Raw genomic sequence first — 72,089 nt, 5'->3', positions numbered from 1 at the left:
TGCCAGGGGTTTTAGCCCAATCCAGAAATGATGAACATTTTGTGAAGGGCATTTTGGGTTCATTGAAACCAATTTTAGTAAACCCTAGTTGGTTTCAGGGGGGGTGCTGGGGGTTCTGTCATCCCCATTTCAAGTTTCTGCAAAATTCAAACATGATGCACACATGAAGCTAGCCTAGTGCAATACGAGAAGCTAGGGATGTGACAATATCAATAGTTGATTTAGTGTCACCCTAAATTTTTTGTGTCAAATTTATCTGCTTAATTATTGAATAGATTCTTGTAAATTTTTTGAAATGCCTCATCATTTTTTTTGTGTTAATTTTCTTTATAATAATAGCTAGCCAACAGTAAAGCCTATTCCGAGGAAAGGGATCCTACAAACCTAAAGCTGCTCTCTCCTTTAAGACGACATCTTTTTTGCGGGGATCCTCCGGTGGACACGCCGCCTTATAACACATAATGAGAGTTGCCCGCCGATGGTAAGATGGCCTTTGTCGGTCTTGGCAATTACAAGCAACTATCAACGAGCCATGGCGAAGATAGTTGTGACAGAAGAGGAAAGATGGTTGAAGCCAGACCAATGTTTTAATAGCGGGATATTGCCAAATAGCGGCGGACCTCAAAATCAGCTATAGCGGGCTATTTGTACATGGGACTATTTAGCGGCACCCTGCTGAAAAGGCTATATAGCGGGATATAGTGGAGCTATAGCCGGCTATTTAAAACATTGAGCCAGACCCAAAGTTCATCAAACTTAATGTGGACGCGGCCTTTTTTGCGGAGCAAGGAGTTGGAGCTACGGCAGCAATTATTAGAGATGAACGAGGCATTTTCCTTGCAGCTCAATGTAAGTTTATCCCATATGCAGCGGACGCAATGACATCAAAGGCAATGGCGATGAGAGACGGACTGAACTTGGCAAATAGCCTAGGGTTCCAGCGAGTTGAAGCGGAATCCGACTCTCTAACGGTGATCAAATGCTGCTCCGGTCAGAGTACTTGGTGGGACGCGGCGGCAACGATATTCGCGGAATGTGTGGACATCTCTACCTTGATTGGGAAGGTCAACTTTAAGCATTGTTTTCGATCAGCAAATCAAGCGGCGCATGTGCTAGCTAATTTTAGTTATTGTAATAAACTTTCTTATAGTTGGACTGACGAGCCTCCAGATTGTCTGGTGAGCATGCTCGTAGACGATGTATCTTTATGCATTAACCAATAAAGCTAGCCATGATGGCCTTTCCTTAAAAAAGCATTAACATGTACAGACACGGGTTTGTTTACTGCATGGTGAAGAATTAATACTAAAACAAAGAAACTCTGTTCATTACTGCATGGCGAAGATGATATGCAGTTCAAGCTTGAACAAGCAGATTAATGAATAAAACAACGAAACATGGTGTGGACAAGAGAAAAGGAAACAGAGAATAACGGAAGTTCATTACATGACGATATATAATCAGTTAAAACTAGAGCAAGCAAATGAACGAAGAAAAAAAGAAAGTAGCAATACAACAAGCAGTGAAACCTCTAAATTAAAGCGATACTGAACAACGTTGTTGGAGCAGAGCAAGAAGGGCCTTAGTTCAGATCATGTTCTTTGACTTCAGTCAAGGATTTCTTTTTCAACACCTGGAGCCTGACCTTTATAGTCCGTATGTGTCTTTCTCCGTAATCGCCGTCAATTCTAGCTGAGAAAGCAAGGAAGATATATGTGAGCTGGGATCTAAAACGAAGCATGAGTGTCAAGAATGAAATGAAAGAAAGCGTACATACTCCAGATCCATTCTTTTTCCTTGAACGTCAGTATCAATGTCGTCATCATAATAGTCATCGTCATCATCATCATCAGTGTCTAAATTTGGAGATTGAGATGCAAAATTGAGCAACAAGAGAATGGTTAATGTCAATATATTAACATGAAGCATGTGCAGGTCCATGATGAGTATCGCACGGTTTGTACCTTCTGGTATATATGGCTCCATACTAAAAGCAATGCTTGGTTGGTTAGGATGGGCGTTCAATGCATTTCTCACCGCAGCCTCCGCTTTCTCGGCCTCCTTAACTATGATGCCATCCCAATGGATTTCAACTATCGCGCTCTGAAGTGAGAGCAGGTTAAGCAGGCCGAGCTCAAAGCAATCACCGTTACCATCTTCTTTGGCCACCCGCACACCCAAATTGAATCGGACTTGTTCTGCATTTGGCAAAGCTCCTTGCTGAAAGACTACTTGAGTGGCTGGCTGACAATGCAATGCAAAGGCTATCGTTAAACGAAACCCATCCGCACCAATGACGAGCAACCTTTCTGTTTGGTGGGTGCTTTGCATCCAAAGATGGCGAAGAGAATGCAACCTCCCAAGGATTTGCACATCCTCCTGCCGCACTTCCTTGATTATGATACTGAATGTGGATAGGTTTGATAGATGTGAGGGGCCACATCTCCTTATCCACATCGGCAATGTAGAGCATGCCATGTGGTCTGAATAGAACTCAAATTTGCCAAGACATCGCGGGGGTACCCAGCGTTCCCCCAAGAGATCCAAGTATGGTGAATCCTGGTAGTTAATATTCAGACTTTGGATATCATTCAGCTTGCATATAGACTCCACAAAAGCTTCCTCTAACTCGGGGCTCCGATGAAGGAAGTGAATCTCGAGCTCCCTCAGCCTTGCCAGGTTGCCAAGCTCTTGCACAATGCTTGGAGAGGCAGAGATCCTCTCCAACACTTGCAATGATGTCAGGTTACCCAACACACCAGGGGTCCAATTGCAGCATATCAAAACCTTTACGACCATTAACTTTCTTAGCTTGCACATAGATGACGGCAAAACTCTCATGTCAAAATTGTATTGTGCATCTATCACCTGCAGAAACTGTAGATTTCCTATTTCCTTTGGGAGTTCACATATACCAGTTCTTCTTAGACCTAGGTATCTTAGGTGAAATAAATGCACAATATCCCTCAAGTTAACTTGACAGTTAACTGCCCCTAGATTGCATCCACTCAAATCCAATACACGTAAAACTTCAAAGCTAGATAGAGCAGGCATGATAGTCGTAGCTGGAAAAAAGGCAGTAATGGACCTTACTTGAGACATACTACTTGAATTAATGAGAGGTGTGGTTCGTGGATCTAACTCAATATTTTGGAGAGATATCCTACGGATATTGCCACGACAACACGTCATATCCTTATTACTATCCAATACTGTAATAAACTTTGCTTCACCTGACAAGGAACGAATCAGGTCAAGCACCATATCATGCACACGGCAACTTTTTACTTCACAAAAACCAGTGTATATTGGCTGAATCATGTTTCTATTTATCAGCTCGTTGAAATAAGTTTCCCCAATCTCAAATGTGCTAGTTAGTTGCTTTCCATGCTGCACAAATTCTTCACATATCCACTTCCATATAAGTTCTTCTTTGTCAATCTCACGGTCTTCGGGATACATACTTAGATATAATAAACAAGTCTTCATATCAGAAGGTAGATCATAATAGCTAAATGATAGTATCCTCTGCATTTCCTCCATACTTGCATCTTCTGTAAGTCCACGACCAATTGAGTTTACCAGAACATGCCATTCAAATTTTGGCTTTATCTGTTGAACAGTAGCAAGAAGACTAGCAATAGTAAGGATGGCTAATGGTACACCGCCACATTTCCTCAATATATCTTTAGATACCTTCTTAAGTTCATTAGGACAACCATTCTCACTTGAAAATATTCTTTTATAGAAGAGCCTTGCAGAGTCGTCATCTGAGAGAGGTTTCATTTCATAAATGGAATCATGAGTGGAAGGACAGCATGCTTTAGATACACTCAATATGCGGGTTGTCGTGATTAGTCGACTTCCAAAATTGTTCATATTAGAGAAAGCCAACTTGATATCTCCCCATAGTTTTGAATCCCATATATCATCAATTACGACGAGATATCTGTATCAGTTGTGAGAGGGCATTTATGAAATGTTTATGCACACATCACAAAGGCTAATGAAGCGGCATATGAACACAAGAAACCATATGCAATTTAGTAAGGAAGAAAACAAGTGGACACCGTAGGCCAAACCCGTCAATAATCTATTCAATGATTGCATTATTTGTGAACTGAGAATAAGATGTCTGTCCAAGCAAATAATAATAATCGTTCCTGGATGTGTAAATAACGAGGCATGGACGACATGTAACGACCCATGTAGTTGCAAAATATTAAACTATAAATAATATAAAAACCTCAATTACAATTCACTTCATCTATTTGAAGAGAGAAAATGTCAAACCAAAAAAACAAATAGGTATCGAATTCACAATCTGGAGCTTGTCAATAAAGATGTGTAATGCTAGTTTTTTAATGATTTGAAGATCAGTAACCACGTCTGCCACGTGGTAAAATGCGTAATGCTAGTCAGTGATACGATGACAGAGACCAAAGCCCTGTTTCGATCTGGCGTAACTAATCCAAGCAAGACCTACCATGGTATGCCGACGGTAATTTTTCTAGAGCCCTTTATATGCTGCTTACTACGAGCAATAGGTGGTCACCGCGCTCACATGGGCCTCAGCATGTGGCTGCCCATGGTGAAGTCATAGCAATCAACTCGGTTCCACAAAATGTACAAAAATATAGAACTTGGTCTATATATGCACATCATTTTGATGTTATTCAGACGATATGATCTTCAACATAAAATTTCACTTTGTAAATTCATAACACAAAATACAACCCAAAATATTTGAGAGAACCCAAATTTGGTGATGAGAACATTTTTTAGCAATAGACGACAATTCTGTGACCAATAGTGAATTCATTTTTTCAGAAAGTACACATGACTTGTTAAGAAACATAAGTAAATATCATCAAAATTTATTTTGGGCAAGGTGAGCATTTTTTTGCATTATTTAAACAAATATACTAACCAGCCATGAATAGATCTCGATAATCTCTCCGCTTTAATATGTCTTGAGAAAATATATTAATAATTAACGTCCTCCTCAAAGAAAAAATTCTAGAAATTGTACCTCTACATGGCTTCTACATATATAATATAATTATACAATATTATTTCTCTGTAGGATATCTATAAAATGTCAATTTGGGAATGATACAAACGAGTAGGGCAGGGTTTTTTTTTGAAAGGAGGATTACCCCCGCCTCTGCATCAAAATGATTCATACGGCTATAAATGAGTAGGACGTTGGAAAAGAATAGATTCTAAGCTTTCTACCAGTTAACACAATCATTAAGTGACCGCTTCCGTAGCATGCAAACAACAACCAAACTGGTCAAGGGACGCATACCTCTTATCCTGAAGTAATTCACGGATTTCTTCGATAAGTTGCCTTTCATCCAATGCCATGAGATTGATATTAGTGTAAATTTGCTTGTTTAGACCAATGAGAATGTCCCTGAATATCTTCTTTACGTCAGGATTCCGACCAACTGGAACAAAAGCCCAAGAATGGAAACCTCCTTTGATCTTATCATATACTGTTCTAACAAGAGTGGTCTTGCCTAGTCCTCCGAATCCAACTACAGAGACTATCTTTAGTCTCTTCTTGCACAGATCTTCATCTCCTAAGGACAATAACTTGACAAGCTCTTGATCCCTCTTCCCATAGATGCCGACAAGCTCCGTAACTTCAGTGTACAGAGCTCGGAGACGAGGATCGATAGCTGTCCTAGCTGTAGGCTTAGGCACAATATCATCGACTGTATACCTTCCACGCCTGGCTGCCACATCTTGGACATCTTTCTGGATGTTCTTGATGGCGCTAGAAATCTGGCGGCGAGCCTTACCGTTGTTGAACAAATTGGCCATCTTCTCCACGAGATTCGTGAGCTTGTTGCCATCATCGGCGGGTTTATTAGAGCCATCAACACGCACAAGGAACTTGTCAACGACGTCTTCCATGTCGTAGGAGAGCTCCCTGACCTCATCAGCCCAGAGCTTGACCTGCTCGTCTAGCTGATCACTCGCCACATCGGCTACCTTGCAGAGGGCAGCGTGTATAGTCTTCATCTCTCGCATGAGAGACTCGACACCTTTCTTTGCCTTCTTCTGCAAGTTGTACTCCTCCATGAGCAGCTTCCCCAGCTTGGGGAGCAGGCTGCCAATGGCACCCGTCACCACCTGCATCTCTCTCTCTCTCTCTCTCTCTCTCTCTCTCTCTCTCTCTCTCTCTCTCTCTCTCACACACACACACACACACACACAATATGTGGATATCTTGCTATGTGTTGTTTGCATGTGCATATGAACTTGTCATTGTCAAGGAGAGGAATGAGATGGACAGCACACAATAGTAGGTGGCGGTGACCGTTCTTGCATTATGGATCCACCACATGGCCAGCACATAGTGTCTTTCAATAAAAAAATACATTGTCCCTATATGTGTAGAGGGATGAGTGTATGTGCGTCTGCGCCTAAATAAAGCTAAGGAAACAGAATCAACCAGTACCGGACCCGTCTATCCCTAGAATGGACACATTAGATGAGCTAGGGGTTCAAAATTGTCCGATGCCCCCTCCCTCTCGTGACCGCGTCGCCCCCGTGGGTGACCGGCCGCGCCCCCGATGCCTCCTTCCCCCTCCCCCTTCCCTCCCTCCTTGCCGTCGTCGCTGGCGTCCGGTGCGCTGGCCATTCCCCTCTCGGGCCACGCTAACGCGGGGCGGTGTGGCGCCGCAGGGTGCTCCTAGACGGCGGTGGGACTCTCCGGCGTGGTGGCGGGCGATCTACTGGGTGGCGGCACTGCCGTTGGCGGCGGGGTGACGCGGCAGCGCGATCTGGTGGTGCCCGCTTGGTCTAGGCGGGCCGGCTGCGGGGAGGGTCGTCGGTGTGGCTTCCGGGAAGTAGGGGAGCGACGATGGGCGAGCAGATGTTGGCGGTGCTGGTGCCGCCCTGCTGCAGCGTGGCCGGCGGGGCTTTGCGGGCCCGATTTGGGCCTCACCGGGCTAGGGGTGGACTAGTATGCCATGCTGCTGCATCAGGACGGTGACCGCGACGGTGCCGGAGGCACGGGTCTCCTGCATGACGGCGGTGGAGGTAGTTCCCTCCCGCGCGGATCCGGTGCCGCAGCTCCCGTCGCCTGGTGCGTCTCTCTCCATCCTCTTGGCCTCGTGGTGGTGATCTCAGTGAGGCGGCGTGGGTGGCGTCAAGACTGCGGTGGCGCATGCTGGTGGGTGGCGAGGTGGCTGGTTGGCTTCGGCCCGGTTGGGCTATGGGGTTTGGAGTGAGGGATTAATCCCTTGCCGGCTCTTCCAGCTCCGATGCGGTGACACCTACGGGTGCTGCCATCCCTTCCGGGAGGGTGTTGCTTGGTACGTGCGGGTGCTACCATCCATCCCCAACTCCCTTCCGCGTGCCGGGGGGAACCATTGGACACGTCCGGGCAGCAGCGTCGTCGGCGTCACATCCCTTATTGGAGGTGTTGCTTGGTACGCGGCGGATCAGAGCCTTGGTCTGTGGTGGGTCGATTTCAGAGGGCGCAGCGGTGGCGGGTCATCCGTACTTTGTCGAGCTGCCGTTGTTGGCATTTCTTTCTTCGTCTTTGTTCTTTCTCTTTTCTTTTGGGCTTGTTGTGCTTCTTGCCCGAGTATTGCCATGTTATCAGTGTTGGTTGCTTTGTAATACAAAGCGGGGAAAACCCTTTTTGATAAATTGTCCAATGAAACATTCTCTACATGTCTGATTCCGGAAGCAATAATTGAATTTGCATGGTGCATTGAGAATAAGACTGCTCACAATGGGAGGGATCATATTAGTAGTATCATACATGTGATACTATCTCTATAATGCATACTATTATAGGTTAGTGTCATAATAATCTTATTTATTGTCATGCATGACACATACCAGTATATTAATTAATATGATAGGTATCATATCATGATACACAATCCTCTTTTTTCTCATTTAATTATGTGTCATCATGGAAAAAATGTCTAGTAGTTGGTCGTATATCCAATTCTGAGCACGGACTCATCTGCACCCAATGAAGCATAAATTCAAAACAAATACTAGAAAAATTCAAAAAAATTGCATGGAAGATGTTTGAATGTGTGAGGTTCGTGCCAATTTTCAACGCATTCGGACATCTTAGTAGCTCTCAGAAAAAAATCATCTCAAGAGTGCACAAATAGTAAACTTTTTAACTGACTCTAAATTTGCCTTTTTAGACCTACTCAGATGTTCGAATGCACTGAAATTTGGCACGGACATCACGTGCTCAAGCATCTTTTATCACACAAAAATTCAGAGTTTTTTGATTTTTTTAATATTTTTAGCAAATTTACTGTTCACTCTCGGGCTCATCTGAGCCGAGAGCTAAAACGTCGCTCTCAGTAATTGGCATGCATTATACTACCTATGGTACTCTCAGTGTAAGAGCAACTCTAGCAGACCTGTATAAGTCGCGAGCCCGCAAAATTCCAGCGAGTATACGGGCTCGGCCCAATTTACTGGCCAGAACAGAGCCCGTATACTCGCCCGGCCCGTAATTTTTTTTACCGCGCCCGCAAACTGCCCCCCTCCCCCCGAAGCAGTATATCTACGGGTTCGCGAGGCAGATACGGGTTGAAACCTATCCCCCGCCGCCGCGTCTCGCCGCAATTCCTCACTCCCCCCTCACATTTCTCGCCGCTGGTGAGCCCCCTTCCGCCTCCAGCCGCCATGTGGGGTCGCATGTGGAGCTCCGCGCGGGGGCGGTGACCCCGAGCGCGAGCGGCGTGTCCGCTCGGACGGCGCGAGGAAGTGCGCGGCGAGGAAGTGGACGAACAAGGGCATCGAGCCGCCGCCGAGCCTCCTCCTTCGCAACATGGAGGAGTACGACCGTCGGCACGGGCATACGCCCTCCTCGACCGCGGGCTCGTCCTCCGCCGCGAGATCTTCCCACACCGCGAGCTCTTCCTCTTCCGGTGCGGGGCTTCTCCCTGAGAAGAGGGAGTGGTCGGAGGAGCCGGAGGAGATCGAGGTCGTCGCCGTCAAGCAGGAGCCAGAGGAGATCGAGCGCCGATGGGTCGTCGGGCCTGAAGATTTCGTGGCCAATTTCGACGCGGTCGCGGCCGCCATTGCCGAACGGAGCGTACGCGAGGAGGCGGAGCGCCGCCGCCACGACGATGAGCTCGAAGACCTCCTGTTCAAGCAGGCGGTCGCGACCAACCTCGCCGCGAAGGAAAAGGACGATGAGTGGCGGCGCATCCGCGAGGAGCAGAGGGAGAAGTGCATCGATCTCGTCAACTCTGACGAGGACTAAGCTCCTCCACCGCGAGCTCGTCCATTTTGGTATATCGACCTCGGTCTCACCGCCGCGAGATCCCCCCCCCCCCTCTAGTAGTAGTAGTAGAATGTAGTATGTATGATAATGTAGTATGTGATGATGAACTATGAATGGTCATGTAGTATGTGATGAACTAGTGTGGTTGCAATTTCTCCCGGGAAAGTTCTTTTCAAATTATACAGTTCCATATACGGGTTATACTCTGCCGCGCATGATTTCGACCCGCTAAACAGTTCTTCGTTGAACTGTAAATGCCTTATATATGCGGGTCGCGGTTTTACGGGGTCTGCTAGAGTTGCTCTAACAAGCCTAAGAGTGCATGCATGACCTGCAATTCCCTCCCTATCATCTTCATGTATTGAATATGGTGTGGGATCAAGAACTTTAACTCAATAAGACTAAAATGCGACTAATATAATGAAAATCATAAAAAAAATAGGATAGGCTTCTTCTTCCCATGCATAGGTGCTTAGATGAGATATTAAGCACATTAAAAAAATTAGCAACTAAATCCCTCAATACATAAGTGCTTAACTTATTATAGTTAAACTTCCTCATTTAATGATTTAGCAACTAAACTCTTGCATGCATTGGTGAGCTTTCTTCATTTACGTGTTTTGCCTAGGTTTACGCACTTGGCATTGCTTCTCTTAATTACCTTGTCACATCAGAATTTTCGTCTGCATGACAGCCTTAACACCGATACAAGGTGAAGCACTGGAAGGGCAATAAATCGGGAGAGAGAGAGTACTAGTTAAAATTTATCAAAATTTGTGAGGATCAATAAACCAAGATGGAGCAAGCACTTCATCCTTACTATTTATGTAGTCAATGATCGATGTTATAAGTGCTACGTACTCAAGTGGAACTTAGGCCATCTCCAAAGCGGACCCTCAAACTGCCCGCATCCATTCGGACCACGCGGTACAGACGTATTTTGCCATCCAACGCGGTTCTGTATCGGTCCGCGGAGCGGTCCGGATGTCCCTTTTCCCGCGAATTGGAAGCAAACTGGGGCGGGGGGTGCTACCTCTTGAGCACTGCGTTGGTTTTTCCTTGAAGAGGAAAGGGTGATGCAGCAAAGTAGCGTAAGTATTTCCCTCAGTTTTTGAGAACCAAGGTATCAATCCAGTAGGAGGCTACGCGCGAGTCCCTCGTACCTACACAAAACAAATAACTCCTCGCAACCAACGCGATAAGGGGTTGTGAATCCCTTCACGGTCACTTACGAGAGTGAGATCTGATATATATGATAGGATAATATTTTTGGTATTTTTGTGATAAAGATGCAAAGTAAAATAAAAGCAAAGTAAAAAAGCAAAGGAAATAACTAAGTGTTGGAAGATTAATATGATGAAGATAGACCCGGGGGCCATAGGTTTCACTAGTGGCTTCTCTCAAGAGCATAAATATTTTACGGTGGGTGAACGAATTACTGTTGAGCAATAGACAGAATTGAGCATAGTTATGAGAATATCTAGGTATGATCATGTATATAGGCATCACGTCCGAGACAAGTAGACCGACTCCTGCCTGCATCTACTACTATTACTCCACTCATCGACCGCTATCCAGCATGCATCTAGAGTATTAAGTTCATGAAAACAGAGTAACGCCTTAAGCAAGATGACATGATGTAGAGGGATAAATTCATGCAATATGATAAAAAACCCATCTTGTTATCCTCGATGGCAACAATACAATACGTGCCTTGCTGCCCCTACTGTCACTGGGAAAGGACACCGCAAGATTGAACCCAAAGCTAAGCACTTCTCCCATTGCAAGAAAGATCAATCTAGTAGGCCAAACCAAACTGATAATTCGAAGAGACTTGCAAAGATAACCAATCATACATAAAAGAATTCAGAGAAGATTCAAATATTGTTCATAGATAATCTTGATCATAAACCCACAATTCATCGGTCTCAACAAACACACCGCAAAAAGAAGATTACATCGAATAGATCTCCACGAGAGAGGGGGAGAACATTGTATTGAGATCCAAAAAGAGAGAAGAAGCCATCTAGCTACTAACTATGGACCCGAAGGTCTGAGGTAAACTACTCACACTTCATCGGAGAGGCTATGGTGTTGATGTAGAAGCCCTCCGTGATGGATGCCCCCTCCGGCGGAGCTCCGGAACAGGCCCCAAGATGGGATCTCGTGGGTACAGAAGGTTGCGGCGGTGGAATTAGGTTTTTGGCTCCGTATCTGATCGTTTGGGGGTACGTAGGTATATATAGGAGGAAGGAGTACGTCGGTGGAGCAACAGGGGGCCCACGAGGGTGGAGGGCGGCCCTGGGGGGTGGGCGCGCCCCCTACCTCGTGGCCTCCTCTTTTGTTTCTTGACGTAGGGTCCAAGTCTCCTGGATCATATTCTTCCTAAAAATCACGTTCCCGAAGGTTTCATTCCGTTTGGACTCCGTTTGATATTCCTTTTCTGCGAAACTCTGAAATAGGCAAAAAACAGCAATTCTGGGCTGGGCCTCCGGTTAATAGGTTAGTCCCAAAAATAATATAAAAGTGGATAATAAAGCCCAATAATGTCCAAAACAGTAGATAATATAGCATGGAGCAATCAAAAATTATAGATACGTTGGAGACGTATCAGGCATCCCCAAGCTTAATTCCTGCTCGTCCTCGAGTAGGTAAATGATAAAAACAGAATTTTTGATGCGGAGTGCTACTTGGCATAATTTTAATGTAATTCTTCTTAATTGTGGTATGAATATTCAGATCCGAAAGATTCAAGACAAAAGTTTAATATTGACATAAAAATAATAATACTTCAAGCATACTAACAAAGCAATCATGTCTTCTCAAAATAACATGGCCAAAGAAAGTTATCCCTACAAAATCATATAGTCTGGCTATGCTCTATCTTCACCACACAAAGTATTTAAATCATGCACAACCCCGATGACAAGCCAAGCAATTGTTTCATACTTTTGACATTCTCAAACTTTTTCAATCTTCACGCAATACATGAGCGTGAGCCATGGATATAGCACTATATGTGGAATAGAATGGTGGTTGTGGAGAAGACAAAAAAGGGAGAAGATAGTCTCACATCAACTAGGCGTATCAACGGGCTATGGAGATGCCCATCAATAGATATCAATGTGAGTGAGTAGGGATTGCCATGCAACGGATGCACTAGAGCTATAAGCATATTAAAGCTCAACAAAAGAAACTAAGTGGGTGTGCATCCAACTCGCTTGCTCACGAAGACCTAGGGCATTTTGAGGAAGCCCATCATTGGAATATACAAGCCAAGTTCTATAATGAAAAATTCCCACTAGTATATGAAAGTGACAAAATGAGAGACTCTCTATCATGAAGATCATGGTGCTACTTTGAAGCACAAGTGTGGTAAAAGGATAGTAACATTGTCCCTTCTCTCTTTTTCTCTCATTTTTTTTTATTTGGGCCTTTTCTCTTTTTTTATGGCCTCTTTTCCTTTTTTTTTCGTCCGGAGTCTCATCCCGACTTGTGGGGGAATCATAGTCTCCATCATCCTTTTCCTCACTTGGGACAATGCTCTAAAAATGAAGATCATCACACTTTTATTTTCTTACAACTCAAATTACAACTCGATACTTAGAACAAAATATGACTCTATATGAATGCCTCCGGCGGTGTACCGGGATATGCAATGAATCAAGAGTGACATGTATGAAAGAATTATGAATGGTGGCTTTGCCACAAATACGATGTCAACTACATGATCATGCTAAGCAATATGACAATGATGGAGCGTGTCATAATAAACGGAACGGTGGAAAGTTGCATGGCAATATATCTCGGAATGGCTAATGAAATGCCATGATAGGTAGGTATGGTGGCTGTTTTGAGGAAGGTATATGGTGGGTGTATGATACCGGCGAAAAGTGCGCGGTATTAGAGAGGCTAGCAATGGTGGAAGGAAGAAAAGTGCGTATAATCCATGGACTCAACATTAGTCATAAAGAACTCATATACTTATTGCAAAAATCTACAAGTTATCAAAGCAAAGTATTACGCGCATGCTCCTAGGAGGATAGATTGGTACGAAAAGACCATCGCTCGTCCCCGACCGCCACTCATAAGGAAGACAATCTATAAATAAATCATGCTCCGACTTCATCACATAACGGTTCACCATACGTGCATGCTACGGGAATCACAAACTTTAACACAAGTATTTCTCAAATTCACAACTACTCAACTAGCATGACTCTAATATCACCATCTTTATATCTCAAAACAATTATCAAGCATCAAACTTCTCATAGTATTCAACACCACTCATAAGAAAGTTTTTACTATTCTTGAATACCAAGCATATTAGGATTATTTAAGCAAATTACCATGCTATACAAGACTCTCAAAATAATATAAGTGAAGCATGAGAGATCAATAGTTTCTATAAAACAAATCCACCACCGTGCTCTAAAAGATATAAGTGAAGTACTAGAGCAAAACTATATAACTCAAAAGATATAAGTGAAGCACATAGAGTATTCTAACAAATTCCAAATCATGTATGGCTCTCTCAAAAGGTGTGTACAGCAAGGATGATTGTGGTAAACTAAAAAGAAAAGACTCAAATCATACAAGACGCTCCAAGCAAAACACAAATAATGTGGTGAATAAAAATATAGCTCCAAGTAAAGTTACCGATGGAAGTAGACGAAAGAAGGGATGCCTTCCGGGGCATCCCAAGCTTTGGCTTTATGGTGTCCTTAGATTATCTTGGGGGTGCCATGGGCATCCCCAAGCTTAGGCTCTTGCCACTCCTTATTCCATAATCCATCAAAAAAATTCACCCAAAACTTGAAAACTTCACAACACAAAACTCAACAGAAATCTCGTGAGCTCCGTTAGCGAAAGAAAACAAAAGACCACTTCAAGGTACTGTAATGAACTCATTCTTTATTTATATTGGTGTTAAACCTGCTGTATTCCAACTTCTCTATGGTTTATAAACTATTTTACTAGTCATAGATTCATCAAAATAAGCAAACAACACACGAAAAACAGAATCTATCAAAAACAGAACAGTCTGTAGTAATCTGTAACTAACGCAAACTTCTGGAACTCCAAAAAATCAGCCAAAATAGGAAGACCTAGGAAATTTGTTTATTGATCAGCAGATATTGGAATCAGTATTTTATCACGTTCTGGTGATTTTTAACAATTGTTTTCGTGAACAGAAAATTTCTGGAAATTACAGCAAGATCAAATAACTATCATCCAAGAAGATTCTATAGGTTTAACTTGGCACAAACACTAATTAAAACATAAAAACACATCTAACCAGAGGCTAGAACAAGGATTTATTCCTAAACAGAAGCAAAAACAAAAAAACTAAAAATAAAATTGGGTTGCCTCCCAACAAGCGCTATCGTTTAACGCCCCTAGCTAGGCATAAAAGCAAGGATAGATCTAGGTATTGCCATCTTTGGTAGGCAATCCATAAGTGGCTCTCATGATAGATTCATATGGTAATTTTATTTTCTTCCTAGGGAAGTGTTCCATGCCCTTCTTTAATGGAAATTGGAATCTAATATTCCCTTCCTTCATATCAATAATTGCACAAACCGTTCTAAGGAAAGGTCTATCAAGAATAATAGGACATGAAGGATTGCAATCTATATCAAGAACGATAAAATCTACTGGCACATAGTTCCTATTTGCAACAATAAGAACATCATTAATTCTTCCCATAGGTTTCTTAATACTGGAATCCGCAAGGTGCAAGTTTAGAGAGCAATCATCAAAATCACGGAAATCTAGCAAATCGCACAAAGTTTTGGGAATAGTGGAAACACTAGCACCCAAATCACATAAAGCGTAGAATTCATGATCCTTAATCTTAATTTTAATAGTTGGTTCCCACTCATCATAAAGTTTTCTAGGGATAGAAACTTCCAACTCAAGCTTTTCTTCATAAGATTGCATCAAGGCATCAACGATATGTTTAGTAAACGCTTTATTTTGACTATAAGCATGAGGAGAATTTAGCACGGATTGCAACAAGGAAATACAATCAATCAAAGAACAATTTTCATAATTAAATTCCTTGAAATCCAAAATAGTGGGTTTATTAACATCTAGGGTTTTGATTTCTTCAATCCCACTTTTATCAATTTTAGCATCAAGATCTAAAAACTCCGAATTTTTGGAACGCCTTCTAGGTAAAGGTGGATCATATTCAGTCCCATCATTATCAAGATTCATATTGCAAAACAAAGATTTAATAGGGGACACATCAATAACTTTTAGATCTTCATCTTTATTTTCATAGAAATTGGAAGAACACGCTTTTATAAAGCATTCTTTCTTAGCACGCATCCTAGCGGTTCTTTCTTTGCACTCATCAATGGAAATTCTCATGGTTTTGAGAGACTCATTGATATCATGCTTAGGAGGAATAGATCTAAGCTTTAAAGAATCAACATCAAGAGAAATTCTATCAATGTTCCTAGCCAATTCATCAACTTTAAGCAATTTCTCTTCAAGCAAAGCATTGAAATTCTTTTGCGAATTCATAAACTCTTTAACACTAGTCTCAAATTCAGAGGGCATCTTATTAAAATTTCCATAAGAGTTGTTGTAGGAATTTCCATAATTATTAGAGGAATTACTAGGATAAGGCCTAGGATTAAAGTTTCCTCTATACGCGTTGTTACCAAAATTATTCCTACCAACAAAATTCAAATCCATAGATTCATTATTATTCTCAATCAAAGAAGACAAAGGCATATCATTAGGATCAGAAGAAACACTCTTAGTAGCAAATAATTTCATAAGTTCATCCATCTTTCCACTCAAAACATTAATTTCTTCTATCGCATGCACTTTTTTATTAGTAGATCTTTCAGTGTGCCATTGAGAATAATTAACCATAATATTATATAGGAGTTTAGTAGCTTCTCCTAAAGTGATTTCCATAAAAGTGCCTCCCGCGGCCGAATCTAAAAGATTTCTAGAAGCCACATTCAATCCGGCATAAAAAATTTGTATAATCATCCACAAATTCAAACCATGAGTAGGGCAATTACGTATCATTAACTTCATCCTCTCCCAAGCTTGTGCAACATGTTCATGATCAAGTTGCTTAAAATTCATAATATCGTTTCTAAGAGAGATGATCTTAGCGAGAGGAAAATACTTAGATATAAAAGCATCTTTGCACTTGTTCCAAGAATCAATACTATTTTTAGGCAAAGACGAAAACCAAGCTTTAGCACGATCTCCAAGCGAAAAAGGAAATAGCTTCAATTTAACAATATCATTATCAATATCTTTCTTCTTTTGCATATCACACAAATCAACAAAGCTATTTAGATGAGTAGTGGCATCTTCACTAGGAAGGCCGGCGAATTGATCTTTCATGACAAGATTCAACAAAGCAGCATTGATTTCACAAGATTCAGTATCGGTAAGAGGAGCAATCGGAGTGCTAAGGAAATCATTATTGTTGGTATTGGTAAAGTCACACAATTTGGTATTATCTTGAGCCATCGTGACAAACAAGCAATCCAACACACGAGCAAACAAAAAGCAAGTGAAAAAGAGGCAAACGGAAAAGAGAGGGCGAATAAAATGGCAAGAGTGAAGTGGGGGAGAGGAAAACGAGAGGCAAATGGAAAATAATGTAATGCGGGAGATAAGGGATTTGTGATGGGTACTTGGTATGTTGACTTTTGCGTAGACTCCTCGGCAACGGCGCCAGAAATCTTCTAGCTACCTCTTGAGCACTGCGTTGGTTTTTCCTTGAAGAGGAAAGGGTGATGCAGCAAAGTAGCGTAAGTATTTCCCTCAGCTTTTGAGAACCAAGGTATCAATCCAGTAGGAGGCTATGTGCGAGTCCCTCGTACCCACACAAAACAAATAACTCCTCGCAACCAACGCGATAAGGGGTTGTCAATCCCTTCACGGTCACTTACGAGAGTGAGATCTGATATATATGATAGGATAATATTTTTGGTATTTTTGTGATAAAGATGCAAAGTAAAATAAAAGCAAAGTAAAAAGCAAAGGAAATAAGTAAGTGTTGGAAGATTAATATGATGAAGATAGACCCGGGGGCCATAGGTTTCACTAGTGGCTTCTCTCAAGAGCATAAATATTTTACGGTGGGTGAACGAATTACTGTTGAGCAATTGACGGAATTGAGCATAGTTATGAGAATATCTAGGTATGATCATGTATATAGGCATCACGTCCGAGACAAGTAGACCGACTCCTGCCTGCATCTACTACTATTACTCCACTCATCGACCGCTATCCAGCATGCATCTAGTGTATTAAGTTCATGAAAACAGAGTAATGCCTTAAGCAAGATGACATGATGTAGAGGGATAAATTCATGCAATATGATAAAAACCCCATCTTGTTATCCTCGATGGCAACAATACAATATGTGGCTTGCTGCCCCTACTGTCATTGGGAAAGGACACCGCAAGATTGAACCCAAAGCTAAGCACTTCTCCCATTGGAAGAAAGATCAATCTAGTAGGCCAAACCAAACTGATAATTCGAAGAGACTTGCAAAGATAACCAATCATACATAAAAGAATTCAGAGAAGATTCAAATATTGTTCATAGATAATCTTGATCATAAACCCACAATTCATCGGTCTCAACAAACACACCGCAAAAAGAAAATTACATCGAATAGATCTCCATGAGAGAGGGGGAGAACATTGTATTGAGATCCAAAAAGAGAGAAGAAGACATCTAGCTACTAACTATGGACCCGAAGGTCTGAGGTAAACTACTCACACTTCATCGGAGAGGCTATGGTGTTGATGTAGAAGCCCTCCGTGATGGATGCCCCCTCCGGCGGAGCTCCGGAACAGGCCCCAAGATGGGATCTCGTGGGTACAGAAGGTTGCGGCGGTGGAATTAGGTTTTTGGCTCCGTATCTAATCGTTTGGGGGTACGTAGGTATATATAGGAGGAAGGAGTACGTCGGTGGAGCAACAGGGGGGCCACGAGGGTGGAGGGCGCGCCCTGGGGGGTGGGCACGCCCCCCTACCTCGTGGCCTCCTCTTTTGTTTCTTGACGTAGGGTCCAAGTCTCCTGGATCATATTCTTCCTAAAAATCATGTTCCCGAAGGTTTCATTCCGTTTGGACTCCGTTTGATATTCCTTTTCTGCGAAACTCTGAAACAGGCAAAAAAACAGCAATTCTGGGCTAGGCCTCCGGTTAATAGGTTAGTCCCAAAAATAATATAAAAGTGGATAATAAAGCCCAATAATGTCCAAAATAGTAGATAATATAGTATGGAGCAATCAAAAATTATAGATACGTTGGAGACGTATCAGGGGGGACTTTGCGGGAGTCCTGACCGCCACCAAGTAGGACTACAACACCCGGCCCACTCAAATTATCCCTCGCAGTCCGATTCTCTTCCACTCCGCCCTTGATCCTCTTGCTTTGCATTCGCACCCTCGTCCTCCGCGATGCCGATGTACCTATCTGTCTGCCGCCCAGGCATTGCCGGACGTCCACAGCCCCACCGACGTGTCGTTCGCCTTGTACAATGGCACCGTCAACCCAGTATCCGTCCGCAATCAGGTACCCTCCAGCCCTTGTCGACGCCGTCCATGGCGGACGCCACGCCCGGCGGGTGTTCGGTCAAATGTCACTGAGCTTATTTTCAAACTTAATGTCGTTTTTCAAAGTAAAAAAAGATGGTGGGGTACTCGGTGAAGGAGAATGAGTAGTTGTGCGATGCTTGGTTGGCCATAGCTGCGGACTTGATAGGCAGGAGAGGAAAGGGGTCTTTTGGCAGCGCTTCGTACATGGTTCGTTTCATGCTCGAAAGCACATTGGGCCCTATGACATGTACATCATTTGTGAATGTAGTGTCATGTCCTTAGTGTATCGATAGTACACCATCCAAAGTTTTGTCACGAAGCATTGTGCATGGTTGATCAATTGGAGGCAATGTGGCCATTGCGCGTGGTAACCATGGAGATCGTAAGTTTTGCTTCTTCTTGCTCTACATGTAAATTGATATATTCATTCACTCATTGTTGTTCTACACATTGTCTAGCTTGCGCGAGCTGTCGTGATGTACTACAAATCCAAAGGCAGACCATTCACGCACATACATTGTTACATGAAGCTCAAAGGGTAGTATGTGTGGAATAACATGATTCATCCATGAAAAACTTGTCGAAACATCTGGTTAATCTTGTTAAATTTGTTGTATTATTATACTAGACATATTTGCGTGCTATTTATGGATGATTTGTACTATTTTCTATCCGAATTTGATGAATTCCGTTGTGTTTGATAAAAATCGTCCGATTTGTCGAAATCCGGTTTAAAATGCATGTGGCTACGGTTGGATGGCCGGCTCTTGCATCGATGGACGAATACCATATACGATTTGAGGGTCAACATTGGAGATGTCTTTACCTACCACTTAGGTTAATTTTCTATTCTATATAGTATTCGGTAGGTGCATGCGCCCGAACAAACGCGTTAAAAGTATGCGCTTAGTTTTGACAATTTGACCTAATAAACATAAACTACAAGTATATATAACTCCATTATTGGTGCCCGTCCCAAGGTCAAATGTGAGCCCAGCGAGCTGATCTGGACGGTACGAAGCGATAATATTGTTCATCTCGGCCCCCAAGGTCAATGTCTGACCGAACGCACCTAGAAAGGAACACAATTTTTTTGCATCAGACAGAGAAAAATGTACTCAACATTACAAGAAAAACGTTGCCTAGTATGTCGCCGTACGCCGTGTGAAATAGCTGGAGTATGCCGACTGTTGTACAAAAGAACTCGACAACAATAGCACGCTCGGCACACTAAAAAGGACGGGCGTGGACACTTCCTGTGACTGACGTGCGGGCCCGAATGCACGCGGGGCATTTGCTATGACTGGCAGCGGTGGTTGGGAGGCCGACACGCGGGCCCGAGGCGGACACCGGGCACGGACACAGGCAGACGAGCAGCAGCAACACGGGCGGAGATCCACCGGCGGCAGGGAAGAAGCAGGGGAGTTCCAGGTCCACTGGCGTCACGGGCATAGCTCAAGGTCCAGGTCTAGGCAATCCTAGTATAGGCAATCGAGACCAGACGCGCACGGGAGCTTGAGGAGGACGAGCTCCACCGGATCGTGGCGGAGGTTCTGGCGACGCGCGTAGGGAATCGTGGTGGTGCAGGTCCTGGGCGGCGGCGATGGAACAGTTCCTGGACGGCGCACCTCCTGGGCGGTGCATGTGAAAAACTGACAACCACGACTCTGGCGACGCGCAGGCGATGCATGGAATCGCATAGGTCGGCAGCGCAGGTGCACGTGGGCAGCGCCACAGTTTTTGTTTGCGCTGGTGGGCGGCGGCGGAATAGCGCTGGTGGGCGGAGAATCGCGCAGGTGGCCGGCGACTGTCCTAGCGACGCTCAGGCGACGGGCGGAGGAAGAAGATGGAGACATGGAGCTGTTTGAAGCAGGTTTGAAATTCCAAGTTTTTTTTCTTTTGCAAAATTACAATTACACTGCAGCGTCCGCATTCTTTTCAAGGCCAAGGGAAGGAAAAAGTCTAAAACAAATCTTGAATTTAAAGGCGAAAGCTAAATCAAACCTCGAACTCCTAATCTCGGAAATCAGCACACCAAACTCTCTAATCCCGGTCTATTTCAAACCTTGATTGGACTTCGCCGACATTTTCTAAATTGGGCCAGCCCAGTAGCGCAGTCGCTCACGCGCACGCACTAATTTGTTTTTCTTAGTTTTTTCTTTTATTTTTCATTTTTTTCATTTTACACATGTCTAATTTTTCTCAGTACCCAATGTACATTTTTAAAGCACACATTAAATATTTTTTGATAAACTTTTGATATTTTCAAATACATTATGGACACTTTGTTTGCCCCTAAAAAAAGTTTTCAAAATTTGATGCTTTGGTTTCTGATTAAATATTTTTGGCCTCTTATTATGTCAGTCATAGTTGTTCGGTGTAGTGGCTAGCGCGCCAGGTCCCAAGTTCAACTCCACCGCATGTTTTTCTGTTTTGGAATTATTACGTCGCACGTTAAGAAAAAGGAAAAAAGAATTATTATGTCGCATGTTAAAAAAACTCACTTTATGTTTGGTGGGCCGGCCCAGTCGAGTCCGCAGCCACCAATCCGAAACATTTTAAAAATATATTTACAACGCAATCTATGAAATTCCAAAAAGTATTATTCAGAAAGCGTGATAGAATTTTGAAATTCCGAAATATTTTTCATAGCATTGAAATTCTGAACTTTTTTTGACACATGTGATTTTTTTTGAAATCACAAACAGTTTTTTTAAATGTGAATGGAATTTTAAAATTCCAAACATTTTTTAAAACAAAAATGAATTGAATTTGTGCCAAAAATATAAAACAGGAACATTTTTAAACTTCTGAATTTTTTTAGAAATATGCGAACATTTTTTAAACTTTAGTAATTCTTGTTGTGTTATAGTGGGCCTGTCCAAATTCTTGTCCGTGAGAGTAGCTGGTTATCCCTGCTGGGATTGTAGTAATCCCAGTGTGCCAAACAGGTCTAGGGTCCAAAATAGACCGGGATTACAAGTTCAGAGTGTCAATTTCCGGGATTCAAAGCTTAGGGTTTGATTTAGCTTTCGTCTACAACTTTAAGGTTTATTTTAGACTTTTTTCCCAAGGGAAAGTTATTTAAGACGACAGCTGAAACGAAGGAGAGAGGCTAGCGATGGAGGAGGAAAGACGAAGTGGAGAAGCTAGTAATAGTCGGTTGAGAAGAAAAGCTAACGTATATTATCGATGAAACAACAAAAGGATATGGTAATGATAAATCCCGAACATTTGGGATTTGATCATGTCGAATCAGACGTTTTCAATGGCAATTTTAGTAGCGTGTGGATGACGCGTAACGCGTCCCTGCTAGGCATACGCTTCACGCCATCTTTTCAAAACGAATTCATGAGTAGGGTATGAAGCTACCCGAGTCACAGTTAAGTGGGTTGTCTACTTCCGGATGGACCATCAACGCAATAATGGCTCTGCAGACAGATTGTAGGGTCCACACAGGGCTCCATGCATTCTTCAATATATCCAGGCATATTTTACCAGTCTGGAAACATAAACAATAGAAGAGAAATTGAGGAAACAGAAATTGCCCTTTAGTTTTGGATTTAGCAACCACTTAAGCTACATGACAGTCCCCTGAGTTTAGAATTATGGTCAGTCAATTTTTTTGGCCGTTGGATCATGCTTTGAGATTCATGTGTTTCTTTTTTTTCTCTGAGTGTGAACGTGGTTCTGTTGGACTGAGTTTGGTCGACTAGCCCCAATTTTGGCTCAGTCGATTTGCTACTGGGCTCGATGTAGTGCCCGTTAAGCGCTTGGACCCGTTATCTGGTGAGCCCAGCCTGCATTGCGCTGCATTATCCACTCGCTCGCTCGAGTGCGGTCAGTCAATTCGTCTCTATGTCCGTCACTCCCCCTTGCTCTTTGTCGCCTCCTCTCCCCCTCTCGAGCTAGGGTTCGCTGTTTCCTTTATGTTCATGTCATTTCCTCCCTTCTTATCTTTAGATCCGCTTAAGTTCTGCATATTTGCTAGTTTTTTAGGCTTTTTTGTTGTTCTTTTGGAGGTTTTGCCCTCGTTGGTGCTTGGGTTAGGGTTCTTGTGCTCCATCCAAGAGCAAATCTACTATTTCAGGTATGTGTATGATCGTTCTCTTGTCCTTTGACTTTGTGTTTGTGGTGTTCTGTGATGTATAGGTCAGGTTGTTTGCTATGAGTATGCTTTGTCAGAGTTTGGTCAGTTTCCCCCTGTGTGATCTAATCTTCCCCTTCTTGAGCATATTCTTGTGTTAGGTCCTATTAGTTCTTAGTTTGGTTCCCATCTCTAATGTTTTACTGGTGGATTAGATCTGCGGTAGGTGAAGTTCATTTTGCTGTTGACTTGCAGTTGTGTTTTTACTTGATTTTACAAGGATGAGCATGATTGTGCTAGGTATTGATTAGATTCTTTTGTAGTTTTGTAGATGTTTCGGTTTGATTGATGTTTAGTAGGTAAGTTTTTAGGTCTTAAATTTATTTATTAGGTTTATTATTTAGTATACTTTCAAAAGTCTTAATTTTTCTTATTAAGTTTTTCTAGTTGATTGTTAGCATGATTTGGTTAGGGCTTGTCAATCTCCCCCTTTTGCCCAATATCTTCTTTTCTGATCATGTCCTTACTGATTTGCTATTATTATTCTGTTAGGGCCTATTAGGTTTTAGGTTGGTTCCTATCTCAAATATTTTATTTTGTGGTCTACATCTGTTGCAGTTTGAGTTCATTATGTTGTTTATGTGCCTTATGAACTTGCATAGTCTTTTTTCATTGTTGTGCTTGAGGTCTTTCTGAATCTTGAGGTCAATTCTCAATGTTTAGTTGGTGCTTTTGATGTTTTTCCCTCTTTGGGTTTATGGTTTAGTTGGAAAAGGCCGTTCTTTTTTTGTGGAATGTCGTTTAATCAGTGTAAGCTATAGCTAATGGGGTTTCTTTATCTGTGTTCTTGTATGTAATGGCTTATAAGCCCTTCTTTTTGAGCATGTCTTTTGTGCATTTATAGTTAGAGTTGTGCTTTAGTTAGCTCTGGTGCCAGTTTATAAGTTGATTTGTTATTGACTCTTTTGTTAGTTTAGTTGATATATTGGCCTAATGGTTAGTTGACTAATTTATAATTTGTCTGATTGTTCTAATCTTTTTATCCCACGTATGGTTTGCCCAAGGTGTCGCAACACTAATGGGCCATGCCCCACTGGTGATCTACTTGGTGTCAATGGGTTTATGTAGCAGTTTGATGTCATCCTTGATGATGGTTGCTAGAGACGTATGGTGATTTTAATGTAGTTGACTTGTAGTTTTTGATTTTTCATAATTGTTGTTCTATCTTGATTTGTACTTGTTCTTCCTTGTTGCTCCTCCAAATAAGTTTGATGTTATTTATGTTTGTGTTTCATGTTTTGAATTAGAGGTTGCTCATTTTGGTTTTGTGCAATTCCTGCTATATTGTATTGCAAGTTTTTAGTTATTTTAGTGTATTTTGTAGTTTTGTTTAGCATATTTACGATTGATGACAATCTAGCAAAAAATTGTGAATGTTTTCGCCACATGTTGATATCTGTTTACTTTTGATCCCCCCCCCCCCTAGTATGTCCCTTGCAATGTTAGAGGGTTCCTGGCTGAACATATTCAAGAGAAGAAGGATCATGCTAGGATGATGCGGAACAAGCAGCTTGAGCCTGCTCTTCTTACCCATGAAGGCAAGTCTTATGATGCTTCGTTCAATTATACTCCTAATTACACCTAGTTCTATGGGAATTCATGGATGATGCTTGCTTTTGACTATGCTCTTAATGCTGGAGATCGCATTGTCTTTTTTCTTGATGACTGGGTCTGAATTTGAAGTTTGAGACTTACCGTGGTGGTAAGAGGTTGCTTCATTTACCTCATGTTGGTAAGTTTTTTTTCATTTTTATTTAATCTTAATTGTTTCTTTCTGTTATACTAGTATATTGTGTGTTGTAACTTTTTATTTGTTTTGCTTGAAGCTTTTAATCATCTTTCTGAAGTTGATGCTGAGCATGCAGAGACGTGTGTTTACTCTGGCAACATCGAGCTTAATTACACCAACACATGTTGCTTCGTGGGTCGGCTTTACCACGATATTTTTATGCGTTGCCGCCCTTTCATGCATGTGTTGACTGTGACCAATATCCAGTATCATGGTTAGTTATGTTCTTTTTAATCTGTGACTTTTGTATTGTTTCATGGTTAATGGTTTTTAGTTGTTGCTTTTCATGTTTTGTGTGAAAGTTGTCAATGTTTATGGTCCACTTTATATATATACTGATTTGCTAAGTATTACTATCTTATTTGTTGTTGTACTATTTTGATATTTATGGTGTAGTTTAGTGTTTAGTTAGGTGATGTTGAGCTAAATTTTGTTTTAATATCTTTTTCTTGTCCTTATATCAGTGCTTATGTGATTTTGCCATTCATACATTATATTATATTAATTATTTTGTAATTATATTCAGTAGACATTTCACTTATTTTCTTTCAAGTTTTGTGTGCAAGTTCTCAATGTTTTGTGGTGCAAATTATTGTTCTAGTATGTTGCTGATGATAACTATCTTACTAGTTGAAGTATTTTTTGTTACTTATGATGTAGTTTAATGTTTTTGTACTCTTTACTTTTTCAGTTGAGTGTGTTTGAGTTAATATTCTTATATATTTTTTTTAGAAAATCCCCAAGACTGTTGTTTCAAGCTTGAAGAGTTTTGTTGATGTCCCCACCACTGCTCGTGTCACCCTCGAAGCTCCTTATGATGGCCTGGCTGTCACTACTCATTCATCTTATTCTATTTGCAAGCAAGATGGTAGGATGGTGATTGAGAAGAACAACTTCAGGGTATTTATTTCAGCAGGTTGGGACAAGGACAATGTCATTCTGATCACATTCAAGGAGCACAATGATCGGTCGGTGTCGTGTGTTTGAGCGTCTTTCCTAGGAGCACCTGTTGAGCTAGTGTCTGTTATGCTGGTGTTATGGCGGTACTTGTTTGAGGAGCTCCTTTGGGTTGAAATGTTGTTTAATTATGATCTAAGCTTATGACGATGGTTATGTATGTTAGGATGAACTAATGTGGCTCTGTACTTTTGGTTTAAGCTATGTAAGGATCTATGCTAAGTTATGTATGGATGGATGCTAAGTTATATTTCATGGTTGTTAAGTTGTGAATTTTTTATATATTTTTGTGGTTTTTATTTCTTCAGTAAGCTTTATTGGTATTTGGGGGTGCACATCTATTTTGATATTTTTTTCTATAGATCGTATCAATAGAGGATCGTGGCGGAGGTTCCGGCGACGCGCGTAGGGGACCTTGGCGGCGCAGGTCCTGGGCGGCAGCGACGGAGCAGTTCCTGGATGGCGCACTTCCTGGTTGGTGCAGGTGAAAAACTGACAACAGCGACCCTGGCGACGCGCAGGCGATGCACGGAATCGCACAGGTCGGCAGCGCAGGTGCATGTAGGCAGCGCCACAGTATCTGTTTGCGCTGGTGGGCGGCGGCGGAATAGCGCTGGTGGGCGGAGAATCGCGCAGGTGGCAGGCGACTACCCTAGGGACGCTCAGGCGACGGGCGGAGGAAGAAGATGGAGACATGGAGCTATTTGAGCATGTTTGAAATTCCAAGTTTTTTTTTTCTTTTGCAAAATTACAATTACACTGCAACGTCTGCATTCTTTTCAAGGCCAAGGGAAGGAAAAAGTCTAAAATAAACCTTGAATTTGAAGGCGAAAGCTAAATCAAACCTCGAACTCCTAATCTCGGAAATCAGCACACCAATCTCTCTAATCCCGGTCTATTTTAAACCTTGATTGGATTTCGCTGGCATTTGCTGAATTGGGCCAGCCCGGTAGCGCAGTCGCTCGCGCGCGGGCACTAATTTGTTTTTCTTAGTTTTTTCTTTTATTTTTCTTTTCCTTTTTTTCATTTTTACACATGTCTAATTTTTCTCAGTGCCCAATGTACATTTTTAAAGCATACATTAAATATTTTTTGATAAACTTTTGATATTTTCAAATACATTATGGACGCTTAGTTTGCCCCTAAAAAAAGTTTTCAAAATTCGACGCCTTGGTTTCTGATTAAATATTTTTGGCCTCTTATTATGTCAGTCATAGTTGTTTGGTGTAGTGGCTAGCGTGCCAGGTCCCAAGTTCGACTCCACCGCATGTTTTTCTGTTTTGGAATTATTACGTCGCGCGTTAAGAAAAAGAAAGAAAGAATTATTACGTCGCATGTTTAAAAACTCACTTTATGTCTGGTGGGCCGGCCCAGACGAGTCCGCAGCCACCAATCCGAAACATTTTAAAAATATATTTACAACATAATCTATGAAATTCCAAAAATATTATTCAAAAAATGTGATAGAATTTTGAAATTCCGAAACATTTTCCATAGCATTGAAATTCTGAACATTTTTTGACACATGTGATTTTTTTTGAAATCACAAACAGTTTTTTTAAGTGCGAATGGAATTTTAAAATTCCAAACATTTTTTAAAATAAAAAATGAATGGAATTTGTGCCAAAAATATAAAAAAGGAACATTTTTAAACTTCTGAAATTTTTTAGAAATATGCGAACATTTTTTAAACTTCATTAATTCTTGTTGTTGGTATAGTGGGCCGGCCCAAATTCTTGTCCATGAGAGTAGCTGCTTATCCCCGCTGGGATTGTAGTAATCCCAGTGTGCCAAACAGGTCTAGGGTCCAAAATAGACCGGGATTACAAGTTCGGAGTGTCAATTTCCGGGATTCAAAGTTTAGGGTTTGATTTAGCTTTCGTCTACAACTTTAAGGTTTATTTTAGACTTTTTTCCCATGGAAAGTTATTTAAGACGACAGCTGAAACGAAGGAGAAAGGCTAGGGATGGAGGAGGAAAGATGAAGTGGAGAAGCTAGTAATAGTCGGTTGAGAAGAAAAGCTAAAGTATATTATCGACGAAATAACAAAAGGATATGGTAATGATAAATCCCGAACATTCGGGATTTGATCATGTCGAATCAGACGTTTTCAATGGCAATTTTAGTAGCGTGTGGATGACAAATTTAGTTGACACGTATGCCAATTTTCTGATAAAATACACTGAGCATGGAGTTACCATGCTTGCCAACCAAAAATTGCATTCTCACGTCACTAAAATTGCCATAAAAAATGGGTTTGTCATGCTTAAATTCTGGACGTTCGGACATTATAGGAGTCTAAAAGATAAGGGTGATGCATATAAATAAGGGAAAAGCTTACCATCAACCGGCGGATTGCAGCGGCTGCGTCCACCACCTTTACTGGATGACACGCGTCAAGTGAGGGCTTATATACCATCCTTCATGCAACAGGGGTTATGCTTCTGAAATATATGCGGTGTTGCAATGGTCTACGACGGGTTTATGTTTTAGAGCAAAACCTATCTTGCGAAAAAATTCTGCAACAAGACCTCAATTAGAAAAAAATTGCAACAAAACCTAGGTTGCAAAAATGTTTTTGCAACAAAGTTGTTGCAGAAAAAATCTGCAACAATACCTATGTTGCACAAATATTTCTGTAATAAAACCTCTGTTGCAGTGATGGAGACGCGCTCGGCCGGTCGATAAGGCAGATCTGACGGCTCACGGCCGGGCTTATCTTTTAAAAAATCAGCCGGCGGACACGTAGCACGCCCCTATAAATAAACAAAATAATGTCATGGCGGCTTCGTGCCTAATTTTCTTAGCTCCACATGTCCAGGAATTGCAGATTGGTATGATCAACATTCAAATCTCGCCTCGTTGCAGCCTTTTGGTGACTTTTTTTATATTGAGTTTTCTTAAGTCTAATTCTTTTATATTGGTTTTTTTAGATTTTTTTTATTTTTTATTGGGTGAAACAGCGATACCGACCATCAAGTCGGATGGGCCAAGAACTCGCGGACAGTTCGGATCCGGAGCCCAACTTCTTTTCCGCTGCTATATATACATGGTCAAGTTGCACGCCAATACGTACGGTCGAACCAAAAAGAGAAGGAAAAAAATACACCTCTCATACATGGACCTGGCGTTTTCGATTCTGTACTGGTGCGGCTTCGTGCTGAGGAACCTCCACATCCTGGTGGCCAGCCTTCCTGACCCGGAGAACTGCGCCCGCTGCCGCCCCGACGGTGCCGTCTGCCGTCCATGGCACTCGGCCGTGCGCCGCCATGGCCCCCAAGCGCGCTCGCTGCCGTGGATTGCCCTCCCGGACCGCCTCGTCATCGCCCCCTACAGCAGCCACGCCCACGACCTCCCCGACAACGCCACGTCTGTCGGATCCACCAACGAGTGGCTCGCCCTCGGCCTCGGCCAGAAGCACACCACCGACGATGACGACGACGATGACAACGATGACGATGACGAGCTCCTGGAGTACTATGTTGTGCACAATTATGTCTTGCACAATCCTTTCTCAAACATGTCTTTGCCGCTGCCCGAGCTCGACGCTGTCATCGACGATGGCAGGTCTCTCATCCGCAAGTTTCTCATGCGCTCCACGGTCGACGATGTCATCGTTGTCATCACCAACAACTGGAAGCATCCACTCATTGTATTCCAGCGAGGGAAGGGTGTGTGGTCGCCGGAGCCAGCAGCAACTTCATCATTTATCTACATCATTGACATCGCGTTTCTTGGTGACAAACTGTATGCCATCACCACGGCTGAGGACCTCATCCCCCTTGACCTCACATGGGATGGAGACGGAAGGCCCATGGTTACAATGGGAACATATGTCATCGAGCAATTGCTCAACTATGATGATTATTATGATGCATCGACCACTTTTGATGAGGAGGACCATGATGACCAAAATGAAGAGGAGGAAGATGAACAAGAGGAACATGAAGAAGTCAACAACGAGGAAGAGGAGGAAGATAATGGCTTTACCTACATCAATTTCTCCATTGAATATGATCAAGATGTTGGACCTGATGTTTTCATCGAAACTAGCCGGCACCTCATCGAGTCACATGGGAAGCTACTCATGGTAAGGCATCGTTACCAGCACCATGAGCAGCTCTATTATGCCACTCTGTGGGACACTCTCCGGGTGGATGTTTTTGAAGCGGACTTTAGCACACACGCTTGGGTGCCACTGACCGAAGGGCTAGGAGGCGGTCAAGCACTCTTCGTTAGCATGAACTTCTCCAAGTCTGTCCCGGCGCCTTGTGGAGAGGTGGAGGAAGATGCGATTTATTTCATGGAGACGGAAGATGTGAAGCAGCACAAAGTTTGTGGAGGAGCAACTCCACCTTGCTGCTACAATGTGTACAGCACAAGTGTTGAAGGAACAGCTTCAACGTGCTGCGCTAGATATCGCTCTAGAGGCGAATGTAGGTTGATAGGGCAGCAAGAGTTCAATCCAGAACTCCTAGGGCACAAGATCTACTCCAAGATCTTAGATAAGAACAACAAGTTCTATTATAGGTAGGGGTACATAGTCTGCCTCCAAAGTAGAGGCGAGGACCTCTATTTATAGGGCTTTGGGAAGCCTTCACTGTTGGGGATCGTAGCAGAATTTTAAAATTTCCTACGCATCACCAAGATCCATCTATGGAGTATACTAGCAACGAGGGGAAAGAAGTGCATCTACATACCCTTGTAGATCGCGAGCGGAAGCGTTCTAATGAAAGGGGTTGATGGAGTCGTACTCGCCGTGATCCAAATCACCGATGACCGAGTGCCGAACGGACGGCACCTCCGCGTTCAACACACGTACGGAGCAGCGACGTCTCCTCCTTCTTGATCCAGCAAGGGGGAAGGAGAGGTTGATGGAGATCCAGCAGCACGACGGCGTGGTGGTGGATGTAGCGGGATCTCGGCAGGGCTTCGCCAAGCTTCTGCGAGAGGGAGAGGTGTTGCAGGGGGGAGGGAGGCGCCAAAGGCTGTGGTATTGCTGCCCTCCCTCCCCCCTTTATATAGGCCCCCTGGGAGGGGGGCGCCGGCCTAGAACCCATCTACATGGGGGGGGCGGCGGCCAAGGGGGAAGGGGGGTGGCTTCCCCCCCAAGCCAAGTGGGGCGCCCCCCACCCTAGGGTTTCCAACCCTAGGCGCAGGGGGAGGCCCAAGGGGGGCGCCCCAGCCCACTAAGGGCTGGTTCCCTTCCCACTTCAGCCCATGGGGCCCTCCGGGATAGGTGGCCCCACCCGGTGGACCCCCGGGACCCTTCCGGTGGTCCCGGTACAATACCGATAACCCCCGAAACTTTCCCGGTGGCCGAAACTGGACTTCCCATATATAATTCTTCACCTCCGGACCATTCCGGAACTCCTCGTGACGTCCGAGATCTCATCCGGGACTCCGAACAACTTTCGGGTTTCCGCATACTCATATCTCTACAACCCTAGCGTCACCGAACCTTAAGTGTGTAGACCCTACGGGTTCGGGAGACATGCAGACATGACCGAGACGCCTCTCCGGTCAATAACCAACAGCGGGATCTGGATACCCATGTTGGCTCCCACATGTTCCACGATGATCTCATCGGATGAACCACGATGTCGAGGATTCAATCAATCCCGTATACAATTCCCTTTGTCAATCGGTATGTTACTTGCCCGAGATTCGATCGTCGGTATCCCAATACCTTGTTCAATCTCGTTACCGGCAAGTCTCTTTACTCGTACCGTAATGCATGATCCCGTGACTAACTCCTTAGTCACATTGAGCTCATTATGATGATGCATTACCGAGTGGGCCCAGAGATACCTCTCCGTCACACGGAGTGACAAATCCCAGTCTCGATCCGTGCCAACCCAACAGACACTTTCAGAGATACCCGTAGTGTACCTTTATAGTCACCCAGTTACGTTGTGACGTTTGGCACACCCAAAGCACTCCTACGGTATCCGGGAGTTACACGATCTCATGGTCTAAGGAAAAGATACTTGACATTGGAAAAGCTCTAGCAAACGAACTACACGATCTTTGAGCTATGCTTAGGATTGGGTCTTGTCCATCACATCATTCTCCTAATGATGTGATCCCGTTATCAATGACATCCAATGTCCATAGTCAGGAAACCATGACTATCTGTTGATCAACGAGCTAGTCAACTAGAGGCTTACTAGGGACACGTTGTGGTCTATGTATTCACACATGTATTACGATTTCCGGATAACACAATTATAGCATGAACAATAGACAATTATCATGAACAAAGAAATATAATAATAACCATTTATTATTGCCTCTAGGGCATATTTCCAACAGTCTCCCACTTGCACTAGAGTCAATAATCTAGTTACATTGTGATGAATCGAACACCCATAGCGTCCTGGTGTTGATCATGTTTTGCTCTAGGGAGAGGTTTAGTCAACGGATCTGCTACATTCAGGTCCGTATGTACTTTACAAATATCTATGTCTCCATTTTGAACACTTTCACGAATGGAGTTGAAGCGACGCTTGATATGCCTGGTCTTCCTGTGAAACCTGGGCTCCTTGGCAAGGGCAATAGCTCCAGTGTTGTCACAGAAGAGAGTCATCGGGCCCGACGCATTGGGAATCACCCCTAGGTCGGTAATGAACTCCTTTATCCAGACTGCTTCCTGTGCTGCCTCCGAGGCTGCCATGTACTCCGCTTCACATGTAGATCCCGCCACGACGCTTTGCTTGCAACTGCACCAGCTTACTGCTCCTCCATTCAAAATATACACGTATCCGGTTTGTGACTTCGAGTCATCCAGATCTGTGTCGAAGCTAGCGTCGACGTAACCCTTTACGACGAGCTCTTCGTCACCTCCATAAACGAGAAACATATCCTTAGTCCTCTTCAGGTACTTCAGGATATTCTTGACCGCTGTCCAGTGTTCCATGCCGGGATTACTTTGGTACCTTCCTACCAAACTTACGGCAAGGTTTACATCAGGTCTGGTACACAGCATGGCATACATAATAGACCCTATGGCCGAGGCATAGGGGATGACACTCATCTTTTCTCTATCTTCTGCCGTGGTCGGGCATTGAGCCGTGCTCAATTGCACACCTTGCAATACAGGCAAGAACCCCTTCTTGGACTGATCCATATTGAACTTCTTCAATATCTTGTCAAGGTACGTACTCTGTGAAAGACCAATGAGGCGTCTTGATCTATCTCTATAGATCTTGATGCCTAATATATAAGCAGCTTCTCCAAGGTCCTTCATTGAAAAACACTTATTCAAATAGGCCTTTATACTTTCCAAGAATTCTATATCATTTCCCATCAATAGTATGTCATCCACATATAATATGAGAAATGCTACAGAGCTCCCACTCACTTTCTTGTAAACACAGGCTTCTCCATAAGTCTGTGTAAACCCAAACGCTTTGATCATCTCATCAAAGCGAATGTTCCAACTCCGAGATGCTTGCACCAGCCCATAGATTGAGCGCTGGAGCTTGCATACTTTGTTAGCATTCTTAGGATCGACAAAACCTTCCGGCTGCATCATATACAATTCTTCCTTAAGGAAGCCGTTAAGGAATGCCGTTTTGACGTCCATTTGCCATATCTCATAATCATAGAATGCGGCAATTGCTAACATGATTCGGACGGACTTCAGCTTCGCTACGGGTGAGAAAGTCTCATCGTAGTCAACCCCTTGAACTTGTCGATAACCCTTAGCGACAAGTCGAGCCTTATAGATGGTCACATTACCATCCGCGTCTGTCTTCTTCTTAAAGATCCATTTATTTTCTATGGCTCGCCGATCATCGGGCAAGTCAGTCAAAGTCCATACTTCGTTTTCATACATGGATCCTATCTCGGATTTCATGGCTTCTAGCCATTTGTCGGAATCCGGGCCCGCCATCGCTTCTTCATAGTTCGAAGGTTCACCGTTGTCTAACAACATGATTTCCAGGACAGGGTTGCCGTACCACTCTGGTGCGGAACGTGTCCTTGTGGACCTACGAAGTTCAGCAGTAACTTGATCCGAAGCTTCATGATCATCATCATTAACTTCCTCCCCAGTCGGTGTAGGCACCACAGGAACATCTTCCCGCGCTGCGCTACTTTCCGGTTCGGAAGGGGTGACTATCACCTCATCAAGTTCCACTTTCCTCCCACTCAATTCTTTCGAGAGAAACTCTTTCTCCAGAAAGGACCCGTTCTTGGCAACAAAGATCTTGCCTTCGGATCTGAGGTAGAAGGTATACCCAATGGTTTCCTTAGGGTATCCTATGAAGACGCATTTTTCCGACTTGGGTTCGAGCTTTTCAGGTTGAAGTTTCTTGACATAAGCATCGCATCCCCAAACTTTTAGAAACGACAGCTTAGGTTTCTTCCCAAACCATAATTCATACGGTGTCGTCTCAACGGATTTCGACGGAGCCCTATTTAAAGTGAATGCGGCAGTCTCTAAAGCATAGCCCCAAAATGAGAGCGGTAGATCGGTAAGAGACATCATAGATCGCACCATATCCAATAGAGTGCGATTACGACGTTCGGACACACCATTTCGCTGAGGTGTTCCAGGCGGCGTGAGTTGTGAAACGATTCCACATTTCCTTAAGTGCGTACCAAATTCGTGACTTAAATATTCTCCACCACGATCTGATCGTAAGAACTTTATTTTCCTGTCACGTTGATTCTCAACCTCACTCTGAAATTCCTTGAACTTTTCAAAGGTTTCAGACTTGTGTTTCATTAGGTAGACATACCCATATCTACTTAAGTCATCAGTGAGAGTGAGAACATAACGATATCCTCCGCGAGCCTCAACACTCATTGGACCGCACACATCGGTATGTATGATTTCCAATAAATTGGTTGCTCGCTCCATTGTTCCGGAGAACGGAGTCTTGGTCATCTTACCCATGAGGCATGGTTCGCACGTGTCAAATGATTCGTAATCAAGAGACTCCAAAAGTCCATCTGCATGGAGCTTCTTCATGCGCTTGACACCAATGTGACCAAGGCGGCAGTGCCACAAGTATGTGGGACTATCGTTATCAACTTTACATCTTTTGGTATTCACACTATGAATATGTGTAACATCACGTTCGAGATTCATCAAGAATAAACCATTGACCAGCGGGGCATGACCATAAAACATATCTCTCATATAAATAGAACAACCATTATTCTCGGATTTAAATGAGTAGCCATCTCGAATTAAACGAGATCCAGATACAATGTTCATGCTCAAAGCTGGCACTAAATAACAATTATTGAGGTTTAAAACTAATCCCGTAGGTAAATGTAGAGGTAGCGTGCCGACGGCGATCACATCGACCTTGGAACCATTCCCGACGCGCATCGTCACCTCGTCCTTTGCCAGTCTCCGCTTATTCCGCAGCTCCTGTTTTGAGTTACAAATATGAGCAACCGCACCGGTATCAAATACCCAGGAGCTACTACGAGTACTGGTAAGGTACACATCAATTACATGTATATCACATATACCTTTGGTGTTGCCGGCCTTCTTGTCCGCTAAGTATTTGGGGCAGTTCCGCTTCCAGTGACCACTTCCCTTGCAATAAAAGCACTCAGTCTCAGGCTTGGGTCCATTCTTTGACTTCTTCCCGGCAACTGGCTTACCGGGCGCGGCAACTCCCTTGCCGTCCTTCTTGAAGTTCTTCTTACCCTTGCCTTTCTTGAACTTAGTGGTTTTATTCACCATCAACACTTGATGTTCCTTTCTGATCTCCACCTCCGCTGATTTCAGCATTGAATATACCTCAGGAATGGTCTTTTCCATCCCCTGCATATTGAAGTTCATCACAAAGCTCTTGTAGCTCGGTGGAAGCGACTGAAGGATTCTGTCAATGACCGCGTCATCCGGGAGATTAACTCCCAGCTGAGACAAGCGGTTGTGTAACCCAGACATTCTGAGTATGTGCTCACTAACAGAACTATTTTCCTCCATTTTACAGCTGAAGAACTTGTCGGAGACTTCATATCTCTCGACCCGGGCATGAGCTTGGAAAACCATTTTCAGCTCTTCGAACATCTCATATGCTCCATGTTTCTCAAAACGCTTTTGGAGACCCGGTTCTAAGCTGTAAAGCATGCCGCACTGAACGAGGGAGTAATCATCAGCACGTGATTGCCAAGCGTTCATAACGTCTTGGTTCTCTGGGATTGGTGCTTCACCTAGCGGTGCTTCTAGGACATAATCTTTCTTGGCAGCTATGAGGATGATCCTCAGGTTCCGGACCCAGTCCGTATAGTTGCTGCCATCATCTTTCAGCTTGGTTTTCTCTAGGAACGCGTTGAAGTTGAGGACAACGTGGGCCATTTGATCTACAAGACATATTGTAAAGATTTTAGACTAAGTTCATGATAATTAAGTTCATCTAATCAAATTATTCAATGAACTCCCACTCAGATAGACATCCCTCTAGTCATCTAAGTGAAACATGATCCGAGTTAACTAGGCCGTGTCCGATCATCACGTGAGACGGACTAGTCAAGATCGGTGAACATCTCCATGTTGATCGTATCTTCTATACGACTCATGCTCGACCTTTCGGTCCTCCGTGTTCCGAGGCCATGTCTGTACATGCTAGGCTCGTCAAGTCAACCTAAGTGTATTGCGTGTGTTCCGAGGCCATGTCTGTACATGCTAGGCTCGTCAACACCCGTTGTATGCGAACGTTAGAATCTATCACACCCGATCATCACGTGGTGCTTCGAAACAACGAACCTTCGCAACGGTGCACAGTTAGGGGGAACACTTTCTTGAAATTATTATAAGGGATCATCTTACTTACTACCGTCGTTCTAAGCAAATAAGATGCAAAACATGATAAACATCACATGCAATCAAATAGTGACATGATATGGCCAATATCATTTTGCTCCTTTGATCTCCATCTTCGGGGCACCATGATCATCTTCGTCACCGGCATGACACCATGATCTCCATCATCATGATCTCCATCATTGTGTCTTCATGAAGTTGTCACGCCAACGATTACTTCTACTTCTATGGCTAACGCGTTTAGCAATAAAGTAAAGTAATTTACATGGCGTTATTCAATGACACGCAGGTCATACAAAAAATAAAGACAACTCCTATGGCTCCTGCCGGTTGTCATACTCATCGACATGCAAGTCGTGATTCCTATTACAAGAATATGATCAATCTCATACATCACATATATCATTCATCACATCTTCTGGCCATATCACATCACATAGCACATGCTGCAAAAACAAGTTAGACGTCCTCTAATTGTTGTTGCAAGTTTTTACGTGGCTTGTATAGGTTTCTAGCAAGAACGTTTCTTACCTACGTAAAACCACAACGTGATATGCCAATTTCTATTTACCCTTCATAAGGACCCTTTTCATCGAATCCGTTCCGACTAAAGTGGGAGAGACAGACACCCGCTAGCCACCTTATGCAACTAGTGCATGTCAGTCGGTGGAACCTGTCTCACGTAAGCGTACGTGTAAGGTCGGTCCGGGCCGCTTCATCCCACAATACCGCCGAAACAAGATAAGACTAGTAGCGGCAAGAAGAATTGGCAACATCTACGCCCACAACTGCTTTGTGTTCTACTCGTGCATAGTAACTACGCATAGGCCTGGCTCATGATGCCACTGTTGGGGATCGTAGCAGAATTTTAAAATTTCCTACGCATCACCAAGATCCATCTATGGAGTATACTAGCAACGAGGGGAAAGGAGTGCATCTACATACCCTTGTAGATCGCGAGCGGAAGCGTTCTAATGAACGGGGTTGATGGAGTCGTACTCGCCGTGATCCAAATCACCGATGACCGAGTGCCGAACGGACGGCACCTCCGCGTTCAACACACGTACGGAGCAGCGACGTCTCCTCCTTCTTGATCCAGCAAGGGGGAAGGAGAGGTTGATGGAGATCCAGCAGCACGACGGCGTGGTGGTGGATGTAGCGGGATCTCGGCAGGGCTTCGCCAAGCTTCTGCGAGAGGGAGAGGTGTTGCAGGGGGGGAGGGAGGCGCCAAAGGCTGTGGTATTGCTGCCCTCCCTCCCCCCTTTATATAGGCCCCCTGGGAGGGGGGAGCGCCGGCCTAGAACCCATCTACATGGGGGGGCGGCGGCCAAGGGGGAAGGGGGGTGGCTTCCCCCCCAAGCCAAGTGGGGCGCCCCCCACCCCTAGGGTTTTCAACCCTAGGCGCAGGGGGAGGCCCAAGGGGGGACGCCCCAGCCCACTAAGGGCTGGTTCCCTTCCCACTTCATCCCATGGGGCCCTTCGGGATAGGTGGCCCCACCCGGTGGACCCCCGGGACCCTTCCGGTGGTCCCGGTACAATACCGATAACCCCCGAAACTTTCCCAGTGGCCGAAACTGGACTTCCCATATATAATTCTTCACCTCCGGACCATTCCGGAACTCCTCGTGACGTCCGGGATCTCATCCGGGACTCCGAACAACTTTCGGGTTTCCGCATACTCATATCTCTACAACCCTAGCGTCACCGAACCTTAAGTGTGTAGACCCTACGGGTTCGGGAGACATGCAGACATGACCGAGACGCCTCTCCGGTCAATAACCAACAGCGGGATCTGGATACCCATGTTGGCTCCCACATGTTCCACGATGATCTCATCGGATGAACCACGATGTCGAGGATTCAATCAATCCCGTATACAATTCCCTTTGTCAATCGGTATGTTACTTGCCCGAGATTCGATCGTCGGTATCCCAATACCTTGTTCAATCTCGTTACCGGCAAGTCTCTTTACTCGTACCGTAATGCATGATCCCGTGACTAACTCCTTAGTCACATTGAGCTCATTATGATGATGCATTACCGAGTGGGCCCAGAGATACCTCTCCGTCACACGGAGTGACAAATCCCAGTCTCGATCCGTGCCAACCCAACAGACACTTTCAGAGATACCCGTAGTGTACCTTTATAGTCACCCAGTTACGTTGTGACGTTTGGCACACCCAAAGCACTCCTACGGTATCCGGGAGTTACACGATCTCATGGTCTAAGGAAAAGATACTTGACATTGGAAAAGCTCTTAGCAAACGAACTACACGATCTTTGAGCTAAGCTTAGGATTGGGTCTTGTCCATCACATCATTCTCCTAATGATGTGATCCCGTTATCAATGACATCCAATGTCCATAGTCAGGAAACCATGACTATCTGTTGATCAACGAGCTAGTCAACTAGAGGCTTACTAGGGACACGTTGTGGTCTATGTATTCACACATGTATTACGATTTCCGGATAACACAATTATAGCATGAACAATAGACAATTATCATGAACAAAGAAATACAATAATAACCATTTATTATTGCCTCTAGGGCATATTTCCAACATTCACATACTTCTACTTATAGCTGGAATACTCTAGAAAACATTGTGTAAGTTTCACCATTCTACTCATAGCTACTCACAACTAGAAGACTCTAGAAAACAGTAGGTAGGATAGAAAAGAAAAGGAAAGAAATACTACACTAGAGTGGAAGCATCTAGAAGTAGCCAAACAGATCTGGCATGTGTTTTCTTTCTTCTCATCTAGTGTTCCTCATCATTCTCCCCTGGTTGTTTGGAACTCGCCCTCGAGTTATCTTCATAGAGCGCTTCTTCTGGATGGTAGAGAGTCAAGTCCGCAACATTGAAAGTGTTGGAGATACCCATGTCACTTGGAAGATCTATCACATAAGCATTATCATTTATCTTCCTCATGATAGAGAAGGGCCCATACCTTCGCTGCCTAAGTTTCCCTTTAACACCTAAAGGCAGCCTCTCTTTTCGGAGGTAGACGATCACCTTATCACCGACTTGGAATGATTTTGGCCTCTTTTTGCAATCAGCAAGTTGTTTATATTTCTGATTTTGTGCTTCCAAAGCGCCGCGAATCTCTTCAAATAACTCGGTGCAATTATCAGCAAAGGACAATGCTGATTTTGAGTTTCCCCTTGATGGCAGCTTCACCGGGTCCACCACATGTGTTGGAACTTTAGTGTAGACAATGGAAAAAGGGCTCCTTCCTGTGGATCTATGCTTGGAGTTATTGTAGGAGAACTCTGCAAGAGATAAAGCCAAATCCCATTGCCCCTTTCTTTCTCCACAAATGCAACGGATCAGATTACCCAAAAACTTGTTCACCACTTCCGTTTGTCCGTCTGTTTGTGGATGAGCAGTGCTAGAAAATTTCAATTCAGTGTTGAATTGCTTCCACAAAGTGAGCCAAAATGCAGCAAGAAACTTGCTATCATGGTCTGAGACAATGGACCTTGGAACTCCATGAAGTCTGACCACTTCTCGAAAGAATAGGTTTGCCACATGATGAGCATCCGTTGTCTTGCGGCATGGGATGAAATGAGCCATCTTAGAGAATCTATCCACGACCACAAATACAACATCACTTCCTCGTCTTGTTCTTGGCAAGCCCAAGACGAAGTCCATAGAAATGTCCTCCCATGGAGCAACAGGAACATGCAAAGGCATGTATAACCCTGTGTTCTGGACTTGGCCTTTGCAGGTCTGACATACGGGGCACCGTTGAACGAACTTTCCAGCATCTCTCTTTAGTTGTGGCCAAAAGTAGCAAGCTTCCAGGTTAGCGATAGTCTTGTTCCGTCCAACATGGCCACTAAGATCACTTGAATGGAGCTCTCTAACCAGCTTGTCACGTAGAGAACTTCTTGGAATGCACAAACGATCATTTTTGAAGAGATATCCATCTTGCATCAAATAGTCATCACCTAATGGTTGGCCCCTTGCGTGCTTTACCCAAACATGGCCAAAGTCTTTGTCACCCTCATACAACTCCTTTATTTGACCCATGCCCGGAAGTTCAGCTTCAAAAGAAGTCAAGAGGCATGCACGACGACTCAAAGCATCGGCCACTCTATTAGTTATTCCAGATTTATGCACGATGAGATAGTTAAACCTCTCAAGATATGCTGCCCATCTTGCTAGCATGCGGTCAACATGCTTTTGATTTCTAAAATGCTTCAAGGATTGATGGTCGCTATAAACAATGAACTCTTTAGGCAGCAAATAGACTTCCCAAGTTTTCAACGCTCTGAAAACGGCGTATAATTCTTGCTGATAGGTACTCCATTTCTGTCTAGCTTCACTTAACTTCTCACTAAAGAAAGCAATGGGCTTCCTTTCTTGAGATAGGACAGCTCCAATGCCTACTCCACTTGCATCACACTCCAACTCAAAAGTCTTGTTGAAATCAGGTAGTACCAAGACAGGAGCTTGTGATAGCTTTTGTTTAATCTCATTGAAGCTAGCTTCAGCTGCTTCTGCCCATTGGAACTTTCCTTTCTTCAAACACTCGGTAATTGGTGCCATGATAGTGCTGAAATTCTTAAGAAATCGCCTATAGAAAGTTGCAAGGCCATGAAAGCTTCTTACCTCAGAAATGGTCTTAGGAGTTGGCCATTCTCGGATTGCTTCAACCTTAGAATCATCAACACGAATGCCGTCACATGTTATGACGAATCCTAGGAAAAGAAGTTGTGTTTGCAGGAAAACACATTTCTTCAAGTTGACGTAGAGCTCATTTTCCCTTAGTACTTCTAGCACCTTCCGAATGTGATCAAAGTGTTCATCCTCATCCTTGCTATAGATCAAGATGTCATCGAAATAGACCACAACAAAGTGGGATAAGAAGGGTCTAAGGACTTGATTCATTAAGTGCATAAAGGTACTTGGTGCATTTGAGAGTCCAAATGGCATGACTAGCCATTCAAACAACCCTTCCTTTGTCTTGAAGGCGGTCTTCCATTCATCCCCGGGTCTTATACGGATTTGATGATATCCACTTCTTAAATCTAGCTTTGTGAACACTCTTGCTCCACTAAGCTGATCCAACATATCATCCAGACGGAGAATAGGGAATCTATACCTTACGGTGATCTTGTTAACGGCTCTACTGTCCGTACACATGCGCCAAGATCCATCTTTCTTTGGCGCGAGTAGGGCTGGTACAGCACATGGGCTAATACTTTCTCGAATGTGCACCTTTTGCAACAATTCCTCCACTTTCTCCTTCAATATACCATGCTCCTTTGGGCTCATTCGATAGTGTGGAAGATTAGGAAGACTTGCTCCCGGAATTAAGTCAATTCTATGTTGAATTCCTCTCATCGGTGGCAAGCCATGTGGCTCCCCAAGTATGTTCTGAAATTCTGCCAATAAACCACGTACCTTTGCTGGAATTTCAACAGTCAGGTGCTCTTCTCCCTTTACAACAAGTGCAGCACACAAATCTGCCTCCTTCAAGTCTTCCATAAACTCATGAGAGGTATGGGAGATAGTTAACATAGTTTTCCCCTCCTCCTTAGAGGTATTACCTTCGGGTTTGTTTGGTAAGATAATGATCCTTCTCTTGTTCCAAATGAAAGAGTAAGAATTTTCCTTGCCCTTGTGTGTAGTATCCACATCAAATTGCCAAGGCCTCCCAAGAAGAACATGGCTGGCATCCATGTCAACCACATCACACAACACATTTGAGTGATAATGCTTACCCAAAGAAAGTGGCAGGTTGCATTGTTTGGTGATCATCATATTTACTCCTTTCTTGATCCATCCAATAGTGTAGGGATTTGGATGATCATGGGTTTCAAGCTTTAAATGGTCCACCAACTTCTGGGAGATAAGATTATCGCAGCTACAACTATCAATCACTAGTTTGCATACCTTGCCATTCACCGTGCATTTGCTCTCAAATATTTTCTTCCGTTGTGTGTCATCGAGTTGTGGTGTGGAACATAGGACACGCTGGATCACACATACCACCTCGTCACCTTCTTCTTGACAAACCTCTTGTTCGTCTACATCTTCAGATTCGTATTCTTCCTCATCGCTTTCACCATCATGGATAGTCGTGTTAACAAATTTCCTTAGTGGGCAGCCGCTGGATATGTGTCCCTCTTTACCACATTTATAGCACTTTGGGCCTTCATTTGCCTTACCCTTGCCTCTAGTTTGCTTCGGGATGGGCTGTTTTGTCTTTGGTGGAGTGGTCTTTTCTTCCACTCTATTAGGTTGGCTCCTAGATGAGCCTTCGGTATGAGGATATGGAGGATATGGAGCCTTAGTTGTCTTTCTCATCCTCACAAACCTCTCGGCCTTTAAGGCTAGAGCTTGTGCTTGATCAACAGACCAGATTTGTTGCATCATCAATCGATCTTGAATAGCATCATTGAGACCATTGATGTACCTTGCAACTTGTTGCTCTTCAGTTTCAGCAAGGTTGCACCTCACTTGTAGCCTTAGAAACTCCTCCGTGTAATCTGAAACAGTCCTATTTCCTTGAGCACAATTTTGAAATTGGATAAATAGGATCTGGTCATAATCAGCGGGCAAAAATCCCCCTTTCAAGAGGCCTTTCATTTGTCGCCAAGTTCTAACACGAGGTTCTCCTCTGAGCCTGCGCTCCTCTTGAACGCGATGCCACCATGCACCGGCTCCTCCTTTCAGTTTGTATGCGACCAAAGGAACTCTACGATCTTCCGGAACCTCCATGACCTCAAGGAAAGTCTCCACTTCATATAACCAATCCAGGCACCCTTCAATGTCAACATTTCCATTAAAACTTGGGATCTCAGCTTTCACCTTGTATGTATCTCTTGCATATGTAGGGTTGGGTGCTCTCCGATATGCGTAGAGATTTGGCTCTTCAAGGGCATCATCATATTCTTCACCTTCAGAAGCCTCAACATAAATTGGCCTTCTTGAAGCACGTTGAACAACATGTTGTCGTGGCGGTCTTGCTCCAAGATTACCTCTCCTTCTTCCTTGATGAACATCTTCCTCTTCTTTAGATGAATCTCCTTCATTGGTAGCAGGGGGGACACCCTTTCTTATCATCTCAACCAGCTGGTCAAATCTCCTATTAAGATCTTCACGCAGCTCTTTGATTTGTTGTTCAGCAGCATCCATCCTCTTCTCCAATTGCTCCATTGCTTGCTGCAACTTACTCTCGAAGAGGACAGCAAGAACTAGTATGGGTCAACGAGGCTCTGATACCACCTGAAGCAGCACAAAGTTTGTGGAGGAGCAACTCCACCTTGCTGCTACAATGTGTACAGCACAAGTGTTGAAGGAACAGCTTCAACGTGTTGCGCTAGATATCGCTCTAGAGGCGAATGTAGGTTGATAGGGCAGCAAGAGTTCAATCCAGAACTCCTAGGGCACAAGATCTACTCCAAGATCTTAGATAAGAACAACAAGTTCTATTATAGGTAGGGGTACATAGTCTGCCTCCAAAGTAGAGGCGAGGACCTCTATTTATAGGGCTTTGGGAAGCCTTCACATACTTCTACTTATAGCTGAAATACTCTAGAAAACATTATGTAAGTTTCACCATTCTACTCATAGCTACTCACAACTAGAAGACTCTAGAAAACAGTAGGTAGGATAGAAAAGAAAAGGAAAGAAATACTACACTAGAGTGGAAGCATCTAGAAGTAGCCAAACAGATCTGGCATGTGTTTTCTTTCTTCTCATCTAGTGTTCCTCATCAGATGTGTACAACACGAAGTCCAGGACTTGCAGCCCATCAAAGTTTGGTGTGTATTCTATGGGGGTAACATGGCTCTTCCCTCCGGAGTGAGGGCTTTGATATGCAAAAAGGTTCTGCTACAATGTTGAACCTTAGATGGTAGAGTCTGAACAAACCCTATATGGTGGATGGTAGAATTGACTTGAAAAACCCTAGACGGTAGAATTGACTGGAAAAAACACTAGATGGTAGAGTATGCCCATTTTCTTCCGAATATCAGTTGAAATCTCATCTGGGTTTGTTGCCGTGCATGCGGATTGGAGGAGACTTTCACTAGTTGTATGATTAGTCGCCCCAGATCTTCTATGTGATTTCTGACGTGGCAGGGTTTGCATGTTGTCTCTTCCGTTTTGCACCAAATCTTGTAAGCCGAGAACCTATTAATTCCTTAGTTAATTTGTGGATCAGTTGTTGTGCCGATCAGTTTTGAAGCTCGAGGAAATATATGAGCTGCTACTTTTGACGTGAAAAAGGCAAGGCAGCTCGCCACAACGTCGACTTCACCATTTACACCATATCATCGTTGTTCAGTGTCAGCTAGAGGCAAAGGGATACGACACCCCGGCAATTCCGGTCACCGTCGCACAACCGAGGCTACTCCAATGATGATGTTTTCATTTTCTTTCTCATCTGTTCATGGAGGCTGTTGACGCTGACCGCGGCGAGATGCTGAAATTCGCCATGGTTCCGGGCAGCGGCACAACCAACGTGGTCGCATCAAGTGACCGTACCACTGTTCTCGGGGTGCTCCAAATCCGGAGAAGCATATGGAGTGGGAGATGCATGCGTACCATTTTGCTTCGTATGTCATATCACTGCGATATTTTTACATTCTTAGCCGATATAATCATCCAAACCATACTGAGGAAGTCAATGTGATATAGTACCAAACAAAATATATTTACAGTAGCAATATTTGACTGGCCTCTAGCCCAATTTGACTGGGCCTCTGGTCCAAAACGACATAAGCGGTCGATAAGACTATCAGTGGACAGTGAGAGGAAGCACACGGGTTTACTTAAACCGCAAGGACCAATGCATATATGTAGGGGCATCGAGGCTTCGGCAACTCAAAGTGTACAGGAGGACAGCACGTAATCAACCAGAGGATACTGCACTGTACCAAATCCCTGTGAGGATTATTTATTACACATCATCATGAATCAAGCGTTTACGCTTAAATCCTTTTTAGCCCAACAGAATCAACATTACACCCACAACGACAAGTCGGGTAAGAAAATCAGGCCACACAAGTTCATACGAGTTACACCTGACAACTTAGAGAGTTGATACATGCATGAATCAATCAGCCAGCACCAGCGCCACTGCTCTGGTGTACCTTTGCAACCCTGCAAATCACTCTTTCTTTGGCATGGCAGCTAGCCTGGTGTACATCCGCGCCATGGACTGGTAGCCTCTGATGTCGCCCGAGCGGAGAAGATTGCCTGTGATTACATTACACAAAAGGGAAGTAAGGAAACAGCATTATGACCCAACATTATGGCCGAGCAGTATAACGACCAAGCAAAAACTGATTTCGGGAAATCTACATGCATGCTTGCTTTAAAAGCCAAGAGTTGTGCAAGCAAACTTTTCACTTTCATTTTACTTAGATCCATGGCGAGGGACAGAGATTCTCCATGTCATGGGCGCCTTGCTAAATGCAGTCACAAAGACATTCAATCGATTTGGTAATTTCTTACCATCTATCGATGGATACTTGATGCCCTTATTATTGTACATATTGATGGCACTCGTTAGAGTAACAGCCTACTGGATCTTCAATTCCAAATCTTGCATAACATAACAGGTGTTAAAAGTTGGCAATATTTCAAAACCTTGTATCTACCACCTCAGTCTACAAGCAATTCAAAGAGCCACATTACATGAAGGAGCTAAATCCTTGAAGGTGACAACATTTTCATGCATCATAGGTTGATGTACAGTGAGCACATAAACACCAATCGGCTCACCAGCAAAAAATAATGAATAACATGATTGAAACAAATTCATGAGTAGGGTATGAAGCCACCTGAGTCGCAGTTAAGTGGGCTGTCTGCTTCCGGATGGGCCATCAACGCAATAATGGCTCTGCAAACAGATTGTAGGGTCCACGCAGGGCTCCATGCATTCTTCAATATATCCAGGCATATTTCACCAGTCTGGAAACATAAACAATAGAAGAGAAATTCAGGAAACAGAAATCGCCCTTTAGTTTTGGATTTAACAACAGGTACTGCTTGCTGTGTTCACATAATGGGCGCATGGTGTATTTATGAGTTGCAGGGAATTTTGACAGTACAAACCAATCAAATAATAGTATCAAGCGGGTCTATATTTACAGAACACTGATTCAGGTATTGCAGAAAAAAATTCAGTAACAGGAACCAAGAAGATCAGGATTCTACCTACTTTCAACAAGGTCAAAAATCATAAATTCATATATACCCTAATATAAGCATGTATTTCAAAGAAAGCAATATAGAAGTAACCTTGAAGTGAACATTTGGGTGGAAAATTTTGGTGATGAAGCGGACTTGCGGAGGCAGTAGAGGATACTGCTCGGGAATTGAGAATGCAAGTTGAAATACGCCACCTTCAAAAGGTGTCTCCGATGGGCCCTAACAACATAAACAGTAAGAAAAGGCATCAGTAACAAAGCTGATACTGATACTGCTCATTCCTGCATCACCTTGAGATAGAAGCAAATACCTTGATTACAGCAGTCCATTTGAATATATTTGAATCATCACAGATTAATTGGATATCTGGGTCGGCTGACTTTTCTCGCTGCACCTCCTTGTACTCCTTGAAGAGCCTAGCTCTAGATGCCTATAGACAGAAGACATTGTCAGAATGTTTAAGAACCAAGGGATCATTGCCTGAGAACAACAGGAAACAAACAACATCACTAAACTGGGACGCAATAGTTCTGATTGTGGCTGTTGAGATCGATACTAATTTTTTCCAAAAAGCTGCTGAATAAGACTACCTAAGCTGTATTCAGACATTAGGCAATACCATCCAGCTAGGGCTAACAGGTATAATCAAGTTGCCTCAGTAAGGGACTGGTGATCACCACCACCTAAACCTGGGAATAGTTTGGTCTAAAACTATAATTTCAGTGTGCTTGTTGTCCCTGTTCATCCACCATGTTTGTTAACCTTCTGCGTCATGTTATTATGCCGAAACTTTGGATTTCAGTTGAATTGTTGATCGAATCCGAGCTCCTATCAATGTTACATAATAGTGCCTCGCTCAAACTTACTTTTGCTTATGAATGTACAAGGTTGGTTAAATCTGGTAACAATTGGATGGTCAGGTGTGGACCCATGAGTATTTCTATTTCTGCACCATTACTACCTAGGTGAGTTCAATCTCTTCTTCATAGACTTGCTTTATGGAACTCCATTTGTGACTATCCTGTTCTGGCTGATCACCGAGCATAGTTTACTTCTTGGCTGATCACCGAGCATAGTTTAATTCTTTCTTCATGTGTGCGCAGACGCTTGGGACATTGTTATTGCTATGATAATGAAATCCGTCCGGGGTGTCCTTTGGAGAAAAATAAACGACCGAGTGACAAGAAGTGTTATATTGGTCGTACCTACCGACAAGTTTCACTAATTATGGCATGTTACAATTATAATAGGTTGTCGACTAGGCATGCCCCAATAATTTAGTTGTTAATTTTATTATGAATATCAAAACATAATCTCCAGCAGCACAACTACAAGTCCAGTCTGCAGAACGACACACTTGTTCTGAAAAAAACTGAACAGATCGATAATTAAGCTACTAGTATCGCAAGACAACTGCATTTTATTCATGGTAGTGTTCCCAGCAAAGAAACATAACTAAAAAACATGGGGTCATCAAAAGAGCTGCTATATGGAGTTTATTTTTGTTACTTGTTACTTTTCCTATATCGATAATATGCTACCAAAGATGCTTTGCTTCGTCCTACTGCTTTGTATCCCCTATTCTTTGATAACATGCTTTTCTGAACATATTCTGATGATAACACCTTTGGACGCCAACACATGGCCGCAGAACATAGCTTGTAGAAGCTCATGTAGGTTGCAGAGTGTTGCTTTATCTCTTTCTTGCAAACCATAACCTTGTTTACTAGTTCATTTTCTAGCTGCTTTATCTGTAGGCTGTAGTGCTGCTAACATTTTCCTTTATTTTGCCAAATCTTTTGTAGCCTGTCATTTATCTTTCCTCTCATGCCTGCCATTTGATCTTATAGGAACTGAGGCTGCGCCAAGGAACAAGGGAGCTGGTGGTGGCATGACCTCGTGGTGCTCTACGCGTGTTGCTTTTGATGTAGAATCCTGTCGAGAGGCGGGGGCTGCCTGGTTATTTCTATGTCGAGAGGCCGGCGCTGTCTAGAAAACCGTCGAGACTCAAGAGGCCGGCGCTGCCTAGTCAAAAAGGACTGTAAAATTATGATATGGTAGAAATGCTATTGACTAGTATAAAAGTTTGCATGAATCGGGAATTTGACAAGAGTTTTGGTTGGTCTGGGTTGCCCTATCGTGAACCTCCCACTAGCTCTTGGGTCATACACTAGACTGAACTGACAAGGTTTGGGCATCGTGGAACACCCTAGGCCTAACTGAATCACTGATGCTAGTTAAGAGATGAGCGGCTGACCTGCATCTCTCCTCCTCGCTGGACGATGGCTGAATCGACGAGCGTATCTGCCAGAAAACAGAGGGCAGATTAGAAAATCTCGACCGGGTCACGATACCGGCGCTTGTAAACAGGAAAAAAAATGTCTCGGTGACATGAAGAGAAGAAACTCCGCAGGAACAGGAATATTCTTATCTCATCTTGGACGCCTTGCTACCTAGGGATCTACAAGATGATGGGGTGCCGTGTGGCGGCCAGAAATCGTGGAGGTCGGTGGGTGCTTGTCTAATCGCTGGATGAAAGCAATCGAACAAGCTCGTACCTCCAATCGGCCTGAGATCGCGGACGGGGCGGAGACGGCCGGGGCGCGAACCGACGTCGCGGCGAGGAGGGAGAGGCGGCGGCGGCAGGGGAGGGGGAGGGGGGAGAGGGGTGGGATCGGGGCGTCGGCGGTAGCTGTCCGGTGGTGAAGGGGGGGGATTCAGTCAGAGCCGCGACGAGCTGGGACCTGGGGCTGGATTGGGTTGGGTTGGTAGGAGGAGCAGGAGGACGAGGGTCTGGACGGAAACAACCATATTCAGTTCAGACTCGATCGGCCGTCTCCTGCACCGCACCGCAGCCGGGCTGCACAACTTTCTGCATCTACTTCTTTCAGGTGGAAGAGCAAGGGTCCAGGTAAATAAACCTTCATCAAATCTGCCTGAAATTCGAGAGTACACCAACTTTAAGCGAACTTACACCTGTCACACAGCGCTACATCGTACGAGCTTCCAGCTCAAATACACTTTCAAAGTGCTTACTAAACAACCATTGAGACGAGAAATAGTAGCTCTGGTAGTTAGATTACGTCCGTCCTTAGGGCATCTCCAAGATGGAACGCCTCCCGCAATCGTTCAAACCGCAGAAGCCATTCAATCCCGATCTGTAGCGGTCCGGGCGCATTTTCTTTCACAAACCGGAGACAAATCATGGGAGGGATTTACGGGAGTCCGGACCGATCCCAAGTCCGTTTTCTGACCGCCCTAGCCCACCAAAAATCCCTCCCCCTCCCGCGCGCTCCAGCCGGCGCCAGCTGCCTACATTCATGTCGCTGTAGAGAGCGCCACTCAACATTGAAGGCGGCTCAGGGCAGACACGACCTCTCACTGCCTCTGTCATTGGACCGGCGCGCTGGCCGAGGGCACCGCCCGCGACGCGTCTCCGGTGTCCGCGCCTGTTCAATGCCGGTGACGCGTGACTGGACGAGACGGGACATGTATCTACCGCGCCCGTTCAATGCCGCTATCCGTCCGTCTGCCGCCATTAAGCAGGCTCGCCGCCGAGAAACCCACTCCGACGCCGCATATTGACGCACCCGGACGCCTGGCCTCACCGGAATCCGCTATATAAGGCGGCCACACCCGGCTAACTCCACACCACAACACCAGCCCCTCCACATCCTCCTTCCTTGCACTGCATCCACCATGGCCGCCACCAGAAGAGCACTATGGGACAGTCTGTCGCCGGAGACGAAGCACGCGATGGCTGCCCTTGCCGCCGCCTGGCATTGCCACCGTGCCAGGCGGATCAAGGCCGACTTGCCAGCCAGCTCGCCCGAGGTCTCCGACGACACCACGATGGAGACGGGCTTGAACGACTCCGCCCCGACTCCTGCGCCTCCTATGCACGCCGGCTTCACCATGGAGCAGGTGCATGTGCAGTTCCGCCATGGCGGAGGTGTAGCCTGCGTCGGCGCCTTTGTTGGTGTCCCAGCAGGCGCAGAAGGAACAATGGTACAACTTATTCCTCCTGGAGCAGCACCAGCTGGCAGAGGGCCAGATCTACAACAATCGCGTGAGCGAGGAGGCCGTGGCGAACTCCAACTTCGTGGCGGAGCAGCGTGCCATCTACGATGCCGTCCACGCTCAAGCCGTCGCTCGCCAGGAAGCGGCCGCCGCGGAGGCGCAGCTTCAGGCGATCACAGAGGAGAACAATGCTAGCTGCGCCTCCTATGCGCAGCCGACGAACTATCAGCCGACACGGTGGGACGAAGACAGCGTCGCGCTACCATTTCCATCATGGACCTCACCTCCACCAGCGACGGACAAGTCCCGGACTCCTCCGAGAATGAGTAGGCCACGGGAGGCAGCGGTGCCTTGTGTCCCATGTGGGCCGGTTTGTCTCACGTGTTCTACTCTTCCTCGCCAGAGACCGCACCTTCACTTCATCGGTCTTATCATCGATGCTCATGGAGACGGCAGAAGGAGGACGACACGGGCTTGGACTCCAGGCGCCGCCGCCGTATGATAAGTTTAGGAGCGGGTCTTTTTTTCTAAATGTTTGAATGTAGTAAACCCGCTGTGTTTGTATGAAATCCGTCGTGTTTGTGTGAAATCGGCCATGTTTGCATGAATTTCATCCGGTTTGTTGAAAAATAGTTTGAATGTATACGGCTAGCGTTGGATGTCGACCTCTCACATCCATGTCCATGGACTGGCCCCCCTATCCGCGGACGGATGCGGAAGGTATTTTGCGGGTTGCCGTTGGAGATGCCCTTATAGATTTATCATTCCAAGCTTTCCTAGTTCAGTGTCTCAAAATTTGTCACCTCAGTCTTTCAAAGATCCTTGTAGTGGTAATTTTGTAGAGTAGATTTGTTGTATGATGTATGTATGTATGTATGTATGTATGTATGTATGTGTATGCTTATGAATGCTACATTGTTTCCTTCAAAAGAGAAAAATCGTCACACCATTATAATCAAGATAGATCTAAGCGAAATTGACGAAAACGGTGATGTGCGTAGTTCTTTCACATATGTAGCAGTAGCACGGCAAAATAGAAAATGAGAGCCACCGTGCTGGGGTTTTTTCCGCGGGCAATGTAGAGAGCTTTATTCAAACAAAAACATTCCTAGGACGCTCAACTATCGAGCTGGTCTAGGAAGCTAGGAGTGTCATCAAGCGCTTCTGCTCCGGTGCTCCCCCAGGGCTGAACGCGAGGGGGACAAACAAAAGGATGACCAGAATTAACCAAAAACCGTTTGAAACGAGGGGCATGATCGTCATTTTTGCATGTGTGTATAGCCGTCGAGGAGCCCCCGGGGGCCGTACGGCCCCGTTAGTTCATATGCACGGCTGTATATGTATTCGTATACGCCCGGGCGTTTCGTTTTCGCGTGCAACCGCCCGCGGTCGTGGGGCAGCACGTGTCCATGGGAACATACCAAAAGTGTCCCATCGTATAAATGAGGAGGGGAACCACCTTCGATCGCATCGCCCACCATTTTCCCCCGCTGCATCGTCTCCCTCTCCTCTCCCTCTCCTCTGCCACCGCGTTGTCTCCCTCTCCGCCACTGCGTCGTCTCCCTCTCTGATGACCCACAAGTATAGGGGATCTATCGTAGTCCTTTCGATAAGTAAGAGTGTCGAACCCAACGAGGAGCAGAAGGAAATGATAAGCGGTTTTCAGCAAGGTATTGTCTGCAAGCACTGAAATTATAGGTAACAGATAGTTTTGTGATAAGATAATTTGTAACGAGCAACAAGTAACAAAAGTAAATAAAGTGCAGTAAGGTGGCCCAATCCTTTTTGTAGCAAAGGACAAGCCTGGACAAACTCTTATATAGAGAAAAGCGCTCCCGAGGACACATGGGAATTATCGTCAAGCTAGTTTTCATCACGTTCATATGATTCGTGTTCGGTACTTTGATAATTTGATATGTGGGTGGACCGGTGCTTGGATACTGTCCTTACTTGGACAAGCATCCCACTTATGATTAACTCCTATTGCAAGCATCCGCAACTACAAAAGAAGTATTAAGGTAAATCTAACCATAGCATGAAACATATGGATCCAAATCAGCCCCTTACGAAGCAACGCATAAACTAGGATTTAAGCTTCTGTCACTCTAGCAACCCATCATCTACTTATTACTTCCCAATGCCTTCCTCTAGGCCCAAATAATGGTGAAGTGTCATGTAGTCGACGTTCACATAACACCACTAGAGAAGAGACAACATACATCTCATCAGAATATCGAACGAATACCAAATTCACATGACTACTAATAGCAAGACTTCTCCCATGTCCTTAGGAACAAACGTAACTACTCACAAAGCATATTCATGTTCATAATCAGAGGAGTATTAATATGCATATAGGATCTGAACATATGATCTTCCACCAAATAAACCAACTAGCATCAACTACAAGGAGTAATCAACACTACTAGCAACCTACAGGTACCAATCCCAGACTTAGAGACAAGAATTGGATACAAGAGATGAACTAGGGTTTGAGAGGAGATGGTGCTGGTGAAGATGTTGATGGAGATTGGCCCCCTCCCGATGAGAGGAGCGTTGGTGATGACGATGGCGATGATTTCCCCCTCCCGTAGGGAAGTGTCCCCGGCAGAACAGCTCCGCCGGAGCCCTAGATTGGTTCCGCCAAGGTTCCGCCTCGTGGCGGCGGAGTCTCGTCCCGAAAGCTTGCTTATGATTTTTCTTCGGACGAAAGACTTCATATAGCAGAAGATGGCCACCGGAGGGCCACCAGGGGGCCCACGACGCAGGGGGCGCGCCCCCCACCCTCGTGGCCAGGGTGTGGGCCCCCTCTGGTATTTCTTCCGCTCAATATATTTTATTATTTCCAAAAATAACTTCCGTGGAGTTTCAGGGCTTTTGGAGTTGTGCAGAATAGGTTTCTAATATTTGCTCCTTTTCTAGCCCAGAATTCCAGCTTCCGGCATTCTCCCTCCTTATGTAAACCTTGTAAAATAAGAGAGAATAGGCATAAGTATTGTGACATAATGTGTAATAACAGCCCATAATGCAATAAATATTGATATAAAAGCATGATGCAAAATGGACGTATCACTCTCCCCCACCGCATCCTCTCCCTCTCCCATTGCAAGAAAAACCAATCTAGTTGGTCAAACCAAACCGATAGTTCGAAGAGAAATACAAAAATATCTTAATCATGCATAAAAGAGTTCAGAGAAGACTCAAATAATATTCATAGATAATTTGATCATAAATCCACAATTCATTGGATCTCAACAAACGCACCGCAAAAGAGTATTACATCGAATAGATCTCCAAGAACATCGATGAGAACATTGTATTGAAGATCAAAGAGAGAGAGAATAAGCCATCTAACTACTAGCTATGGACCCGTAGGTCTGTGGTAAACTACTCACGCTTCATCGGAAGGGCAGCAAGGTTGATGTAGAGGCCCTCCGTGATCGAATCCCCCTCCGGCAGATCGTCGAAAAAGGCCCCAAGATGGGATCTCACGGGAACAGATGCTTGCGGCGGCGGAAAAGTATTTTGGTGGATGCTTCTGATGTTTGGAGAATATTTGAGAATATATAGAGGTGGACTTAGGGTTGGAGGACTTCCGAGAGGCCCACAAGCCCTCAGGGCGCGCCCTAGAGGCTTGTGGCCTCCTCGAGACTCTTCTGGCCCTCTCTCCAAGTCACGTAGGTGTCTTCTGGTCCAAGAAAAATCATCGTAAAGTTTTATTCCATTTGGACTCCGTCTGATATTCCTCTTCTGTAAAACTTAAAACAAGGAAAAAACAGAAACTGGCATTGGGCTCTAGGTTAATAAGTTAGTCCCAAAAATAATATAAAATAGCATATTAATGCATATAAAACATCCAAAACAGATAATATAATAGCATGGAACAATCAAAAAGTATAGATACGTTGGAGACGTATCAACTGCCATACGAGCTACTTCGACGTTGCTATCAAGGGCTATCACCTCACTTAGAGCATCTACAGTCGGGCGCCTCAAACCCGCCTCATACGCCTGGGCGGGCCGCTCGGTCACTGTTCGGTCACATTTTTTTGACCCAGACGGCCCCCTCAAACGATCCTCAAACGCCCGGGCTGACCGCACCCCTCATATCCAGCCCAAATATGGGGCGGATATGGGCCCGCTCGGGCACGCCCGCCACGTCGGACCCGGCAACCCTACCCACCCCAAATTACACCAAATCCATCCCTAAGACCAGACAGATCCATTTGCTATCTCCTCTCTTCTTCCTCCTCCACGCCGTCCGTCTCGCGCTCCGCGGCCGCGCCCGCTCCGCAGTCGTTCCCAGGCTCTCCACAGCCTGCTTCGAAAGAGCAGCCCCCTCTCCCGTCCTCGCCGTGGGGGATGTTGTTCCCAGCCCGGATGCCACCGTGGTACGTCCGGCAACTCTCTGTCTCCGCCCTGCGCTTGATGTGTTCGACACATTGTCTGACCGGATTTTTTGTGATTTTGTTAGGAAAATGATGGATTCCGATGCTTCGTCGGAAGAGGAGTATGGACTGATGGAGCTTGACCAAATGATTCAAGATGAGTTTTTTGATTCGTCGGATTCGGACGAAGAAGTGGACATGATTATGCTCATGAGCATGCAAGAGGGAATGGACCGGCAAATGGAGCATATTCTCAACTTCAAGGGCTCAATCAGAGGGAGAAGAGTAATCAACCGGGACAGGGTGTCCAGAGCAAAGCTACTACACAAGGACTAGTTTGCTCCCAAACCTACTTTCCTGGATGATCCATGGTTTCGCCGTCGTTTTCGCATGCGAAAACCATTGTTTTTGCGCATTACGGAGGGAGTGGAGGCACACGACGACTGCTTCAATCTCACAAGGGATTGCTGCGGCCAGCTCTTTCTCGGCCAAGTAGAAGTGCACGACTGCTCTAAGATGCTTGCAGTTGGTACTTGTAAGTGCATCTAGTGCCCCTTAGTGATTTTGGTGTATTGAAGACTTATAGGTTAAGGGACTAATGCATTTGTGAGTGTACACAGGTCTATAAGTCTATGAGGAGTTTGATACTTAAAGAGAAAGTCAACCCCTAAAAATGAATGTCTTCAACTGAAGACTTTGGCTTTCTAAAGACTTTGAAAGTGAAGAAATTGGTGTGATCCTGAAGACTTGGTATTCATGCGAGGAATATGAAGCGTGAAGACTTTTGTTTTCGTAGTTTCATTTTCTCTTTCTTGAGTCATAGGAAACACCGTACTGTTAAAGGGGGTCGAGGTAAAACTAAGGGAAAGTTTCCAAGTGATGCTCATCTCAAAATCCTACACCTACCAATCCTTTCGAGTGAAGCCATTGGAAATCTCATACAGTTCAGTCAATTTCTTCAGTGACAGAGACGAAGATCTTCTGGTCTCTGAGGAATTTGTTCTGACCGAGGAGTTAGGAATTCGCCAGTGCGAATTGCCTACAAGTGAGGAACATGATAGCCCTGAGGAATTTGATAGATCAAATATCCGACCGTTGTTGTGCTACACACCAGCTGTCCCAAAATATCTACCCACCTAACGGTCATATCATTGAAGGGCATTTATGTCTTATCATGTCGGGCTACTCCCTAGGCTATAAATAGCCGCCCCTACAACCACTAGTTGGTTGGCTGCTCCGAGAGAAACTAACACTTGTCATTGAGAGCATCCCATCCTCCGAGGACTTTGAGCGAAAATCATCAAGTGAGGAAAACCCAAACCCAAACACCTACAAACCCAAAGTGATTGAGCATCACTGAAGAGATTGTTCCTGTGTGGAACCGACGCTTGTTACCTTTGAGGACTGTGCAACCTCCAGACAGTTAGGCGTCATGGTCTAGAGCATCCAAGAGGAAATTGTGGATCACCGAGTGACCGAGTCTGTGAAGGTTTGGAAGTCACCTGAAGACTTACTACGAGTGATTGGGCGAGGTTTGTGTGACCTTAGCTCAAGGAGAATATGGTGAGGACTGTGTGTTCTCAGGTTTAAATACCTAGCCACTCCAACCAGATGTACGACTGTCACAACGGTTGGAACTGGTCTACCAAATCGCTGTCTTCACCGAGCTACTGGTTCTATTTCCTCAACCCTTCCATTTCCTCATTCATATTCTGTTGTACTTGATCGTTACTGTTTGAAGATTTTGACTGGAGACTTTCTCAATTTCCTCAATCCTATTTCTTTAGTCAGCTTATCTTCAGCCTGCTTATCCTGTGTTTACACTACTTGTACTCAGTGCTTGTTTTCATTTCATCATGATGACTGTGCTACTGCTCTGTTATACTTGCATCTGAGTACTTATTCCGCTGCTAGTTGTTCGTGACTTAGGAATTTCCTCACCTTGAAATTCCTTAGTGACGAATTTGTAAAAATCGTCTATTCACCCCTCTTTGTTGAGGAACGTAGTAATTTCAAAAAAATTCCTACGCACACGCAAGATCCATCTACGTGATGCATAGCAACGAGAGGGGAGAGTGTTGTCTACGTACCCTCGTAGACCGAAAGCGGAAACGTTATGACAACGCGGTTGATGTAGTCGTACGTCTTCACGATCCGACTGATCCTAACACCGAAGGTACGACACCTCCGTGATCTGCACACATTCAGCTCGGTGACGTCCCGCGAACTCTAGATCCAGTTGAGGTCGAGGGAGAGTTTCGTCAGCACGACGGCGTGATGACAGTGATGATGAAGTTACCGGTGCAAGGCTTCACCTAAGCACTACAACGATATGACCGAGGTGAAAATCTGTGGAGGGGGGCACCGCACACGGCTTGTAACACCCGGATAATTAGGCTATAGTAAAACTCCGCTAATGATGCCACGACACCTCCGTAACCGTTGATATACTCTCATTATTTCAAAACCAGTTCAAAATTCAAATTCAAGATTATGGCAAACAACAGAAGTATTCAAATGTTGAAATAAAAATGTTCGGAGTGTGCAGTTAAATGCCTAGGTAACTATAATGCAGAATACACATTTTTAGAAAATGCCTAAATACGTTGGAATGAAATAAAACAGTAAAATAAATAATTAAAAGAAAAAGACAAACTAAAAAAACAAAAACAGAATAAAAGCCTCCCCCCCGCTGGGCCTTTTGGCCCAGCTGGCCATCCACGCGGACCCCAGCCGCCCGAATGGGCCGGCCCACCCCGCGCCCCCCCACTCCCTAGGGTACCGAAACCCTAACCCCCCACTCACCCCCACTCGTCCGTTGTCTGGATCTGGATCGGGAGGCGCCCGATCCCATCGCCCCCCTCTTGTTGCCCGCCGCCCAGGACCACCTCGTCGGATCGCCCCGTCACTGCACCAACGCCTCCCCGACGTCGCCGACCTCGTCCCCTTCTCCACCTCGCGCCCCACTGTCGTTGCCCTACGAATCACCGTGAGCCTGCGCCCCCCTCTCTCGCTTGCGCGCTCGCGCCGACCACGTCGTCTGCCGCGCCCCGTCTCTCCCGCTCACCACGCCGCGCCACCCACCGCATGCGCCCGCCCCCGGCGACCGCGCCACCGCGCGCGCTCGCGCTGACCGCGGCCGCCGTGCCCCCGACCGGGTCCGGCCACGCCCGCGGTTACCACGCCCTCCCCGTCACCCCTGTCGTGCTCTCCTTCCCGCGGCCGCGCCGCCCGCTCACGTCGTTCTCTGCCGCTACCTCGGACCGCCGCCCTCCGCTGCTCCCCGCGCCCAGCCCACGCGCTGCTGCCACCGTTCGCCGGCCGCGCCCCGCAGTCGCCTCACCCACGCTCATTGGCTCTGCTCGCCCCTGCTACTACGCGCCACCGCCTCCCTCACACGTCGGCTCCTCCCCCTACCCCGCACTGCCCTGCCTAGCCGGGCCTCTCCCTCTCGCCCAGGCTCGCCGTCGACCGCACCCGGTGCCTCCGCCGAGCTCACCGCGCGCACAGGGCTCCCCGGACGCACCCGCGCCTTTCACTGGCCGCGCCCTGCACCGGGCTCGCGCTGCTCCGGCCACGACCCCGCTACACCGTGCGGGGCCGCTAGCGGCCACGCCCGCACCCCCCTGGGCGCTAGCGCCCGCGAACCCGGCGCCCGTTAAGGCCCCCTGGGCCTATGACAAGGGGGCCCCATCCCCAGAATGTAAAAAAAGAATTAAAATAAATAAATAAAATTAATTAATTAAAGAATTAATTAAGTTAATTAATCATAATTAGAATTAGTCTAATCACTAATTAACCTAATCAATTGTTAGTTAATTAATTAGTCAATGACAGGCGGGACCCTCACGTCAGTTTGACCCAGTCAACCCCTTGTTGAATGCTGACGTCATGATGACGTCAGCATGCACTGTTCTGGATAATGTTGAATTAAATTAATTAAATAAATTCTAAAAATGATTTAAAACTTTAGAAAATCATATAAAATAAACCGTAGCTCAGATGAAAATACTTTCTACATGAAAGTTGCTCAGAACGACGAGACGAATCCGGATATGGAGCTCGTTCGTCCGCCACACACACCTAGCATATCGAACACGCAACTTTCCCCCTCCGGTACATTTGTCCAAAAACGCGAAACACCTGGGATACTTTCCCGGATGTTCCCCCCCCTTCGCCGGTATCACCTCTTAACGCGTTAGGGCACACCTAACACCGCTGTTTGCTTTGTCATGCATCGTTATGCATCCGTTTGCATTGTATTCATTGTTTCTTCCCCCTCTTCTCTCCGGTAGACTACGAGACCGATGCCGCTGCTGGTGCCCCGTCCGACTACGCTGTTGACGACCCCTCCTTCTTGCCAGAGCAACCAGGCAAGCCCCCCCCCACTTGATCACCAGATATCGCATATTCCTTCTCTCTACTGCTTGCATTAGAGTAGTGTAGCATGTTACTGTTTTCCGTTAATCCTATTCTGATGCATAGCCTGTCCTTGCTACTACTGTTGTTACCTTTACGTGCAATCCTTAATACTTAGAATAGGATGCTAGTATCCCATCAGTGGCCCTACATTCTTGTCCGTCTGCTGTGCTATACTATCGGGTCGTGATCACTTGGGAGGTGATCACGGGTTTATACTATATACTTTATACATGATACATGTGGTGACTAAAGTCGGGTCGGCTCGTGGAGCACCCGCGAGTGATTCACGGATTGGGGGCTGAAAGGACCTTTGTCCCAATGGCCCTCAGTGTGGATCGTTGTGGCGGAGCGACAGGGTAGGTTGAGACTACCTAGGTGAGAGGTGGGCCTGGCCCTGGTCGGCGTCCGCGGTTACTTTAATAACACGCTTAACGAGATCTTGGTATTTGATCTGAGTTGGGTCGTTGACCTTATACGCACTAACCGCCACGTGGGACAAGATATGGGCAACCGGCGTCGTGGTATCAGCCGAAGCTCTTTTTGACGTCAGCGACTGAGCGGCGCGCGCCGGATTGGACTGGAACGCCTACTCTTGTATAAGGGAGGCTAGGTCTGCTTCCGGCCGCGTACGCAACGTGCAGGTGTGCAATGGGCGATGGGCCCAGACCCCTGCGCGCATAGGATTTAGACCGGCGTGCTGACCTCTTTGTTGAGCCTAGGTGGGGCTGCGACGTGTTGATCTCCCGAGGCCGGACATGACCCAGGAAAGTGTGCCCGGCCAGAGGGATCGAGCGTGTCGGGTAATGTGGTGCACCCCTGCAGGGAAGTTTATCTATTCGAATAGCCGTGATCTTCGGTAACAGGACGACTTGGAGTTGTACCTTGACCTTATGACAACTAGAACCGGATACTTAATAAAACACACCCTTCCAAGTGCCAGATACAACCCGGTGATCGCTCTCTCACAGGTCGACGAGGAGAGGATCGTCGGGTAGGATTATGCTATGCGATGCTACTTGGTGAACTTACCATCTACTCTCTTCTACATGCTGCAAGATGGAGGTGGCCAGAAGCGTAGTCTTCGACAGGATTAGCTATCCCCCTCTTATTCTGGCATTCTGCAGTTCAGTCCACCGATATGGCCCTTTACACATATACCCATGCATATGTAGTGTAGCTCCTTGCTTGCGAGTACTTTGGACGAGTACTCATGGTTGCTTTTCTCCCTCTTTTCCCCCTTTCCCTTCTACCTGGTTGTCGCAACCAGATGCCGGAGCCCAGGAGCCAGACGCCACCGTCGACGACGACTCCTACTACACCGAGGGTGCCTTCTTCTACGTGCAGAGCGCCGACGACGATCAGGAGTAGTTTAGGAGGATCCCAGGCAGGAGGCCTGCGCCTCTTTCGATATGTATCCCAGTTTGTGCTAGCCTTCTTAAGGCAAACTTGTTTAACTTATGTCTGTACTCAGATATTGTTGCTTCCGCTGACTCGTCTATGATCGAGCACTTGTATTCGAGCCCTCGAGGCCCCTGGCTTGTATTATGATGCTTGTATGACTTATTTATGTTTTAGAGTTGTGTTGTGATATCTTCCCATGAGTCCTTGATCTTGATCGTACACGTTTGCATGCATGATTAGTGTACGATTGAATCGGGGGCGTCACAAGTTGGTATCAGAGCCGACTGCCTGTAGGAATCCCCCTTCCAACTCCTTGGCCGAAGTTGAGTCTAGTCATTGCTAAAACTTTTACTAACATGGCTGTGTGGCTTACGGGCCCACGTCGCCATTGGGTGGTACTAGGATCTTTTATTCCTCGTCTATACTCTGGGACTCTGATCTCTCTTCTATTCGGGTTAAAATGGTTTTACTAACTCTAACATTAGGATCTCGTGATCACATCCACCTGGAGTTCCCTTATTATAGATGATCGCCTGCTGCACCAGAAGATTCCAAAGATAATCTCCGATGTTCTCTCGAGACACTTGTGCCCACCGCCTTTGCAAATTCCCTACCACTGTTATATCATTATGTATAACTACATACACTTGCCATTTCAATTCCATTGATCTTGTTATTACAAGATAGCTTGGAAATTATCTCTATTGTTCCGAGAATACTTTGTGCCTACTGCCTTGCAGTTCATTATCCACATAAACACCCCTACGAATAATTCCTCGCACTTACCGAGTATCCGCCCACCCCTAGTTGTTTGTGTGTTCCACTAAGTTCTTTGAAATAATATCCGATCTTCCGAAAATCCTTAGCAGCTTATTGCTCTTGAAGTTCTTGCTTGCTTGCATTATGGTTAATCCCATAAGTATAGTAATCTTATTGGCAGCCTTTGTCACTATCATTTTGAGTCCATTGATTCAATATGTTGCGAATGCTCGCAATCCTCAATCAGATCCTAGAATTCATCCTTTCGGCTCAGACCTCATTTTAAACATGAGCTGAATCTCGACCAATCGAATTGTTGTAGATTTTACCCCTAAGGTTACTCAACTTATCCATCCTTAATCAAAGCGTTTGCTTCTGATCCTTTGATTTGGAAATCATAATTCCTTTACAAGTGAGCTTTGAATTAGCCAGTTGCTTCTATAATCCAATGCCTTCACATTGTTTCTTCCTCTGGTCGTGTGCCGATACTCACATCAGCTTCGCTATGGACCGTCAGATCCTTTGTTGAAATATCATCCGACAATGTCCTGCGTATGCAAAAACCTTGAGAAGTTCTTTCCCTGATATATAATGCCTTTGGCAATTTGTATCATCTGATTTGATAACCATACTCTACTTTCGAGCTTGTACTAATTACTCCGAAGTTTGTGGTATCTGTTCCTAAGATGCCCCGATGGGTTGAACCAACGCCTTCCCTAATCTGTGTGAACCCGAAAGATTTCACGGTTCATACTTATCTAGTATTGCACCAGGTAAAACTTTCAACAACTAATGTCATTTTCGAAATACGAGAGGTGAATGAATGATTATGCATTGGAGAAGTGGGAGTCGACCTTGAACTTTGTGTTCATGCCCATGGACACGATGTAGATCTTATCATGGAAACTTCTCTTAAATTAATTATTCCCTTGGTATAAGTTCATATTATATCTGGGATTTGGCCTTTTGCAATCGTGGTTTCGACCATGTTCTCCTTTAAATACCATTTCTCGTGCAAGTTTAAGCACTTGTCTTCTGCAGAGCAATACCCCAGTCCAACCTCTACTTTGATCTGTCGTCGAGTATTACCCCCTGGTATCTCGAGATTATCATGGAACTGCATAACTTCTTATGAGTTCTTCATCAAGCACTACATTCTCACTGATTCCAATCTTTTCACGGGCTCTGAGTTATTAAACACTCAAAGACACCGATAACTGAATTGTTGAGGATATAGACCTTAGAGTCACCCGCCAGAAGGGGCCGGGTCACTCATATGGTCATTGCCAGAAGCCCGGCGTCAAGCTTAAAGATGGTGGGCCAGAGATGGGCTTAAGACCCGGATACGGCTTAAGGCCCGTAGTTGCAATTATTATCATGGTAGAACTTGTAGTGTAAGGCAAGAATAGTTGAGAGTCCGAGCCGGACACTCTTATGAGCCGACCGGGACTCTGAGAGCTGCTGGGCGTCGGCCTCCCTATATAAGGGGACGACCCGGTAGCGGTTTAGGGACAAGCAAGATCTCATCGAGAACCAGGCATAGCGGTCTCGCTCCCTGGTCATCGAAACCCTAATCAATACCACCTCAAACTGGACGTAGGCTTTACCTTCACCGTAAGGGGCTGAACCAGTATAAACCCTCGTGTTCCTTGTCCCACTTAACCCCTTCAAGCTTCCTAGTCGCTATGGCTCCACGACTAAGTCCTAGTTCGAGGACATCTGCTGTGACAATTCCACGACAGTTGGCGCCCACCGTGGGGCCAGCGCACGGTGGATTTAAGTTCTTGAAGGGCAGCTTCGAAGGGCTCAAGGGATACGCTGTGGGCCGGATGACCAAGAGTCGTCGCGGCAAGCTCTACATCGACGATGCAAACTGGGGCCCCGACGCCGGCTCAATTGAGTACGGGTACCGGGTCCCCTTCGGTGGAATTCATGTTTTCATTGGCAAGATTGGTGAGCCGGGCCCTGAGCCGGATCTCTGCGCCGATTTCATCGAGACGGCTCAGCGTGCACGACCCGCCCGGGCCCGGCCTGCCTTAAGGCATGCTTTTGTGGGATGCATTCATGGAGGGCCCTCTGATCGATCCGGATCTGGGGATGAGGCGGCCGCCGGCTCTGACGGCGAGTCGTCCACTGATGAGTCAAATTCGCTGTATCAACTTCAAGATGGCAGGCTCATGGGTTGTTCCGACGGTGACAGTATTCCGGACCCGTTTGAGCCGCCAAGTCAGGTCGGAGTCTTTATGGCCGGTGCACAGCCTGTTCAGAACCCTGCTGCTGGAGCGGGAACCCCGGTGCCTTCGCCGGCTCAGGTGCTAATGGATCTCACGGACAGGATGACGGCCCTGTTAACCGCCACGGTTGACCCGGCGGATCAAGCTCAGCATGATGCGGAGGTGGCACAGTTAAAGTTGGATCTAGTGAAAGCTAAGGAGGATCTGGCAGCGGAAGGGATCAGGATGGCTGCGGAGAGGGCGGCTCTCGATGCCCAAACTCAGTTGATCCAGGCGCAGTCCTTCCGGCTCACGATGGATCAGAACGCGTCCAATGAGGTCATGAGAAGGAGGCATCAAAAGGCCCAATCTCGACTCCCTCCGGTTTACGATCCACGCAACCTCTTCAACACGCCAGGTGCAGGGTCTAGTAACCCGCCAGGGGTCATAGTGCCCGGGTCTGGGACCCCTATTCAGCCAATAGTGATGGGGCCTCCCCAGGTGCCCCCTGCCCCGCCTCAGTACGTGCCAATACCCCCGGGTCATTATAATAACCCGCTGGAGAACATGGTCGCCGCGGCAGCACGGCTGGCGGCTCTCCCAGTCGACGGCGACTCTCCGACGGCTATTGAAACCCGCCGGGTCAGGGAACTCCTTCAGACAGCACTGGCGCAGCAAGAGGCGTACTCCTACAGCCGGGACAGGATCCACTCGACCCCTCGGCCAGGCCGGAGCCCGAGTTACAGCAGGCACATGGTCTCAGCGACCGGCTCAAGTAACGTCCGACGCCATGACCCGCCCCCTGGCCATGGCCCGGTTCATAACGGAGCTTTTCACGCAGCAGACCAGGACAGAGCGCGGCAGGAGGCGGAGCAGGTGCCTCAGTTGACGGCTTACCAGACTCCCCCGGCTTATCCGACGACTTCCGCCGACGTGGGTATCCCTACCAGGACTGGGGGTGTCCCTTGTTTAGTGCCAGCTATCCGCAATGAACGTCTACCCAAGGACTTCAAAGGTCCTAGGAAGGTGCCTAATTACACAGCAGACTTACAACCCGCAGCCTGGATCGAGAGTTATGAGATGGCTATGGAGCTGCTGGAGGTCAGTGAGGCGGCCATGGCTAAGTACTTCACCATGATGTTAGATGGGACTGCCCCGCACTTGGTTGAAAGGGCTACCACCGAATTCCATTGGGTCTTGGGCTGAGCTGAAGGCCCGGTTCATCCAAAACTTCAAGGATACCTGTAGGCAGTCTATGTCAATTGTGGATTTGACTAACTGCAAGCAGCAGGAGGGTGAGTCTACGACACATTGGGTTCGCCGGGTTAAGGAGATAATACATTCCTCGGATAAGATGGACGCCGGCTCTGCAGTCTTAATGTTGGAGCAGAATTGTCGTTTTGTGCCCCTGAAGATGAAACTCGGGCGGCTTAAGCGCGACTGCAATGATATGGGTACACTGATGGCAGCTCTTGTCAAGTACGCCGATTCCGATGGTACCAAGGACCCCGCTTCAGATGATGAAAGGACAGGGAAGGGAAAGAAGAACGGCAATGGCAAGGGTCCTCAGCATAACCCGGGGAACCAAGGAGGAGGCAAGCGCAAGGCCGATGGCAGCCTAGAGTTTGTGGCCAACGCCAGCTCACAAGGTAATAACCAGCGACGTAAGGGGAGGCCCCCCTCCCCGAGGCGGCGGGTCAGGCCCGATGCTGGAGCAGCTGCTGAATGAGCCTTGTCCAAGGCATGGCTCTAGAGAGAAGCCAGCAACTCATCTATGGAAGGATTGTGCAATCATGAAGGCCTTTAAGAATTACAATGGCCCGGGCGGCGGCTCAGGCACCGGCGGCTTTCATGGCCCGGGCGGCGGCTCAAACTCTAATCCTCAGAATGGTCAAGGGGGCTTTAATCAGCAGTCTGGCCAGGGTCATCAACAGCAGCAGGGGGTTATCAGACCAATCCAAAGCAGCTTAGCGGTGGACAGTACCATGTATTTACCACCAGTCTGTGTAAGCGAGATCAGAAGCTTCATAAGAGGGCGGTGAATGCTGTTGAGCCGGCGGTTCCACGCTACTTGCGGTGGTCTGAGCAGCCTATAGTATGGAGTAGAGAGGATCACCCTCCCCGGGTGGACAATCCGGGTCACTTGGCCTTGGTGGTGGCTCCTCAGGTGGGAGGATATAAGTTCACTAAGGTACTCATGGACGGAGGCAGCAGCATCAACATCCTCTATTATGAGACTTTTCGCCGTATGGGGTTGGTTGATAAGAATCTCAGCCAGTCAAACACTATCTTCCATGGTGTGGTACCTGGTAAGTCGGCTTATCCAGTCGGCAAGATCGAGTTGGAAGTGGCCTTCGGAGATGAGAACAACTACAGGGTGGAAAAATTGACCTTTGAGGTAGTCAAGATAAGAAGTCCGTACCATGCCATATTGGGCGGCCGGCTTACGCCAAGTTCATGGCACGGCCGTGTTACGTATATTTACAGCTCAAGATGCCGGGTCATAGTGGGACCATTACGGTTCACGGCAGCCGGAAGGTGGCCTTGGAATGTGAGGAAGGCGATGCAGCTTATGCAGAATCTGTTTGTGCAACAGAGGAGTTGAAGTTTTACAAAGACAATGTTGACCCAACAGATATGACCTCTCTGAAAAAGCCGACTACGGAGCATGAGCCGGCAATGAAATTTAAGTCGGCTGATGAGACTAAACTTGTTGATTTCGTTCCAGGAGATTCATCTCAGTGGTTTAGCATCAGTGCCAATCTGGATCCAAAATAGGAAAGCGCGCTCATCGAGTTCATCCGTGAGAATAGGGACATCTTCGCATGGAAACCTTCCGACATGCCAGGTGTACCTAGAGAACTCGCTGAGCACACTCTCAATGTTGATCCGAAATTTAAGCCGGTCAGGCAGTTCCTTCGGCGGTTCAATGAGGAGAGGCGGAAAGCTATTGGTGAAGAGGTGGCTCGGCTCTTGGCGGCCGGGTTTATTGTTGAAGTCTTTCACCCAGAATGGTTAGCTAACCCGGTGCTCATACTCAAGAAGAACGGCACTTGGCGGATGTGTGTGGACTACACGGACTTAAACAAGGCGTGTCCGGCTGATCCTTTTGCCCTTCCCCGTATTGATCAAATCATTGATGCTACGGCCGGTTGTGCGCACTTAAGTTTCCTGGACGCTTATTCCGGATATCATCAGATTAAAATGGCAGTTAAGGACCACGAGAAGACGGCGTTCATCACTCCCTTTGGAGCCTTCTGCTATGTGTCTATGCCCTTTGGACTCAAGTGTGCACAGGCGACTTACCAGCGTTGTGTACAGAACTGTCTTCATAAACAGATTCTGCGCAATGTTCATGCTTATGTGGACGATATTGTGGTTAAATCTATAAAAGAGGAAACCCTGATAGATGATTTGAGGGAAACCTTTGATAATCTCCGGGTTTACAAGATGATGCTTAACCCGGCCAAGTGTGTTTTTGGTGTTCCTGCAGGCAAACTCTTGGGTTTTTTAGTTTCTGACAGAGGCATTGAAGCTAACCCGGAGAAGATCAAGGCCATCACCTCCCTGGCTAAGCCGGCGTGTATAAATTTTTGGGGAACGTAGCAGAAATTCAAAATTTTCTACGCATCACCAAGATCAATCTATGGAGTAATCTAGCAACGAGGGGAAGGGGAGTGCATCTACATACCATTGTAGATCGCGATGCCGAAGCGTTGCAAGAACGCGGATGAGGGAGTCGTACTCGTAGCGATTCAGATCGCGGTTGATTCCGATCTAAGCGCCGAACCACGGCGCCTCCGCGTTCAACACACGTGCAGCCCGATGACGTCTCCCACGCCTTGATCCAGCAAGGAGAGAGGGAGAGGTTGGGGAAGACTCCGTCCAGCAGCAGCACAACGGCATGGTGGTGATGGAGGAGCGTGGCAATCCCGTAGGGCTTCGCCAAGCACCGCGGGAGAGGAGGAGGAGGGAGAGGGGTTGGGCTGCGCCGAAAGAGAGACGTTCTCATGTCTTGGGCAGCCCCAAACCTCAACTATATATAGGGGGGGAGGGGGCTGCGCCCCCTCTAGGGTTCCCACCCCAAGGGGAGGCGGCCAGCCCTAGATCCCATCTAAGGGGGGCGGCCAAGGGGAGGAGAGGGGGGCGCCACTAGGGTGGGCCTTAAGGCCCATCTGGACCTAGGGTTTGCCCCCTCCCACTCTCCCATGCGCCTTGGGCCTTGGTGGGGGGGTGCACCAGCCCACCTGGGGCTGGTTCCCTCCCACACTTGGCCCACGCAGCCTTCTGGGACTGGTGGCCCCACTTGGTGGACCCCCGGGACCCTCCCGGTGGTCCCGGTACATTACCGATACCACCCGAAACTTTTCCGGTGACCAAAACAGGACTTCCCATATATAAATCTTTACCTCCGGACCATTCCGGAACTCCTCGTGACGTCCGGGATCTCATCCGGGACTCCGAACAACATTCGGTAACCACGTACATACTTTCCCTATAACCCTAGCGTCATCGAACCTTAAGTGTGTAGACCCTACGGGTTCGGGAACCATGCAGACATGACCGAGACGTTCTCCGGTCAATAATCAACAGCGGGATCTGGATACCCATGTTGGCTCCCACATGTTCCACGATGATCTCATCGGATGAACCACGATGTCGGGGATTCAATCAATCCCGTATTCAATTCCCTTTGTCCATCGGTATGTTACTTGCCCGAGATTCGATCGTCGGTATCCCTATACCTTGTTCAATCTCGTTACCGGCAAGTCTCTTTACTCGTTCCGTAACTCACATCATCCCGTGATCAACTCCTTGGTCACATTGTGCACATTATGATGGTGTCCTACCGAGTGGGCCCAGAGATACCTCTCCGTTTACACGGAGTGACAAATCCCAGTCTCGATTCGTGCCAACCCAACAGACACTTTCGGAGATACCTGTAGTGCACCTTTATAGCCACCCAGTTACGTTGTGACGTTTGGTACACCCAAAGCATTCCTACGGTATCCGGGAGTTGCACAATCTCATGGTTTAAGGAACTGATACTTGACATTAGAAAAGCTCTGAGCAAACGAACTACACGATCTTGTGCTAGGCTTAGGATTGGGTCTTGTCCATCACATCATTCTCCTAATGATGTGATCCCGTTATCAACGACATCCAATGTCCATGGTCAGGAAACCGTAACCATCTATTGATCAACGAGCTAGTCAACTAGAGGCTTACTAGGGACATGGTGTTGTCTATGTATCCACACATGTATCTGAGTTTCCTATCAATACAATTCTAGCATGGATAATAAACGATTATCGTGAACAAGGAAACATAATAATAACCAATTTATTATTGCCTCTAGGGCATATTTCCAACATAAATGATGTTCAGCGCTTGGCGGGTCGCATCGCTGCTTTAAGCCGGTTTATAAGCCGTTTGGGTGAGAAGGCCATGCCATTATATCAGTTGATGAAGAAATCTGATAACTTTGTCTGGAATGATGCAGCTAATACTGCCTTTGAGGATTTGAAGAAGCAGCTGGCAGAGCCCCCAGTCCTTGCTGCTCCGGTTGATAAGGAGCCCTTATTGCTATATGTGGCTGCTAACACGCGAGCCGTCAGTGTGGCCGTGGTGGTGGAGCGCAAGGAAGAGGGTAAGGAGCATCCGGTTCAGCGGCCGGTTTATTATGTCAGCGAAGTGCTCATTGAGTCCAAGCAGCGGTATCCGCATTGGCAGAAGCTTGTTTATGGTGTGTTCATGGCGAGCCGGAAGCTTAAGCATTATTTCCAGGGTCATCCCATCACTGTGGTCAGTTCTGCCCCTCTTGGTGATATCATCCAAAACAGAGAGGCCACAGGGAGAGTGGCTAAGTGGGCTATCGAGCTCGGACCTCATGGTCTCAAATATGTGCCACGCACTGCTGTTAAGTCTCAGGCCTTGGTGGATTTCATCAATGATTGGACAGAGTCACAAGTGCCCGAGCAAAAGCCGGATAACACATATTGGACTATTCACTTCGATGGGTCCAGGCAGTTGGAGGGCTCGGGGGCTGGAGTTGTATTGGCTTCCCCTAAAGGTGACAAGTTTCATTATGTGCTACAATTGATGTTTCCTTGCACTAACAATGCGGCTGAGTACGAGGCCTTGCTCCACGGTCTTCGGATGGCTAAGGAGATGATCTTGAGCCGGGTAAGGTGTTTCGGTGACTCAGACTTGGTGGCTCAACAAGTATCAGGCAAGTGGGACTCTAAGGACCCTCTCATGGCGGCTTATCGCCGCGAAGTTGATGCCATTGCTGGGCACTTTCAGGGCTACCAAGTAGAGCACATTGATCGCAGGAAGAACGAGGTGGCTGATGCTTTAAGCCGGCTAGGATCCCAGCGAAAGCCGGTGCCGCCTAATACTTTCCTGGGTGTCCTGTATAATCCTTTTGTTAAGCTGCCTACAGAGGAAGACTTGGCTGTCCCTGACCCGGAGGCACGACTGGTGGCGGCTCTCCATATTATACCGGACTGGACAATGCCCTATCTGGCTTACATGACCCGGGGCGAGTTGCCTGAGGATGAAACTTTGGCCAGGCAAATAACCCGGCGGGCTAAGTCAATGATTGTTATCAATGGTGAGTTGCATCACCGCAGTGTTACGGGAGCGTTTCAGCGTTGTGTTTCCCCTGAGGAAGGTCAAGAGATCTTGCGTGAGATCCATGAAGGGGATTGTGGCCATCACGCCGGCTCAAAGTCTCTTGTGTCCAAGGCTTTTCGTCATGGTTTTTATTGGTTGACGGCTCATGCTGATGCAGAGGACTTGGTCAGTAAGTGTGATGGCTGCCAAAGGTTCTCGCGACGCAGCCACGGCGGTTCAGTTTATGAAAAAGGTGATCTTTCGCTTTGGTTTTCCGCACAGCATTATAACTGACAATGGCACCAATTTATCCAAAGGCGCCATGGAGGAGTTTTGTCAACGAGAGCATATCCGACTTGATGTTTCCTCGGTGGCTCATCCTCAATCCAATGGTCAGGCTGAGAGAGCTAATCAGGAAATTCTGAAGGGCATCAAGCCCCGGCTTTTGGTCCCTTTGCAACGGACGCCGGGTTGTTGGGTGGAGGAGTTGCCCTCCGTGCTGTGGAGCATCAACACTACTCCTAACAGGTCTACAGGCTTTACGCCTTTCTTCATGGTTTATGGAGCAGAAGCAGTCCTCCCCAGTGACGTCCGTCATGACTCGCCTCGAGTGGCGGCTTATGTTGAGGCGGACAATGAACAGGCGCGCCAAGATGCTCTTGACTTGTTGGACGAACAGCGTGATGTGGCCGCAGCTCGTTCAGCGATTTATCAACAAGACCTGCGCCGTTATCATAGTCGACGGGTTAAATCCCGGGTCTTCCAGGAAGGCGATCTGGTGCTCCAGGTCACCCAGGATCAAACTGATGCGCACAAGCTATCCCCGCCTTGGGAAGGGCCCTTTGTGGTCAGCAAGAATTTGTACAATGGGTCATATTACCTCATTGATATTCGGGAGCACAAAGATTCACGTAAGTCGGAGGAAGAGACCCGTCGGCCGTGGAACATAGCTCAGCTTCGGCCTTACTACACTTGAGTCACCGGCTCTCATGATGTACATATTTCTCTAAGCCATGTATATATTATAATAAGCAATAAAGCAGGACCTCTGTCCTTTTTCCTCCTCCAAATGTGCACGTGTTGTTTTCATTGCAAGATTACATGATAGCTTGAAGGAGGATCCGGCTTATGATCATCTTCGAATCTAGCCGTAAGTAATAAGATCACTTGGGGGCTTCCTGTTCAAACATAGGTCGTATTCGAACCAAAGAGAACATAGCTGTCGATACCCATTTGATTGGCAAAGTGCCGAGCTCATTGGGGAGTTTTCTTTGATCATATTTGAATCTTAGTTTAACCCCTTTGGGAACCGACGTGGATCGTATTCGAATCAGCGTCGTTAAACAATTCTTAAAGTCATTTGGGGGCTTCCTGTTCAAACATAGGTCGTATTCGAACCAAAGAGAACATAGCTGTCGATACCCTCTTGATTGGCATCGCCACACCCACTGGGGGCTATATGATCGCATTCGAATCTTAGCATAACCCCTTTGGGCCGGGTCTCTGGTCGTATTCGAACCGGA

At 45.9% G+C, this 72,089-nt stretch overlaps 2 protein-coding genes across 2 annotated transcripts; both read right to left on the bottom strand.

Moving 5' to 3' along the window:
* Positions 1–1,582: 1,582 nt before the first annotated feature.
* On the bottom strand, positions 1,583–6,150 carry LOC123125421 (disease resistance protein PIK6-NP). Its single transcript, XM_044545916.1, has 4 exons — positions 5,312–6,150; positions 1,965–3,949; positions 1,778–1,856; positions 1,583–1,727 (listed from the first exon to the last, which is right to left on the bottom strand). Exons 1-4 carry the CDS (start codon positions 6,148–6,150, stop codon positions 1,583–1,585), a joined length of 3,048 nt encoding a protein of 1,015 aa, XP_044401851.1.
* Positions 6,151–45,461: 39,311 nt separating this feature from the next.
* On the bottom strand, positions 45,462–49,559 carry LOC123122583 (protein PEROXIN-4). Its single transcript, XM_044542800.1, has 6 exons — positions 49,304–49,559; positions 49,003–49,049; positions 47,056–47,175; positions 46,836–46,964; positions 46,376–46,505; positions 45,462–45,788 (listed from the first exon to the last, which is right to left on the bottom strand). The coding sequence occupies exons 2-6, from the start codon at positions 49,006–49,008 to the stop codon at positions 45,700–45,702; spliced, it is 474 nt and encodes a 157-aa protein (XP_044398735.1). The 5' UTR covers positions 49,009–49,049; positions 49,304–49,559; the 3' UTR covers positions 45,462–45,699.
* Between the last annotated feature and the right edge of the window lie 22,530 nt (positions 49,560–72,089).

The sequence above is a fragment of the Triticum aestivum genome, chromosome 5D (assembly GCF_018294505.1).
Source record: "Triticum aestivum cultivar Chinese Spring chromosome 5D, IWGSC CS RefSeq v2.1, whole genome shotgun sequence".
NCBI lineage: Eukaryota > Viridiplantae > Streptophyta > Magnoliopsida > Poales > Poaceae > Triticum > Triticum aestivum.
Note: the sequence above shows the minus strand (reverse complement) of the source record. Positions and strands in the feature narration are given on the sequence as shown.

Coding starts and splice junctions, on each gene's coding strand:
- LOC123122583 (XM_044542800.1), bottom strand. Junction 46,965..47,055: donor AATGGACTGCTGTAATCAAG/GTATTTGCTTCT, acceptor TTATGTTGTTAG/GGCCCATCGGAGACACCTTT. Junction 46,506..46,835: donor ACCCAAATGTTCACTTCAAG/GTTACTTCTATA, acceptor TTATGTTTCCAG/ACTGGTGAAATATGCCTGGA.
- LOC123125421 (XM_044545916.1), bottom strand. CDS start 6,150: ATGCAGGTGGTGACGGGTGCCATTGGCAGCCTGCTCCCCAAGCTGGGG. Junction 1,857..1,964: donor GGAGCCATATATACCAGAAG/GTACAAACCGTG, acceptor CTCCAAATTTAG/ACACTGATGATGATGATGAC. Junction 1,728..1,777: donor GGAAAAAGAATGGATCTGGA/GTATGTACGCTT, acceptor GCTTCGTTTTAG/ATCCCAGCTCACATATATCT.